This window comes from Diabrotica virgifera, chromosome 1 (genome assembly GCF_917563875.1).
Source record: "Diabrotica virgifera virgifera chromosome 1, PGI_DIABVI_V3a".
Lineage (NCBI taxonomy): Eukaryota > Metazoa > Arthropoda > Insecta > Coleoptera > Chrysomelidae > Diabrotica > Diabrotica virgifera.
The window spans coordinates 29,481,502-29,553,590 of record NC_065443.1 but is presented as its reverse complement, the minus strand read 5'-3'; the positions used below and the strand labels follow the sequence as shown (position 1 = coordinate 29,553,590).

At 33.0% G+C, this 72,089-nt stretch overlaps 1 protein-coding gene across 3 annotated transcripts; it reads right to left on the bottom strand.

Moving 5' to 3' along the window:
* Positions 1 to 20,546: 20,546 nt before the first annotated feature.
* LOC114335146 (juvenile hormone acid O-methyltransferase-like) lies at positions 20,547 to 71,704 on the bottom strand. Of its 3 annotated transcripts, XM_028285321.2 has the most exons (5): positions 71,543 to 71,599; positions 35,822 to 35,894; positions 34,041 to 34,466; positions 28,580 to 28,854; positions 20,547 to 20,797 (listed from the first exon to the last, which is right to left on the bottom strand). In XM_028285321.2, exons 3-5 carry the CDS (start codon positions 34,400 to 34,402, stop codon positions 20,610 to 20,612), a joined length of 825 nt encoding a protein of 274 aa, XP_028141122.2. In that variant the 5' UTR covers positions 34,403 to 34,466; positions 35,822 to 35,894; positions 71,543 to 71,599; the 3' UTR covers positions 20,547 to 20,609. The 3 variants fall into 3 exon arrangements, with proteins under 3 accessions (XP_028141122.2, XP_028141119.2, XP_028141121.2); XM_028285318.2 differs by lacking the exon at positions 35,822 to 35,894 and having other exon boundaries at positions 71,543 to 71,704; XM_028285320.2 differs by lacking the exons at positions 35,822 to 35,894; positions 71,543 to 71,599 and adding an exon at positions 43,752 to 43,845.
* Between the last annotated feature and the right edge of the window lie 385 nt (positions 71,705 to 72,089).

The window sequence follows — 72,089 nt, the reverse complement described above, 5'->3', positions numbered from 1 at the left end:
CAACACAGCAGGATCACCCCAGCTGGAAGAAGAACTCATAGAACTGACAACGAACGAGGAAATAAAAATAAAATTCAAAAATGGATACCAAGAATTTTGGCTACAAAGGCTAATCCCGCAATTGTACCCTGGATTGTGGTCCATCGTTCAACTATTTTTGATAGCATTCCCATCGTCGTATTTGTGTGAACGTGGATTTAGTGCTGTGACAACGTTGCTAACTAAAAAGAGAAATCGGTTGCAGATTACCAAACGCGGTGACTTACGGCTGTTTTTGAGTAAATTCGAGCCTGATATTAACAAACTTGTTAAAAATCATCAGATTCATCCTTCACATTAGATTAGTTTTAAAATTCAAATTGAAATGTTTGTTTTAATAACATGAATAAAAGTTTTTCTAAAATTACAAAATGGTGTTTTAAATTACTCTCATCAGAAAGTCTTATTTTCACATGACACGCATAATTTAATTATTAAAATAATGACTGCGATTGTGATTCTTAAGAGGTAGTAGAGTAAAAAAAAATGAGGGGCGCTAGAAAATAATTAATTTTCGATGTGGGCGGCAGACAAAATAAGTTTGAGAACCTATGCTCTATAGTTTGAGCATTCTTTACTATCTCCTTCTTTATACCATGGTGTTATAGTGCCTATCTGCCAGTCTAGTGGTACTTTCTTTTCTTTCTTAGCTTGGTTCATGATGTTTAGTAGTTCTTGTTGTCTTTCTTCATTCATGTATTTGACCATTTCTGCAGTTATATCGTCATGTCCTGGTGCTTTGCCCATCTTGATTTTGTTGATTGCATTTGTTAATTTTATTTGTGTTATATTTCCTATCTGTTTCTGTTGCTCTTGTGGGGTGTGTTGATTTTTGTTTTGTTCTATCTTATTTCCTTTTACTTGTTCCACTTCCAAGAGTTCTTCAAAATGTTCTCTCCACCTCTCCATAATCTCATTCTCTTCTGTAAGTATGGTTCCATTCTTATCCTTCACGTTTTTCAATGTATTTGGTTTTGGTTTTCTCATGCTCTTAAGTGTGTTATACAGGGTGATTGATTACTGCGAGGAAGCTCAGTAGATCTGTTATAGTAAAAATTACAAAAAAAAGTTATTAACAAAAATTGCAGGCAGCTTTAAGCTCCACATTTTAAAATTAGTTACAATCTTACAGGGTGTTCCATAAGATGGTGGCAGACCAAACTTATGTTTTTTTAAATGGAACACCCTGTATTTTATTTTAAATTTGAAATCTTCTTCACTTCCACATCACAAAAATGTAAAGTTTTATTATGTTATACTGGGTATTTAAAAAGTTATAACCAATATTACCTGAAAATCGTATCAAGTTTAACTCCATGTATAATTAAAAAGGAGTATAGGAACATTGATCTATTGCAACCATAGTTTTTTAATAATTGTTAAAAATTATAAAACATATTCGTTTTCATAATATTCGTTAAATCAAATACAGGGTAAGTCAAAATGCAAGTACATTATTTTCTTGGTAATTTTAAATAGAACACCCTGTATTTTATATTCCTATCGAAAAGTACTACTATCGAACTTCAAATTTTATGAAGTACTCCCTATACCTAAAGTTATCAGTTTTCTAGATATTTTTATTTTTCCATCAAAGTATTAATTTGGTAGATATTTTAATGTTTACCAATAATTATTGTGAGTTGGCCATTATTGATTTGTCAGAAACTGACAGTTTGACATTATTATTTATTAATTCAGGAACGAAATAACGACACAGAAAAGAAAACAATTTATTTCAAATAAAATTTATAAAAAATAACCGACGGAAAAAAAATAACACATAGAAAAATAAAAAACAACAGTAATTTTAACTTATCTTACTTAAGTCAGGTGTTCAAAATGACCTCCCAAAACATCTATGCATACTTAAAAGCGGTCATTGAAAGAGTTGCTTACATTATTAAGCATTTGTAAAGAAATATTTTGAAAGGCAATTCGGATTCTATTTTTCATATCATCCCTTGTTGTTGGAGGTATTTTGTATACTTCGTTCTTAACGTAAACCCAAAAAAATGACTCCATTTTATTGAAATCCGGTGACAATGGAGGCCACCTTACCGGTCCATCCCTTCCGATCCACCTTTCACCAAACTGATCATTAAGTTCACCACGTACTAATTCATTGTGGTGCGCAGGAGCACCGTCATGTGGAAACCACATTTGTTCACGTATATTAAGTGGAACCTCTTCTAGTAATATCGGTAACTGATTTACGATAAAATCTAAGTAAATCTCACCATTTAAGTTATCTTCAAAAAAAATATGGTCCTACTACATGGTTACCGACAATACCTCCCCGCACATTTAGAGACCATCTTGTTTGACTATGTGTTACTATGTGGTATGGATTACTTGTTGAATCTTAGTGAAAGTTATGTCTATTAACAGAACCGTTTCGATGGAATGTAGCTTCATCACCAAATAGGACATAATCAAAAAAATCTCTGCTCATTAATTTTTTCTAAGTCCCATTCACAAAATACTATTCATTTGTGCTATTCTTGGTGCTTTTGAATATGATAAGGGTGCATCTTGTTTTTAGATAGAACGTTTTGAACAGAGTAGTAACTAAGTTCTTGTTCATTGGAAATACTCCTTATACTTGTGTGTGGGTTTTCTGTATCTGCCATCAACACACTCATTTCGTTTTCCTCTGTCACACTAGTTTTTGTTCGTTCATGTTTTTCATAATTCACTGAACCAATGCGGTTAAATCGATCTTTCAATTTTTCAAATGTATCTTGTCTAAGTTGTCGCCTATCTGGAAACCGTTCTTGATCAATTCTAGCTGATAGTAATGAATTTTTATTGCATTCCCCCAAAATCCAGATCATATCTACCATTTTTTCATCAGTAGTAAAATTCATTATTGCTAATTTAAATTAAATTAATTACTGAACTACTAAATAATAATTCTTGCTAATTTACGGTGTACCCCAATACTGAATTAATAAACAATAATGTCAAACTGTCAGTTTCTGACATCAATCATGGCCAACTCACAATAATTATTGGTAAACGTTAAAATATCTACCAAATTAATACTTTGATGGAAAAATAAAAATATTTAGAAAACTGATAACTTTAGGTATAGGGAATACTTCATAAAATTTGAAGTATGATAGTAGTACTTTTCGATAGAGATATAAAATACAGGGTGTTCTATTTAAAATTACCAAGAAAATAATGTACTTGCATTTTGACTTACCCTGTATTTGATTTAACGAATATTATGAAAACGAATATGATTTATAATTTTTAACAATTACTAAAAAAACTATGGTTGCAATAGATCAATGTTTCTATACTTCTTTTTAATTATACAGGGAGTTAAACTTGATACGATTTTCAGGTACTATTGGTTATAACTTTTTAAACACCCGGTATAACATAATAAAACTTTACATTGTTGTGATGTGGAAGTAAATCAGATTTCAAATTTAAAATAAAATACAGGGTGTTCCATTTAAAAAAACATAAGTTTGGTCTGCCACCATCTTATGGAACACCCTGTAAGATTGTAACTAATTTTAAAATGTGGAGTTTAAAGCTGCCTAAAATTTTTGTCAATAACTTTTTTTTGTAATTTTTACTATAACAGATCTACTGAGCTTCCTCACACTAATCAATCACCCTGTAGAACAATTTCTGGTTTTCACCGAATGCTTCTGTTAATGTATTTCCAAATTCTACTCAGGTTTTGTCTTTGTTATTTTTAACCATCTGTTTAACTTCTGTTTTTTTCTCTTTGTACTTATTGTAGCTTTCTTGCTTTCTGTTTGTTAGGTATTTTCTCCACAGTTGTTTCTTTTCTTGTACTATTTTTTTTAAGTCTTTTGTCCACCATGCCGTCTATCATGCCGTTCTACATCACTTACTACCTATATATTTATTTTCATTTTTATAACATTTATTCTATAAAATGGTAAAAGATAATTGGAAAATTCTGAAGCGTTGGCCTAAATACGCAACTTTTATATTTTTTATGATCTCCCGTAAGCCACGGTGGTTGTGGAAAGTTGAATGGAATTTAAAAAGTTATAAAAAGAACCGAAAGGAATGTTAAGCGCTCTGTGCCATGCGAGACAATATTTTCAAAAATTTGAGCTATATTAAATCGCGGAAAACCAAGATGAAAAACCAGCAAAAATTGTATTCTTATATTAAAAGTATGTTTGTATTATGAAATTTTATCTTTAGTTCAGAGAAATAATTTTATGGTTTAACATTTTTAGATATGTACTGTAGGTATTTTTGATTTGAGATATTTCGTTAAATTGAGGATTGAGTTAAATTGGCGAACCAGTTATTATTATGCATATACAATTAAGATTTATTAAAATAGATTTCATTCATTAAAATAGATAAATAATTATAGTCTGGGCAGGTTATCGGAGAATAGGCCATTTTTGGGAAAAGTTATTTACCAGCAATTTTATTGCTGGAATTGAATCTTATGATTGTATATATTAATAATATAGGTATGCAAAGTCCGCAGAGAGTGTGCAACTTTTTTTATAAACAAAATGGCGCTAGAAAATCGTGTTTTTTTCAATTTTTGCTCTATAACTTCAAAGATTTAAATTTTACACCAAAAACACTCAAATAAAAATTACCCGTAATTAAATTTTGCATAGAGACGTGTTTTCCCGATTTACTTCGACGAAAATTTTTCCCGGAAAATGCGGATTTTTCCAACAAAATCGTTAATTTTCAACTAAAATTTTAGATCAGTAGTTGTTTATCAATAATTAAATAACTTGGTAATATAAAAGCTCTGTTCGTATAGAGTATAGATTAAAATTCCAGAAGTCGATGGTAATTGAATGAACAGTTTAGCAACAATTGAATTGTTAATTAAAAATTTACGGTCACTATAATAACCACAATAATTATGATACATAAGAATAACTATGATTTTTGTATAAAAAGACACTGTACCTATCTAATGTAATTTGCAGAATTAAAACTGGACTATTTAAACGGACACAGGAATATTTTAAAAGTATAAACAATTTTTTGGCTTATAATCAAATAGGATATCTAGTAGGTCTGGATCCCGCGTATGAAAAAAAAGTTGATTAATAGCAAGCTGAAAATTTGTTAATAGCTTAAGGGTGTCTAGTCGGATAAACTTTGATATATGGGAACACATTGTGGAACAGGTTAAAAATTTAGAACGGTCAGACCACGAAAACGGCACATTTATTTTGTCCGACAGAACAGACTTAAACTCTCCGAACAGAAATTGCACTCTCATGCAAAAATCAGACTGCTATTTATCACCTGTCATAATTTCTGTCATTTGACATATTCTACATGTTCCACTCATTAAAACGCCCATTTGGTGATAAATAGCAGTCTGATTTTTGCATGAGAGTTTAATCTCTGTTCGGAGAGTTTAAGTCTGTTCTGTCGGACAAAATACATGTGCCGTTTTCGTGGTCTGACCGTTCCAAATTTTTAACCTGTTCCACAATTAAAACTGCCCCTGTTCCAGTGTTCCCATATATCAAAGCTTGTCCGACTAGATACCCTTAAGCTACTAACAAATTTTCAGCTTGCTATTAATCAACTTTTTTTTCATACGCGGGATCCAGACCTATAGGGAAAATATTAAATTAAATTAAATCATGAAAACGGTATTGAAAAAAAGCGGCAAGACGCTTCTTCCGGTCAAATTGACCGGCATTTACGGCAAAGATATAAACAATACGATCATAATTTTCAAACTATCACCTTTCCATTTCGGTCCATTTTCTCCACACCAATTTTCATATCTTTAGAATACTCATAACATATATTATTATAATAAAAACTATCGATATTACGAGTGAAAATTGCCAAAAATAGCAAAATTCCAATAAAAAATTATGTTGGAGAAAATGTAATATCAAAGTTCAAAATAGGTATACGTTAAAAAAATGCATTTTATCGGCTTCCCATGGAGCAATTTTCTTCATTCTTTTTTTGTTCCCAAGTAACTCGATTAGAACCATCTAACTAATTCATTATTAAATGTCAAAGTTGCTTTTGTTTTGTTATAATAAATTAATTTAATAGCTTTCAAATGAGATTATTTGTGTTTTTAAAGTTAAAAGGTACACTTGTAGTAAGTTTATCTAAAAAAGTCTACAACTGGAAAAAATATGTAGGTTTCTTTCCTTATAAATAAATAAATCTATTATAACAAAACCAAAGCAAGTTTGACATTTAATAATATACCTTTTACCAGGACCAAAATTTTTTATTAAATTTTACATTTAATAATGCGTTAGTTAGATGGCCCTTTTCGAGTTACTTGGGAACAAAAAAAGAATGAAGAAAGTTGCTCCATGGGAAGCCGAGAAAATGCATTTTTTTAACGTATCCCGATTTTGAACTTTGAGATTACATTTTCTCCAACCTAATTTTGGATTGGAATTTTGCAATTTTTGGCAATTTTCACTCGTAACGTCGATAGTTTTTATTTTAATAATATATTTTATGAGTATTTTAAAGATATGAACATGCGTGTGGAGAAAGTAGACAAGGCGGAAACGGCGGGTTCGTTGGGAAAAATATTCCCATGAGATATTTTTACATAATCACATTCGTGAAACATCCCAGAATAAGGTTCAAGAAGTCGCCCACGTGAAAAGTGGGCCAATTTTTTTTAACAATTTTTTTTTAATCAAATTGTAAAAATCAATATTTTTTGCCCAGACTAATTTTTTTTAGGTTTTTTGGACCATTCTAGACAAAAAAGGTCTGTTATAATTTTTCTCTAAAGTTGATCTTTTTCGAGTTATAAGCAAGTTAAAATTTGAAAAACGCGAAAATGGCCATTTTTAAGACTTAATAACTCGGTCAAAAATGATTATTTTGAAAGTCAGAAAGTGACTAAATCAAAGTTTAAAGTCTCCGTTACATGATCCTGAAGAAATCAGTGTCATTAATTTACTACTAAGCTGTTATTTTTAATTAATAACAATGAGTGGTTACATCGTATTGACGCTGCTGTAAATGTGAGTGCGAGTAAGATGCACAATTGGACTGCTGGAATGGCTTCTCTCTCGCACTCAGCATTTACAGCCCCGCACACGTGCATGGTGCTTATTATTGTTACTTAAAAATAACAGCTTAGTAATAAAATAACGATAAAAATTTCTTCAGGATCTTGTAGGGGGGGCTTTAAACTTTAATTTAGTCATATATGGACTTTCATAATAATAAATTTTAACGGAGTTATTAAGCCTTGAAAATCGCCATTTTTCGTTTTTTTTCAATTTAATAATCCTGTATCAAAAATGTTTAAAAGTTGAAGAGAAAAAAGTCATGCGATAAAATAATCGGTGCCCTACCCAAAACGGACGCCTATGACCGGTACTAGAAATTATCAATGGATGGAAATAATTAATTTCTGGAAAGTAAATATGTATACAAATTTTCGTTTTTCTAAATAGAAGCTTTCTGGTGGTATTTAAGAAAAACTAATTACATGGCGCCATCTTCAAAGAGCTCTAGCTCCCTTAAGAAGCAATTTCGGACTAGGTGAATTGGGTTAAATTGTCTTAAAATTATCTGAGGAATCTTCTGTCTTTGTTTGTCGGTAGAGTTTCTGGACACCCTGTATATATATCGTCCGGGATCCGGGACCTCTTGATCTCCGGTCACACGCTCTACCACTGAGCTATATCCCTTTTGCTTTGACAGGTTACAAGATTTCTTATACACACTGACAAATTTAATACAAAAATACTTTAAATATACTTACTATTATTAATAAAATATCTTGTTCCCCAGGAAGACAAATCCAAAGACACAAAAATTATAATAAATAATACATTTACTAAAAATACTAATATATTCTTTTCACACCATTTCTTGCACTGATATATTTATACATAATAGTATAGTATAGTTGATCCAAAAGATGGCATAACCCAGACATTCAAAGTGAAAGTTATCCTTCAACACCAAATTGTTCTATATGGTCCACACAATGTCCAGAAAAAAGTCACACCATTTTGAGCGTTGGGTTTGGGGGGAGAGGGGGGAGAAATCGGTAAATTCGTAGTTTTTTAAGTTTCTCGCCAATATTTCTAAAACTATGCGGTTTAGCATGAACAACCCTCTATACAAAATTGTTCTACATTAAATTTGAAATAAAAAAGGTCCGATGCATAATCTTTCTAAAATGAATGGTTCCAAAGTTACGGAGGTAGTATAGTATAACTGGTCCAAAAAAAGGCCTAACCAAAACATCCAAAGTAAAAGTTTTCCTCCAACACCAAAATGTTCTATATTGTCTACATATTGTGCAGTAAAAAGTTACACCATTTTGAGCGTCCGGTTTGGGAGGGAGATGGGAGAGAAGCCGGTAAATTAGTAGTTTTTTTTAAGTTTTTCGTCAATATTTCTCAAACTGTGCTTTATCGTAAACAATGTTATATACAAAAATGTTCTACATGAAATTTAAAACAAAATATGTTCTATCCATAATTGTTATAAAATCAACGGTTCCAGAGTTACAGAGGGTGAAACGTCGAAGTTTTCGATACTTTTTATATTTTTTGGGCAATATTTATGATATAACTATACCAAAAACCCAGACATCCAAAGTGAAAGTTATCCTCCAACACCAAATTGTTCTATATGGTCGACATAATGTTCAGAAAAAAGTCACACCATTTTGAGAGTCGGGTTTGGGGGGGAGAGGGGAGAGAAATCGGTAAATATAAAAAGTATCGAAAACCTCCATGTTTCACCCTCCGTAACTCTGAAACCGTTAATTTTATAACAATTATGTATACAACCTTTTTTGTTTTAAATTTTATGTAGAATATTTTTCTATAGAACAAACCTTACACTAAAGCATAGTTTTTGAAATATTGACGAACAACTTAAAAAAACTACTAATTTACCGACTTCTCCCCCATCTCCCCCCCAAACCGGACGCTCAAAATGGTGTAACTTTTTACTGAACAATATCTGCACCATATAGAACAATTTGGTGTTGAAGGAAAACTTTTATTTTGGATGTCTGGGTTAGGCCTTTTTTTTGGACCAATTATATTATACTACCTCCGTAACTTTGGAACCGTTCATTTTAGAAGGGTTATGCATAGGGCCTTTTTTTATTTCAAATTGAATGTAGAATATTTTTGTATAGAAGGTTGTTCATGCTAAACCGATTAGTTTTAGAAATATTGACGAAAAACATAAAAAACTACGAATTTGCAAATTCCTCCCCCCTCTCCTCCCCCCAAACCCGACGCTCAAAATGGTGTGACTTTTTTCTGTACATTATGTGGACCATACAGAACAATTTGGTGTTGGAGGATAACTTTCACTTTGGATGTCTGGGTTTGGGTCTAACTATACCATACTATAACTTGAAAGATTCAACAACTAAACGGCATACTGTCTGTGTGCGCATGCGCGCAGTATTACGAAATTTTACTCTTAATCGCGCCTAAAGCAGTATAACTTCAAAAAAAATTACAAATTACGATTGGATAACATAATATAACCGTAGAAAGGTAGAGAAATAAAGAAAAGATCATACCCAATAAGCAAATCAGAAACTATAGTGATCATTGCATACAAAAATATATAATATAAAATCAGGTATAAATTTGTAAGACTTATAAATTCGACAAAATAATGTGTGTAGGAATAAGTATGTAAGACATAATCAACCATAGAAATCTGTTGGACGAAGAAGAAAATCTCTGATGAGATCCAATGAATTTTAGATATATTATGAATAATGAAGTTTGAATAAAGCATATAACATCACTGGATAGAGATCTCCAGAGTAAAAAACAATGTGTCTAAAGTATGGGTATAGCAGAGCGCAATGGAACTATGTAGTTGTTGAAATTAGCTTCTTAGATTCGGACTACCTGCGGTATCATTCCTAATAGAGTAATTCTTCTGGAACCAACTCACCTCTATTTTTATATAAAATTTCACAAAAAACATCGAAATTGTAAATCAATATGTTCCTTTTGTGCCATTCTGGGTCCTCTACGTCACGCGACCTATAAAGTGGTTAAAAAAGTTTTTGTTTTTACCATTTTGTTTATTGCAGGACAGAAAAGTTAGGTACCTATAATCTGATTATTGAACTTTGAAACTGAGATGAAGTTTGTTATTCGTATTGGCTCGAAAATAAACTCAGAGAAAGTAAAGTGTGGAATAAATGATTTACAAAATTGTTAAATACAAGGCTTGTTCAACCTATCTTTGGCACAGAAAAAAAGTATTGGCAAATATATCTAAAAATAATTAAAACTACAATTACGGTAGGTACATATCCCATTGTTTCACGAACCGAGTTATATCCTGCTTAAAGGATTCTTGTGGCTGTTGCTCAAAAAATTCTGTTGCGGCATTCTGTACTGTGAAAATTGCAAGGAGATAAATCAGGACTATGGGGTGGATGCTCTAATATACCCTATATCTTTCATTGTGCATTTTCTCTGACTACGTGGCCAATCTGAGGCAGACCATTATCGTGCACAAGAATGACACTACCTATGAGCGTCCTTGGAGGTTTTCATCTTATTGTATGATGAAGCTTTTTTAAAGTTTTATTATACAGGTTTGCTTTGATATCCTTTCTAGGTTATGTAAACTCTATGAGAAATTATCCTTTATGGTTGAAAAAAAAATACTCCACGAAATATTTTAAAATACACCTATTCTGCGGTCCGCAGTCACTTTGCAGTGTGGGTAGCATATCTCAATATAAAACTTATGGAACCTTGCAGCTCAGTGTTGCCGGTTTTAAACAGAAGAACTTAAAGTCTGTCTAAATAGAATATTCCAGAAGTCCAAAACATCTTGATTTGAAAATCTGTGGGTTTTATTATTTTTAGATAATTCATAGATAGGTACTATGAAAGATATTTATACGATATTAAAGATATATCATTTGAATATTAATTATAATTAGCCTGTGATTAATATTATATTTAATAGTTATTTATGAATAATAATAATAATAATAATAATATAACTGATAGAACAGAACTGCGCATAAACCACCTTACTAAGGACGAAAAAGTGCGCGCCTGGATGGGTAAACCTCTGCACGGGCGACATCCCAATGAGGTCAGCCAAGATTATGTCGACAATATAGCGTCGAACTACTGGTTGACATCAGGAAAGATGTTTCCTGAAACGGAGGGTTCATTACTGGCCATTCAGGATCAGGTTATACCAACCAGAAATTACCTGAAATATATCATCAAAGACCCTCATGTTCAAAACGACAAATGCCGATATGGATGTCAAGCCCAAGAAACCATCCAACATCTTACAGGTGGCTGCCAGGCATTTGCTGTAACTGAGTACAAGGAACGGCATGACGCAGTGGAAAAAATCATTCATCAGGAGATAGCTATCAAGTTTCGACTTCTCCAAAACGACCATCTCCCATATTATCAATACGTCCCTGAGAGTATGCTTGAGGATGGCAACTACAAGCTATACTGGGACCGCACTGTGCTCACAGACCAAACAGTGGTGCATAATAGACCAGATCTCGTATTAGTCAATAAATTAACGAGACAAACAACCCTCATTGATGTGGCGATTCCTAACAACAATAATCTACGTACTAAATTTACTGAAAAGATCGCCAAGTACAGAGATCTGGAAATTCAAATACGGAGACAATGGAGAATGCAAAATACCCAGACGATACCGATTATTATGTCTACTACTGGAGTCATTCCGAAGACCCTCCTCGAAAGCATAAAAAAGCTGGGTCTTAATGAACATCTTTATAAGTCCATGCAGAAAGCAGTACTACTCGCAACGGCCAGATGTGTACGAAAATTTTTGGGAGATACACCTGCATACCAAGTCACCTAGAGCTCGATAACACGGAAGGAGTCCCACCAGAGCTTAATCCTTTTGATACCGTAGGTATCTGGGATGAGTCAATTTTCCCCTTAGAGGGAGTGTGAGCCATATGACTAAATCTGGATAATAATATAAGTGTTAAAAGAATTTTAAGGCACGCATATGAAAGTTTTCAGAATGAGCGAAGCGAATTGTGCAATTCACATGAGTGCCTTAAAAATGTACTTTTTAATACGTGTACTTTGTACGCACGTAAGAAGTTATACTTCTATTATATGATTTCAACGAAATAAATATACTTTCAACAGCTTATTTGTATTTAAAGATTAAACGAATTTTTACTTACTACTTTCCAAAAATTTTTATTAAAACAATACTAAAAATAAAAAAAAGTTAGAGTAACACACGGATTAGAACCGGCGACCTCTCGATCTCCGGTCGAACGCGCTACCACCGAGCTAAACTCCCTTTACTTTGACAGCTTACAAGATTTCTCATACAAACTGACAAATTTAATAGACCAAGTGAGGTATAAAAATACTTTAAAATTTATTTAATATAAATATTAATATCTCTTGGCAATACTGTTCTTCATAAGAGTCTGTACTGAAAGGTGACCGTGGAACGCAGTATAGGTACTAGCAAGAAAATGGCAAAAAATCAAAGACGCCTGATACAGGAAAGATATTTTACTAAACAAAATGTTTAAACTGAGTAACAGTACTCATCTAATAGTGGCTAAATCCAAATGATAAGGCCTCCCCATGAATTCCCCATTCTTCTCTGTTTTGTACTATTTGGTGTAAGTTTCTCCCCATTTTTGCTTTGATGTCGTCTAGCCATAGATTTTGTGGTCTTTCTCTACAAAGACTGGGCTCGCGTGGTCTCCAATGTATAATGTTTCTCGTCTACCTTTCGGTACTTTGCCGTGCCATGTGTCCTAGCCAGTTCCATTTCATTTGCGCAATTCTTCCAATTACATCTTTCAGCTTCGTCCTGCTTCACCCGTCCTTATTTTGTATATTACATATATTCCCTCAGAGATACTCCTAACATTGCTAGTTTGATCGCCTTTTGTCGTTCTCAACCTATTGGCTGATAGCTCTGTAAGAGTCATGGTCTCCATTGCATAGGTCATAACTGGTAGAATACAACTTTTGAATACAACCGTTGCACAAAACTGTTGAATGGGTATTCAACAACAAGTACGCGGTAAATAACCGATAACGATAAAAACTGATATGATACGTAGATCAATCAAGTGAGTAAAGACGGGTTTGACAGCTAAAATCTGTAGTATGAGATATTACAAAAAGACAACCGTCTAGTAGTCCAGGGCGCATCTGTTTTGAGATAGACGTTGAGCGGTGACTCAAATTTTTTTTGCAGAAAATGCTTAAAAATAATTTAAATAATAATATTTGAATTATCCTCCTGCTCAAAATGGTCCGGAACATTGTTTAAATAACAAATTGTCAAAATATGAAGGAAACATTCGATTTTTTTATTGGTTTTTTGATTATGACTTTAAAACTATTCATTTCTGAGAAAAGTTATACTGACATAAAAGTTGCGTAATTAAATTTCCTATAATATAGAATTGGTTAAAAATTTAAAAAATAGTCACCCTTGTTGCTAAATAGCAATAATTGCGAAAAAGAAAACATACAAAAACAAGTATTCACATTTTACGTTTTTCAACCATTTACGCTACACTTAGGACCTTCATATTTTACCCAGAAAAACTTATGATATAGTAAAAGAACACTGTAAATTTCATTTAAGTCGTTTTAAAAGATTTTGCAAAATAAATTTTGCAATCTAGCTTTCGCAACAAAAATTAATTTTTTTAAAATGTTGCAGGACTGAAAATAAAGCAGATAGTAAGTTTAATTTTTTTTCCACCTACCTCTACCGAAAGTATACCTTTCCGGACCTGATTGTTGGGAGCAAAGTTGTACTTTTCCTCCCTAGGGAGGCAAATATTTTTCCTCCCTAGGGAGGAAAAGTAAAAGTGACGTCATGGTATTTCATTCATGAAATATAACTTATTGACGCCCTGTACAATATCTATTTTCTATTACGTAAGTATCTATACATTTTAACGTTTATTTAAAAACACTCTCTATTTTGCAGAATGGTAAAAAACAGTAAATTATTATTCTGATTTACCAATGTTTACATTAATAATTTGACTTATATTTGACAGTTGACAGTTATATTGTACCTACTTGTTAGTTTTAGTTCTAATAATTTTGTTGGTTAGTTACATAAATAAATTAAGTAAAAATGAAAAAATGACTTGATATTTGAGGAAGGTGGAAAAACCATATGTATAACATGGGAGTAAAGTGCCTTTTCCTCCCTTGAATGATTACTGCCCTCCGCTACGCTTCGGGCAGTAAACTTCATTCTCGGGAGGAAAATTAGCACTTTCCTCCCTTGTTATACAAATAGCTATTTCCTCACAGAAGTGTACTGTACCTTTCATTTGTAATTTGCAAAATTAAAATCGATTAATTACTACGGCGTCAGGAAATTTTTTAAATAAACATTAATTTTTGGTACTACGCGCAGTACAGCGGTGTTCGATTCACACAAGTTAATTTCCACCAAAATTTCGTCCAATCTTTATCTAATATATTATTTTCTTACTCTATATTTTGTTGTATTTTAATATTTTAATTCCACAAAAGTCAAACTAATTTTATTATTGTTTGTGAAATATTGTTTAAGCAATTGCATATGTTAAAAATAATAAACTTTTATTCTCTAAGTTAAAATATTGAACAAAGAAAGTTTTTGCTAAAAAAAGTGTTATTTCAAATGATAGAGTATGTGTTTTTATTGTGCAATCAACAAATTTATTTATTTATATCGAAATGTAATAAAAATTAAAATGTATCAATCATTATTAAAGGTCATTGGAATGCCCAATCAGAGCAAACTATCCGCTGTCCTGCGCGTAGCACCAATAATTAATGTATATTTAAAAATATTTTAAATAATACGTCTTAATAGATCTTAATGAAATTTACAGTATTGTTTTACTGTATCATAAAGTTTTTCTGGGTCAAATATGAAGGTCCTAAGTGTAGCATAAATGGTTGAAAAACGTAAAATGCGAACACTTGTTTTTGTATAGTTTTTTCGCAATTATTGCTATTTTGCAACAAGGGTGATTATTTTTTAAATTTTTAGCCAATTCTATATTGTAGTAAATTTAATTATGCAACTTTTATGTCAGTACAACTTTTCTCGGAAATAAATAATATTAAAGTTATAATCAAAAAACGAAGAAAAAAATCGAATTTTTCCTTCATTTTTTGACATTTTGATTAGGTATTTAAACAATGTTCCGGAGCTTTTTGAGAGGGAGGATAACTCAAATATTATTCAAAAATGAATAGCCATTTTCAATTTCAAGTTCAATTTCAAAACTTAGTTTTTTTTCAAATATTATTATTTGAGTTATTTTCAAGCAATTTCTGCAAAAAAATTTGAGTCACCTCTCTACGTCCAAATGTACTAATATTTTTACAGATTCGCCCTGGTCTATACGGATTCATCAATTTTTGAGCGGAACAATTGTTAAATAAACAATCGCAATGTCTGGAAAATTCGGTGTAAATAACAGGATCGAATTTTTTTCTAATGCACTTTTGTCCGATTCTTGTTGAGCGACAAATGGTTGAAGTGCGGAGTAAAAATATCGTTTTATTAACAGCTACTGATAATTACACTATAGTTGTTGGTCAGGTAACTTTCTATAACAGACTGCGGCTCAAAATAGTCCCTTTGGCTAATTTATAATCTCATCAAAATATGAAAATCATCAATAACTTGCATGGTAACAAGGAACTATGAACTTGCGATCTACAGTTTAATAGAGAAAGCTATTGCAAAACTTAGGAAGTTTAAATAGAAACACCACGATTTGGCAATTTATTTAGGTTGCAGAAAATTCACTGGGCTCTAATAATTAAAATATTACTCGATATGTTTCTCAAGGTTTCAATTATACACAGTGACACTATAAAAGTTTAGGAAGTTAAGAATAATGCGAGATTACAAATTAAGGGATTAATTTGAGATTGAACATGTCAAACCAAGTTTCCGACATAACTTAATAACTTCTTTATTTAGAGATTTAACGTCAAGCCACAACTTTTTCAGAAAAAGAAAAAACACAATATTAGATAAGCCAAATTAAAATCGGTTAATAAACAAAAAGTTATTGCAAAACTAACGACCAAATCGCTGTTTTTGCATATTGTTAATAACTACGTCCGGTTGACTCTTCTCTATGCAGTTGAGGCATGGACCCTTAAAACATCAACCGTAAATAAATTGGAGGCCTTTGAAATGTGGATCTAGATGTGAAAGTTAGAAAAACGTCATACCTAGGTCACATACTGAGAAATAATAAGTACCAGTATGCTCAACTTATAGTGAAAGGAAAGATCGAGGATCGAGAGCAAGAGAGGACTAGGAAGGAAAAAACGAAGAAGATTTTGAGTAGCTAATAAGAACAGCTGAAGACAGAGAAGAGTTTGTAATTGTAGTAGCCAACCTCCATTGAGGAGAGGGCACTTTAAGAAGAAGAATAACTTTTTCATTGTTTATTAAAATTTGTATAAATATACCTGGAGGGTATACAAATATGTTAGTTTAATTTGTTCCAATTTCTAAGGCTGGTCCAGATAATTTGACCGAATGAATCTCAGTAGTCCGGGGCCTATTTCCTTCGTTAGTTTAGATGTATAAATACCAATAACCTATGGAAAAAAAAATAAAAGGAATTGTGTACTTTGTACGCACGTAAGAAGTTATACTTCTATTATTATGATTTAAACTAAATTAATATATTTTAAACAGTTTAATTGTATTTTTATCTAAATATTAAACTAATTTGAATACTTAACATAAAACAAAAAATTAAAAATAACGTTAATATGTCATTTTTTATGAACCGTAGCGTTACCAAAATTACTTGTACCTTGATGAATCGTAAAAAATCTAAAAAACGTCTGATTTTCTACACAAATTTTAAATTGTCTTTTCATCATATTTTAATACTAATTATATTCCCAACGAAGTCAAATCCAAAGACACATAAGGTAAATAAATATATCTACTAAAAAACCAATATATTTTTTTCACACTTTATTTGCATCGATACATACGTAACTTGAAAGATTTAGCAACGAACTTCATACGGTCTGTGTGCGCGTCGGTTTTCACTCTCAACATTTTCTTTACTCTCTTTACATTTATGTACACAAAATTATTTGTTAATAAATAGCCCTTTTTAAACTTATAAAACAATTACAATAACTCCGTAGAGATGAGCTGTTCAAATTAAATAGCTATAAAACATTCGGAAAGCTGGTTAAAACACAACTTAAAAAAAATAATGATAGGGCCAAGATAGCCCTTTTATTTTAAATCACTGTTACGTTAATTAACTACACTAAGGGCTGAAATTAACCAATCTTTTATAAGAAAAGTCAATGTTTTTAAGAAAACTTTTAGCAAAAAATATTGAAAATTACAGGTGCTGTAAACAAAGAGTATTTGGCGTTTCGACTAGAGTAAAAAGAGTAAGGTAGAAAGGTAAAAAGAATGAAAGCTCGCTGACACCTGTTAGACCGTTAAAACCAGTTACAACTCATTTGACATTGACATCATCATCATCGTCATCATCATCAATCTCTTTGCCTTATCCCTATGCGGGGTCGGCTTCCCTAATTGCATTTCTCCACACAATTCTATCTTGGGTCATATCAATGTCAATCCCCTTTACCAACATGTCCTGCCTTATCGTCTCCCCCCAGGTCTTCTTTGGTCTTCCTCTCCTACTCCTTCCAGGAATCTGCACTTTAGCTATTCTTCGTATTGGGTGATTAACGTCTCGACGTTGAACATAACCAAACCATCTTAACCTATGCTCTCTCCTTTTGGCATCAATTGGTGCCACACCTAGACTTCCCCTAATATACTCATTCCTAATTTTATCCTTCTTTGTCACTCCACTCATCCATCTAAGCATTCTCATTTCCGCCACATGCATTCGTTGTTCCTCTTTCTTCTTCACTGCCCAACATTAAGTTCCGTACATCATAGCCGGTCTTATGGCTGTTTTATAGAATTTTCCCTTCAGCTTCATTGAAAATTTTCTGTCAGACAACACACCAATCGCTTCTTTCCACTTTATCCATTCAGCCCTAATTCTACTGCATGCATCTCCACCTATTTCTCCATTACTCTGTAATGCGGATCCCAGTTCTTAAAACTATTGCCTTTTACAATCAGTTCACCATCCAAAGATACCATTTTATTTGTAGTAACTCCATCTTTAAATGAACATTCCAAATACTCTGTCTTTGTCCTACTAAGTTTTAAACCTTTTTCCTCCAGAGCTTGCCTCCACTGTTCCAGTTTTTGTTCTAAGTCATTTTCACTATTTCCTACTAACACGACATCATCAGCATACATTAACCACCATGAAATGTTACCCTGTAATTTCGCTGTTATCTGGTCCAAAACTAATAAGAATAAATACGGACTAAGCACAGAGCATTGTGCAATTCTACTTTCACATGAAATTTATCAGTCTCTCTCACACCTGTCCTAACACGAGTCCCTCATACATATCGCTCACAATCTTTACATATTCACCAGGGATTCCTTTCTTATTTATTGCCCACCACAGAATCTCTCGAGGAACTCTATCATATGCTTTCTCAAGATCAATGGATACCATATGAGCGTTTGTTTCTTTACTCCTGTATTTTTTCATCAACTTCCTTATAATGAAAATTGCCTCTGTTGTTGATCTGCCCTGCATAAAGCCAAATTGATTCTCGGATATTTCGGTCTCTTCACGTATCCATCTATCAATTATTACTCTTTCCCATATTTTCATGGTGTGGCTAAGCAGTTTTATAGTCCTGTAGTTTGTATATTGTTGTATATCTCCCTTGTTTTTGTAAACAGGTACCAGTATACTGCTTCTCCATTCGTCTGGCATTTGTTCAACTTCCATAATTCTATTAAATATACCTGATAGCCACCTTGTTCCTGTCTCTCCAAATGCTCTCCATACTTCCCCAGGAATATCATCTGGTCCTACCGCTTTTCATTTCTTTATTTTTTGAAGCGCTTGAGCCACTTCCTCGTTTGAAATTTTGGTGGCCATTGCTGCTACTGTCTCCGTTGACTCCACAGGCTGTCTGTTAAATTCTTCATTTAATAAGCTGTCAAAGTACTTTCTCTATCTATTTTTGACATCCTTTTCGTGAACTAGTATTTTATTATTTTCATCTCGGATACATATTATATGATAGTGGGAGCATATTATAATATGACACGGGGAAAACCTGTAATTTATGAAAATTCTTCTTGAACTGTATTGAACTATTATGTCCAGTTGTACCAACAAATAAACGATTGATTTGAATTGCTCGTTTATTTTAAAATATCATTTTCCAAAAACTGTCATTTTTAAAAAATGCCCAAATTCTGTCAATTAAAAACAGAAATTTTAACGATTCTCCCAAAAATATCAAATTTTAACCTTTTTCGAAAGAAAAGAAAAGTGTTCTGTTGTTATATTTATTTGATGGTAAAAACTTTAATATTTTCTGGAGAAGATCCTTAAAGTTTCTATTTTTAATTGACAGTTTTTTAACAATTATTATATTTTTAAATAAACGGGCATTCCAAATTAAAAAAATAAACCGTTAGTTGTTGGTGCAACTGGACATTAGTTTTTTTATTTAATAATTCTTACAAATAACTAATTGAAAATTAATAATATTAAAACAAATAATGAAAACTCAAAAATCATTGTTTTATTTAAATTTTATTAAGATAGATTTTATAGGGTCCCAAAATAGTTTTTTTGCCATCGATGGTGATGACACCATTCTTCAATTATTCCTTTTTCAAATTAAATTTTGCAATAACTATTTAAGAGATCTGGCTCAGTTTGTGCACACAATTCAAACACGGTAATGCCCTCTAGTTCATGTACATTTAAACAAATTTTAATAAATAATGAAATGGTTATTAACCATATTCAAAAACAGCGATGTTGTCATTCGTTTTGCAATAACTTTTTTTTTAATAAAAAAAAACTTTTTTGTTTATTAACCGATTTTAATTTAGCGCATCTCACTTTGTGTATCTTTTTTTCTGAAAAAGTTGTCTGTTGACATCAAATATCTAAATAAACACGTTATGTGTACAAAATTAAGTTTAACGTTATGACTCTTTGTTTAACATTTGTTCCATTAAAAAATCGATGAATTCCTAGATGGTAGTCTCTTTGTAATATGGCATAGTACACATTTTAACTGTTAAATCCGTCTTTACATTTATGTCGAGTAAAAATTTAACTTGATTGGCCTAAAGTGGCAAAAATTTGAATTGATTGAACAGCCATTTTTACATATTTCCTAGAATATTTCATAGAGTAATTATAGTGAGATATCTTAAATCTACATACGTAGAATTGTTTTCTCTCTAGAAGAACTCATCATTTATTTCTTTTTAAACATAGGCTGTCCTATTAAAAAAAGAGTAGATGGCGTTATAATTTTAAATAAATTTTAAAATAATTTTAAAATAAAACAGATAAATTTCTGTCAAATCAGATTCGTTTATTTTCTAGTAAAATATTCTACAACTTTCAATTCTATTTTTTATAACTTTTCCAGTAGAACGCTAGTAATAACTGCACTAGTGTAACAAGAAATTTCTCCGGTCTTCGGACACTTCATAGTTTTGTTTAGTTTGTTATTTTTCATTCGGTAAATATATTCATCTTTATATTCTTCATATTCTTCGTTGGAAACCATACTTAGAATGGGATTTATACTAATACAAAAATCTACAAAAAAGATATATAAACAAAAAAAACAATTAGGTTAATGTTTAATATAAAAATTCAACGTAAAACAATGGTCTCAAGCCATTTCAGAGCAGATGGAGCCCTATGTAGCTAGCCACACAGGGACCCCCTATCAAAGTTTGTCGCGGGGCCCTTTTCCACGACTGATATACGCTTGTATAGATTAGAAGAGAAATATACTTTATTATCACTGAAAGTTTTACAATTTTATGGACAAATATTACAAAGCGAAGGAAAAAACAACAAATACAGTTTACTGAAATTACCTAAAACGTCAATATTACAAAATAAAAGATAATAAACTAAAACAAAGACAATCTATTGCAAAATTTAAATAAATTGCAAATTGCATAATACAACCTTAGGTACTAAGAAGTTCTCCGTATCACATCCAAATATAGATAAAAATACTTTAGTTACTTGTACATACGGGTAAAAAATGTACTTTCTTAGTTATTAGAAACTCTTCTCCCGAATACTATGGTCTTTCAGATCGATAGGCTTTTGTCATGTTACTGAACTTGGGGAAAGATGTTACAGTATAACTCAGTGGACGGGATCGGTAAATAGACATCAAGAGTTGAATTTCTGGTGGAGTAGTCATTGTTAGATCTTACTAGAAAGAGATGTATTTAGGTGTTTGCAAATTAAGCAAACAAACAAATAGCTTCTGCAATGTGTTGTTGTATTGAGCTGCACTAAGGTTTCCAAACAGATACCTCATTGCCCTTTTTTGTAATTTAAATATAATATCTGACTCGGTAGCTGTACTAGAACCCCAAAAAGGAAGACCATATCGAAGATAAGACTCGAACAAAAAAAAAATATGTTATTTTCGAAGATGCTAAATTGATTTCCTTCGAAGCAGATCTTATTACATAGAAAGCTGAGGGGTATTTCTTACTTAACAGACCGATAAGAAGGGAGACCCTTTAACTTTGCTGTCTAAAAAAATACCAAGTAATTTTACTGAATCAACGGTACTAATCTATCTGTCATTAAGAAGCAATGGCTGAATAATTCTACTGTCTTATTCACCTTAAAAAAGAGTTAATTAGGGTCGAACTAGGTTTTTATTGTAAGTAGATCAGAAACTATAGTTGCATGAAGAGTTGCAATACAGTCGGAAAAATGAAAGAATACCCATGAACGAACATATAAAACACGCTGTATTTTCCTGTCACCGTGTCACAAAGAAAATTGTCCAGTGCAAGTACATGTAACAATAATTATTACATGTACTTGCGCTGGCCATTTTTTTGTGTGACACGGTGACAGGAAAATACAGCGTGTTTTATATGTTCGTTCATGGGTACTATTTCATTTCTCCGACTGTATTTGAGTTGCTCCAAGTTATACTCGTATCATCCGCAAAAAGAAAAATGTTTCCATCGATTTTTAAATTAGTGAGGTCATTTATAAAGACAAGAAAAATTAGAGGACCCAATACTGACCCCTGTGGTACCTCACATACATTGTATATGAGACTAAAGTCAGTATTATTTGCTCTAACCAGTTGTTACCTCAAATCCCGTAGAAATGTATATAATACAATATATAGATAAAGAATAGATTACAGCAGAATATACCCAACAATACGCACTGTTTCAAAAATATTCAAAGGTATAGCGATTAAAAAAATTGCAATCTGGCATTATACATTATACAGTGTCTCACACTCAGCCAACTGTAAATTGACAATGAGAAGTAGCTTGAAAACAAAAAAAGCTCTGTTATTTTGGAATAACCGCGACCGGCGGCAAATAGATATACAGAGGTATATACAATTTATAATAAGATAGATAAAGAATCCATTACACGAAAAGGTCGATATCCCAACAATACCCACTGTTTTAAAGCGTTTTAAGAGTGAAATTGTAGAATATTTTGTTCCAATTTTTTAAATGGAACTTTTGTTTCGACATGACGCGCCGGGGCCCATGAATGTCGGGGGCCCCGTATAATTGATACGGATGATACGGCGGTAGCTACGCCTCTGAGATTCAGCTTAGTAACCAATTGCACTAATACCGGATAGTAGACAGTTTCAACTATCTCGGATCTATTAGGTTTGTTCGTAGAACGATCAGCAACCGTTGCCAACCATCAGACGCATGCGCGTTCGTAGTCTACGAACGCTAACTGTTAACTGCGCAACGCTAACTGTTCACTGCGCATGCGTCTGATGGTTGGCAACGGTTGCTGATCGATTGGATCGTACTACGAACAAACCTAATATAACAAACGATGGCAACTGCGTAGCAGAAGTTTGGAGACGTGTTAGTATGGGAAAAATATGATAAATCGCCTAATAGTATGGTATAACTAGACCCAAACCCATACATCCAAAGTGAAAGTTATCCTTTAACACCAAATTGTTCTATATGGGTCAACATAATGTTCAGAAAAAAGTCACACCATTTTGAGCGTCGGGTTTGGGGGGGGGGGGAAGCGGGGAAAAATCGGTAAATTCGTAGTTTTTACGTTTTTCGCCATTATTTCTAAAACTATGTGGTTTAGCATGAACAACCTTCTATACAAAAATGTTCTACATTAAATTTGAAATAAAAACGCTGGACGGAAGGGCCACCCGAGAACTTTATCGTACCGATCTATTATCGTTATGGTACTAGATACTGGAATTCTATAAAAATAACAAAGTTACTCGTTATTTTGATATTTTAGAAACACCTACTGTACTTAAAAGTATTTTATGGTTCTACGCATCATTAATTCCTGCATTTGAGAAAATGTTCGATGCCATATTTCGGGGACACGCTATAAATGTGTAGGTTATTGCATAAATCAATAGAATATTATAGTCATACTTTCATTTCAAATTAGTTCATTTTTCTGAGAAATTATTAGTTTACAATATTTGCATTTCATTCTATTTCGATTACGCCAGTCAGTGTGCGAGATTAAGAACAAGATATTATCTCCAAATTTTATCCTACTGCATGGATTTTAATGAAATTTTGGGAGTAGCCCAATCTCCTAATTCAAAGTCTATCCTATATACTATGGCGCTTTTATCATGGAGGAAGTTCCCACTACTTCTCAGGGGTGAAATATTTTTATTTTCGAATTACATGGAGAAAAAGGAAGATTTTTAAAAAAATTTAAAAATTCATTCTATAATTTGATCACATTTTTTACAAAAACCATTCATTTTAAACCCGTTCAACTTTTTGAAAGTAGAAATAACACTATATATATTAAAAGGTATTGTAGAAGGAAAACAATGCATTTAAATTAAGGTGGATGGGGAGTTAAATGTATATACTTTTCATTTTTCCTTAAAGTACATTAGTCATATATTTTTTTGCACCATATCTCGCTTAGTGTGTAAGTAACCGACATTTAACGGTGCTCGTTTTAAAGGCCTTTTCAAACACTACAAAAGGTGTTGGTAGCATTATACATCTAAGGTATTCACAAAAAATCCGTCCGAAGAGGTGTCATTTTTCAATGAAAATGGCCAATTTTCAACTACGCATAACTCAAAAAGTATTGAGTTCTCAAAAAAAAGTATAGACCAGTTTTTGCTTAGAAATAGGTTCTTTAGCCACTTCCGTGCTTATTTTGACCAACAAATTTTCCACCCCCTTGAAGAAGTGGGAACCGCCCCAAGATAAAAGCGCCATAGTATATAGGGTAGATTTTGTTTCTTGAGCTATTCCCTACTTACTGTGAAAATATCAAGTACATCAATGTAGTAGGATGGAATTCGGAGCCAAATACCCTCATTGACTGCCCTAAAATAATGCTCTGCTATGAACGCGTGAGAGAGGACACACATAAGATTATAGCAAAGTTTCTATTTACCGTAACTTTTCGACTTTTTGAGCTACAGCAATGAATTTTATGTCATTGGAAAGGTAATTTTACATTCTTTCAAAATATGTTAAAATATACAAGGCGTATCTAAAAAATTAAGATTTTTTATTAATTTCCGGTTCAATCGGAAGCCATATTTTTGGTAAAATTTATTGTAATAATAGATAATAAGGTACCATATATGTTTTCAAAATTTCAAATTTTAGCTTCTATTAAGAAGGAAGTTACGGGTACTCGAATATTTTTCAATAAAAAATTCATAACTCCCCTCCTATGGGGAGTTAGGATATATGACTAATGTCATTCAATTTACTGATAGGATACCAAAAATATATCAAAAAATAAAACAATTCCTTGTAGCCATTTTTGACAAAATCTTGTTCAAATTTATGTCAAAATTTGACCCCTTAAATATAGGCAACCCGTAACTTTTTCTGAAAAACGATAACATCCTTCTTATAGCCCTATTTTTAGGCTATATAACGACTTTTTCAAATTAAACTTATCTTAAACAAGTTTCTAGATAGATAGGGAAATGTGTCGGGTGGGCGGTCGGCCATGTTGGTCGCCATTTTGAATTTGGAAATGTCAAATTCCGTATTTTTATTTACCTATCGATGAGCTTACTTTGAGTTGAATTTCATTCATTTCGGTCAAAATTTGCAAAAATGGGCCCTAAATAACCCCCCTATTTCAGCCCCCCTTTGAGAGGTTTTTTTTTAAAAGCTTAGTTTCTCGACAAAATTCTCTTAAACGTACTCATACCGAATTTCATCAAATTCGGTCCAGTAGTTTTTGCTGGGCGGTGGCGACATACGTACGTACGACATGTTTTTCCGACATGTTTTGTTTTTATTTGCTTTTTAGACTCAGGGGGACTCAAAACGTCAAAAAAAAGTGAAATCTGAAAATTTTTTTTTGCACGATCCTATAACTTTATCTATTATTATACTCATACTACGTATGTAGTACGATAAAGTAAAAAATCTCTATACATAATCCTCCTAAAATGAACGGTTCCAAAGTTACGGAGGTATTATAGTATAATTGGTCCAAAAAGAGGCCTAACCCAAACAGCCAAAATAAAAGTTTTCCATCAACACCAAATTGTTCTATATGGTCCACTCCTTTAAAAAGTTACACAATTTTGAGCGTCCGGTTTGGGGGGTGGGGGGATGGGTGAAAAATCGGCAAATTAGTAGTTTTTTTTTCGTTTTTCGTCAATATTTCTAAAAAACTATACGTTAGCGTAAACAATGTTCTATACAAAAATGTTCTACATAAAATTTAAAACAAAAAAGGTCCACACATAATTGTTATAAAATCAACGGTTCCAGAGTTACGGAGGGTGAAAAGTGGAGGTTTTCGATACTTTTTTTATTTTTGGGCTTGGAATAAGACGTGAGATATTTCCTCACTAATGAATCATCATCAACGGTATGGAATTCGACATAGTCAAATTCGTAATATGAAGTATAGTGATGAAATAGAAGACGATATATGCAGTAAACTACAAAAATAAGGAGTGTGCTATATTAGTAACAAAATTCTAATGAAATTTTAATGCCAGTACTCTAAAACTAACAATAATGTACTACTCTAGATTGTGTATCGGTTTTAAGGATAACAGGACACTTCAAGAAAAGTTCAGATGGCGTTCTCACTTGTAATATGCTATCCGCAGTAAAGTATGAAAAAAATTACAATAAATAGTCAAAAAATGGATAGTCAAAAAATTACAATATAATTTAAAATGACAATTTTTTAAAAGTGCATATTTCAGAAAGAGTAAGGTCAATAAATATATTAATAAAAAAAACTATAATATAAATTTGGTTTTAGAACTGAGCGGAATTAAGAGAAATTAAGTGGCTGTAGTAGCGATCAACAGGTAGCAACAAACGCGTTCCAAGATTGCGGCTCTAATTTTGAATATTTTGTCGAGAAATTTGGCACACATATTCGTAATATACTAAAGAATGGCGGTACAGAGCCTAATTTCAGAAATATGTTAGTACGTGGAAATTACTCTATAATTAAATAAAATATTGAGAAAAGGAGCCTGTACCGCCATTAATAAGAAAAAAAAACTTTCTTCAAATAAACTTTTTTATCCCATGCCTAGATTTTGTGTAATCTTGGAACTACTAAAATTTTTTATTTCTAACAAGAAATCGAACATATTATAACTAAATAACTAATCAGGCAACATAGAGAAATGATCACTGTCATTTTGACAAACCTGCGTCAGATTTTCTCTAATCCGTTCTGTCATGTTTATCGATATCTGTTCAGTGCAGTAGTGTTTTAATTTAAGAATTCCTTTTTGTTGTTTCATAGGAAAGTAGTGTTTATTGATAGTTAATTTATTATATATTTGTTGTTGTTGTATAAGTTGTTGGCGTCTTTGAAAGAATAGATTGTTGTTAATTGTGAGTTTTAGTTATATGTAGGTAGATAAGTATATTTTACGTAAAAATAGTTCGAATTGTAATGCAAGTATATAAAGTTTTAGGAGGATTTTTTATTCTAAAAATATTATCAATAGTTTAACAAAATGGAAAAAGTAAATCAAACGAAAAATAAAGTGAAACCTTCCAAGAAAAAGTCCATTAAAATCCGTGCCAAAATTATGCGAAAATCGAAATTTGTTTCGCTTCACAACAAAAAATGATTATTTATTATTGTTTTATTATTAGATATTTCAAGCAAATACCTTTCTAAATACCTATCTTAACATAAAATGTTCACCCATTTTGGTTTATAATTATAAATATCTATTTAATATTAATTTAGCGCGACTATGATATTGTCAAAATATTAATCATAGATAATGTCAAAGATTACCACTGTTGCCAAAGTTTATGATACTATCTCCCGAAGTTATATTTTGTTGCTACCTCTTGATCGCTACTGTTTACTCTTAAGCTGGTATGTTGTCTCACGCATACAGGTACTCATGCAAAGATTAGAGTTAACTATGGTATGTATGCATGTATCGACTCCTGCATAGAATAACGTTGTAACTAACATTCTTGGAGATTTTGAGTTACAGTGTTCTTCTTATACATCTTCTTATGCTCAATCTGCCAATATGATCAGTGTGGCTGTAACTGCAGTTATAAGAAATATTCAGAATGAAATAATACCGTAAGTATAAAAAATATTTGAATTATTTGAAGATCACCAGAGTAATTACAGCTGTTACAATTTTATTCGCCGCGTAACGTTGTTACAATTTTATTCGCCGTACTGGCTGCTAAGTTCCGATAATCTTTCGCAGGTAGGTACCACACGTGTGTCAGATAAGAACATCGTAAGTGCAGTTACAATATTATCCGATGAACTTTATATTTATATCAAAAACTGTAACTGCAACAGTTCAAAAACCTATCCTCTAATAAAAAAGTAGACCTTTTTCTAAAAGAGGAGTTCAACATTTATATAATTACTTACTCCTTACACTGTCACAAATGTCACATGCATATAAAAAGAGAAATCAAAGAAATTTGTATCTTTTTTATCATTTCTAAAGAGTATAATAAATGCTGGTTACAACGTTATTCTTTGCAGGGGTCGATATAATTATTTTTATATTAGAGTACTTATAGGAAAATGTACTTGTTATTAAAAAGAATCCGGAATATTTCTATCTGTCTTTGTCATTGGTATAGCTAAATACACTAAAAATACAAAACTATCATTTTATGCCGATTACATAAGACAATATCAAAAGAAATAACTTAGAAGGTATGATAAATAAGAAATTATATCCGGCAGGATCGTTGTGACTTACTGGCGGATATTGGCTACGTGAACCATATTCACACATACAGAAAAGAATTTAGACATATGAGGAAAGAATAATATAACCTATAGAAAAACGTGTCTTTATGCACGTACAAAAATAAGTTTTTTTACCATAAAACATATTTTCATCCGTCAACTTTGAAGCCAGTTGTTCAACTGTACTGCTAATTTCTTTGAATCCAGCTTCTTCAAATAGCTTGTTGTACTCCTCCATTACATTTTTTCTTCTAAAGAAAGGTGAAATTAATTTCGTATGATCATATTTTTTCCATTTTGGATGTAAAGAAAACTCGTAATATACTTCGTCTGCGGATGTTTCATCTGCGTAGGTTAGAAGCATTTGTCCTTCAGGTTTCAGCATTTTGTACATATTTTTCAAAGCTTTTCTAAAACAAAATAAAAAATAAGCGATGATTTAGTATTTTAAATTAAAAACAAATGGATCTAGGACTCAGGTTGGCAGTTCTTCACCCTGAATTACCTATCACACCCAGTTTAGTTTTCTTAATGGCTTCGGAACAGTTGAAGCTCTGTATAGTTTCACAAATCTTGCCCAAAAATATTGTGATCAACAAAAAGATCTTTTCGTTGTATTTATAGTCTATGACACAGCTTGCGATAAAGTTAAACATATCATTCTCATGGAATGTCTAATAGACAAGGCGAAAACGGCGGGTTCGTTGGAAAAAATATTCCCATGGGATTTTTTTGCATAATCATATTCGTGAGACATCCCAGAATAAGGTTCAAGAAGTCGCCCACGTAAAAAGTGGTCCAATGTTTTTTTTCAATTTTTTTTATTCAAATTGTAAAAATCAATATTTTCGGCCCGGACATATTTTTTTAGGTTTTTTGGACCATTCTGGACAAAAAATGTCACTTATAATTTTTCTCTCAAGTTGCTCGTTATCGAGTTATAAGCAATTTAAAATTGAAAAAAACGAAAAATTGCGATTTTTAAGGCTTAATAACTCGGTTAAAAGGAGTACGGTCCTGACAGTAATAATATACATCACGTTGTAAACCGCTGCGAAATTTATCAGTTTTTAAATGATAAAAACAAAATTTAAAATTATTTTGTTAGTTCCTCCACATTGTTATAGTGGAAACACCATGTAAACCTCACAAACCTGACGTGAGTACCAAAAACCACATCATATATTTATATTAATAATAATATAACCTATAAAATATCCAAGAAATATAAATAGGACCAGTTTTGGGCCAAGATCCATACCGGATTTTGAACCGGCGACAGGGCCGGCCTTGCAACGTCTCCAAAATTAATCAAACATGACTTCGAATAACACCATGAACACTACCCAAACTTCATCTCACATCTCATATTCCAGTATTGTTAACACGTTTAAACAACCAACAAAAGACGAAGCCATAGTTCTTTCTAGTATTGAAGGAACGAAAGTTCAAGAGTACATCATAGCCGTCGGTTCAATAGTTGGTCCACGTAACGTATTTTTCGCTTCCAGAATAGCCAACAATAGAATATGTATATATCATTCCTCTAAAAATATATTTGATTCATTGCTGCATTCCCACAAATACGTCAATATAAAAGAAACTCAAGTAGAAATAAGAAGACTTATCACTCCAGCTCAAAGACTGATAATATCAAACGCTGGTCCTTCTGTTCCAACCACATTAATTGAACAAGAACTACGTAAAATGGGTATAAACACCGTCTCTAAAATGACTTTTCTTAGGGTAGGAATGCCTGAAAGCGAATATAGCTATATCTTGAGTTTTAGAAGGCAAACATTTATCACACCTTTAGAAAATATGTCAATTCCCGACTCTTTCATGATCTCTCATGATAATACCACTTACAGATTATACCTTTCTATAGAAGGCTTCAACTGTTCAAATTGCAAGACTATTGGTCACCAGGAAAGAGAATGTCCTGACAACGCTAATACAATCACTTCTAATGCTACCACTTCTAATACAACCAATCTTGACTCAACCAATTCTAACCCACCCACTTCTAATACAACAAATCCTGACCCAACCAATTCTAATCCAACCTCTTCTAAAGCTCTTCCAGAAACCTCCCAAAATACACAATATATAACAAATCTACCTTATAACCAAACAGAACAAAAACTTTCTGACAAAGCCTTAATATCCACCTCTAACGATCACCCAGCATCTTCCCAAAACATATTAGTTCAGATCCCAGACGCACAGGTCTCTAATAACCAATTAGAATCTACCATAGAAACCGACGACATGTCAAGACCTACAAATAATACAAATGAAACAAACACTTTAAAAATACCAACACCATCAACTTCCAACAAGATCAGCAATCTTACTCCATTAGAAATAACACAACCTAAAATTATTCCAAACGTCACAAAACATCTAAAAAGGCTCATCTCATCGTCTCCAGAAATCAACGAAAATACCACACAGACCGATTCTCATATCTTCTCTTCTCCAGTAACAAGGAAATCAAAGAAAAAAACAAAAACGTCTAAAAGAAATTCTCGAGATGAACTTTTACTTTCCCTAGAGACAATTAAAGACAAAATCGCAAACAGATCACCACCATTTGTCCTTAACTTCGACGAAATATGTGACTTTCTCGAAAACACATTAAACGCAAAACATCCCGAAATAACCTCAAAAAACTATTCGAACGAAACAGCCGAATTAATTCAGATCCTTAATTTTGTTCACGCCTATACCCACAATTCAAAATTAAAAAATAATATAACTCGATTAAGAAAGAAACTAAGCCCCAATAATTTCTCTTCCACAGAAGAGACCGATGAAACACACTCTCAATCAGAACTCGAAAATGTCTAACCCCTATATATTACAGTGGAATATCAATGGGTTCTATACCCATTTAGAACAATTAAAACTTCTAATAAATGAAACATGCCCTAAGATCTTATGTCTTCAAGAAACTCATTTTAAGCAATCCAATATTAATCTTCAAAACTACCAATGTTTTCCAAAAAACAGAATAGCACAACAGGCAAGTGACGGAGTAGCCATCTTTGTAAGAACAGACCTAGAAGCTAAGCCAAAGAAGATCCCATAGAATCACAGACGATGACCTCAAGACAATCCTCACCAAAAAAGTTTCATCAGTGTTAACATATTTAAAAGACATCAAATTGTATAACTCTATTTAATGTAATACTTTGTATTGTTATATCCACTAATAACCCTGCGCGGTTGATGTGGTTTTGTGTTTAAATAAAAAAAACTCGGTTAAAAATTATGATTATGAAATTCAGAAAGTGACCAAATTAAAGATTATAGCCTCCACTACATGATCCTGAATAAATTTGTGTCATTAATTTATTACTGAGCTGTTATTTTTAATTATTCATGTAGTGACTGCGAGTAAGATGCACCATTGACTGCCGGAATGGCATCTCTCTCGCACTCATCATTGCCGGCCGCCTAATACGTGCATGGCGCTTATTATTTTAACTTAAAAATAACAGCTTAGTGATAAAATATTGACAAAAATTTCTTCAGGATCTTGTAGGGTGGGCTTTAAACTTTTATAATTTGATCACTTTCTGACTTTCACAATAATAACTTTTAACCCAGTTATTAACCCTTAAAAATAGCCATTTTTCGTTTTTTTTTTTTCAAATATTAAATTGCTTATAACTCGAAAACGAGCAATTTTAGAGAAAAATTATAAGAGACCTTTTTTGTCCAGAATGGTCCAAAAAACCTAAAAAATGTATCGGGGCTAAAATTACTAATTTTTGCAATTTGATTAAAAAACAATTAAAAAAAAAACTTTGGACCACTTTTCACGTGGGCGACTTCTTGAACCTTATTCTGGGATGTTTCACGAATATGATTATGCAAAAAAATCTCATGGGAATATTTTCTCCAACGAACCCGGCGGTTTCGCCTTGTCTATAAAGCAAAAGGACTCGACAAAAATAATATTAACATGATGAGAAATCTCTACTGATACTAACAGGCTGTTCTGATAAAAGTCAGAAAGACCTGCACACACCACTAAACACAAAATGTGACACTGGGGAACAATTTGATTTAGAAATAAACATAAAAAAAAAACAAAACTTTGGTTAGTTATCAGTAAGAGCGGTGCAGTCATAACAAGGATCCAGATAAATAATGAAGATGATGAACAAGACGACAAAATGAAATACTTAGGGGTCCGGATTACTGAAAATCTAAATGGGAAATCAGAAATTTAATGAAGGATAGAGCAATCAAAACAGCGTTTGTGAAGAAGAGGAATTTTCTGAGTAGCCAAAAAATCAATCTGCAGATCCAATATCGGGTGGTAAAATGTTATTATATCCACACTATTCTTCTTTATGGAGCCGAAGCTTGGATTGTTAATATTGAATTACTGAGAAAGCTGGAAGTGGCCTTTTAGGAGAATATTGAAAATACCACGGATCGATCATATTACGAACGATATGGTGTTACATATAGTGGGAAGAGACAGAGAACTTTTGACCACCATTAAATGGAAACAACAGCAGCATGTTTGGGACACATACTTAGAAATGGTAAGAACGAGTTGTTGCAACTGATTATGAAGGGTCAAATAAAAGGAAAAAGGTCCCTCCTGATAGATGATAAATATCCTGACTGAAAAACATTCGCGACTGGACAAAAATGCAGTGTTCACCCTTAAAACGTATTTTCATTTTTGTCGATAGGACACTCTGGTCAAGATAGGTCGAATTTTTACCGTCGCGGTCGAGTTGACACAAATTTTATTTAAATAGCTGATATCGCTGGCGTAACTGACATTCAAAATCGCCGGTCGATTCAAGCGTTATTTCTGAGTGAACAGTTCTTTCGACACCAAATATAATTATTTATTAATGAACATGGCGTTCCATTTAAAATAAGAATCATATGACACATTAAATAATTCAATAATGAAACTGTAAATTTTGAACACCCTGTAAATAAATGTGTAATAATTAATCATGAAATACATTCAACCAATATCCAAATATTTAAATGTAAAAGTAATTTTTTTATAATTTCTTAAATAACTTGAGAATAAGCCTTCTCTTAAAACTTTACATTTTAAGAAAAGACAACATAACTCAGAACACTCTGTACATAGGTATAGGAAAGCCTTATGAAACTAGACCTTATTTTTTGCGGACAATTAAAAATGCAATAAAATATAGGGTGTTTCATAAGAAAAAATATAACTTTGATACACCGCTATTTATTGGGACACCCTGTATATTTCAAAATAATTTTAAAATGTAGATTTTATCAACTTACAAACTATTAATTTAAATTTTTTTTCAAATCTGTTACCATTTCGCTGTAATCTTCCGTCCCGTTAGTGGTGACTCACCCTGTATAGTGAAAATAAATTAGGGGAAGTCAGTAAAAATTAGATGCTGTCAGAAAAAAATTGAGGGTGTCTGAAAAAATTTGAATCAGTCAGAAAAAATTGGAGGGAGATAGTATAAAATAGGAGGAAGTAAAAAAATTTAGTGCAGTGACTGTAGCGGGCAATTGATTTTTATTGGCAAATAAAATTTAAGAAAACAAAAGTTATATATCTTACCGCGTATCTTTCACCCAGTGCATGACAGCAAATCCAAAAATATGATCAAACCGATTAACAAATTCTTTAGGGATGGAATCGGCTGAAATATCTAAGAGAACAAATCTTGCTCTCGGATCAGTACTATTTCGCCTCAGATACTCAACCATTCGACGGCTAACATCTGAACCAATAAACTCCTTGTAATTATCAGGTAGTATGGGAAACAGTACACTTTTTGAGTTACTGCCATCGCCCATTCCAAATTCAAAGATGGATTCATTATTTTTCCATTTAAGGGAGTTTTTTATTTCAGTCAAGCTCTTTAGATGAACTGAAGATAGAAAAGTTGAAGATTTTCCCCATAGTTCTGGTTCAATCATATTTATTGTTTCTCCAAGGAATTTGTATAAAAAACGAGGAACGTAGTATTTTAATGGTCAAAACCTAAAAGAAAAAATTTAAGGTTAATTTAATTTAATTTAATACCTATATTATATTTTTTGGTAATCATTGTGGTATATATTATGTATAATATACAGAGTGGGCCAAAGAAAAGAGTCCACCTTGATATTTGGCAGTATTTATTAGATTTGAACGAAATGAGGAAACAAGTCGATACTTGATCTAAGGGAAACACATTTTTACGATACATACATCTGTCATTTGTCAACTCCCTCCCTTTCATTCCGACTACACCTATTTTTAAATAGGGAATAGGGGTCTTGTGCTAGCTCATTTGAAAGGTTATTCAATTCTCTGTTCAGTAATATAAACATTAACATAATTATTTATACAGGGTGTCCGATAAGAAAATATTTCAATTAAATTAATTGACACAAAAAGAAGACTGTATGTCATCTATTTAATTCAAAATATATTCTACTGCTGTCATAAAACAGAAAAAAATGTTTTTTGATAAATAAACATTGTTTTTCGCTTAAGTACAATGTTCAAGCTGCCACCCATCTGCCTCTTGGTATGTTGAATATCGAATTTAAGCTACAAACAATGTTTATTTATGAAATAAACATTTTCTTCTGTTTTCTGTCAGCAGTAGAATGTATTTTGAGTTTAATAAATTACATACATTCATCTTTTTGTGTGAATTAATTTAATTTAAAATATTTTTCTTGGACATATAATACATAGTAGTATAAATAATTATGTCAATGTTAATACTACTGAATAAAGAATTGAATAACCTTTCAAATGAGCTAACACACGACCCCTATTCCCTATTTAAAAATAAGGGGCGGTGGAAGTAGAAGGGAGGGGATTGGCAAATGACAGATGTATGTACCGTAAAAATGTGTCCCCCTTAGATCAAAAATCGACCTCTTTCGTCATTTCCGTAGAAATCTAATAAATACTGCCAAATATCGAGGTGGACTCTTTTATTTGGCCCAATCTGTATACAAAGCCGGCGATAACGGACCTGCAAGGGATGCACTGCAGGCGGGCGCCACTGTTTGGGGGCGCCAAAATGAGCTTTTTTTCTGCTGGTATCATATAATATACAGTAGACTCGCGATTATCCGAGGTAACTGGGACCGTGACTACCTCGGATACGGAAAAGCTCGGTTAACACTGAGATTGGTTATATTGATAGAAGAACACGTAAATAATCATAACTGTGGATATTATAATGACAAAATTAATACAGTACTGTCTATAAAAGATAAAAACATTTACCTTATCAATATTACTGTTTAAAAAAGTCTTTGATTTTGCATAAGCTTTATTCCTCTTTTTGATTTTGAATCGGCGATGTTGCGTCAAGGTTGAAAATTGTAACTCACCTGTTATTACTTTTGCCTCTGTTAACCGAGGGGTTCGGATGACCGAGACTCTGATAATCGCGAGTCTACTGCACTAAAATAGAAAAATTAATTTTTTAAATATGGTTTAAGTTCCAGATATCGCTAACCTGTGTTTGTTATTTTTGCACCTCACACACGTAAATATAATATAAAGGTATACAACGCATAGAATTGTATTCCTAGGGTGTCGTAATATTTATTGGTCAAGATATTATGTTTCTAAAAACCAAACATCTTTGCGCTTAGGTATTGGGAATGTTTTGTTTATTTTCTTTAAATTTCTTTCAAGTTGTTTATAATCTTTGTGTCAGCAGTTATAGGAGAGTACATGATTTGTGGTAAAATAAACATGGTTCTGAATTTCTGAAGCTGTTTCTGTCCCCTGTTACTTTTCGCTAACTTTGCCCGTAACTTTGCCCTAAGACTTTTCGTTAATAAACTGCTTTCTGGCTGCATCCCATATCTCCGGATTTTACAATATATAATCACGTAGAGACGACGAAAATAGGAGAAAGCAAATAGAGGACACTTAGGCCACGCATTTACCTTCTCTTCGTCTAGGAAAAGGACCGAAAGACAGTTTCTAAATACTCACAAATTGAGTAAAAATGAAAAAGATAAAAAAGGGTTCAAGGCAGGTTTTTTTTATATTCGATTCAGAGTTGGCCTACCATCTCCATATAGTAAATATTTCAGCATCCTTATGCATCATCAGTGAAGATTATGCAGTCACAACTCTGAAGGGAATACAAACATTCTGCCTCTTTTAAAGCAAACCATCGCGATGCGATGAACCCGCCTTTTGAGACGCAATACAGCGACATCTCTCGTATTACGAGGAAAACGAAAAGCCCTAGATACAAAGTTTACTACTTTTTAAACAATTAGAATAATTGAAATAAAAATATAATAAACAATATTTTAAATCCAAGACTTTTCGTTAATAAACTGCTTTCTGGCTGCATCCCATATCTCCGGATTTTACAATATATAATCACATAGAGACGACGAAATAGGAGAAAGCAAATAGAGGACACTTAGGCCACGCATTTACCTTCTCTTCGTCTAGGAAAAGGACCGAAAGACAGTTTCTAAATACTCACAAATTGAGTAAAAATGAAAAAGATAAAAAAGGGTTCAAGGCAGGTTTTGTTTATATTCGATTCAGAGTTGGACTACCATCTCCATATCGTAACTATTTCAGCATCCTTATGCATCATCAGTGAAGATTATGCAGTCACAACTCTGAAGGGAATACAAACATTCTGCCTCTTTTAAAGCAAACCATCGCGATGCGATGAACCCGCCTTTTGAGACGCAATACAGCGACATCTCTCGTATTACGAGGAAAACGAAAAGCCCTAGATACAAAGTTTACTACTTTTTAAACAATTAGAATAATTGAAATAAAAATATAATAAACAATATTTTAAATCTAAGACTTTTCGTTAATAAACTGCTTTCTGGCTGCATCCCATATCTCCGGATTTTACAATATATAATCACGTAGAGACGACGAAAATAGGAGAAAGTAAATAGAGGACACTTAGGCCACGCATTTACCTTCTCTTCGTCTAGGAAAAGGACCGAAAGACAGTTTCTAAATACTCAAAAACTGAGTAAAATGAAAAAGATAAAAAAGGGTTCAAGGCAGGTTTTGTTTATATTCGATTCAGAGTTGGACTACCATCTCCATATAGCAACTATTTCAGCATCCTTATGCATCATTAGTGAAGTTTATGCAGTCACAACTCTGAAGGGAATATAAACATTCTGCCTCTTTTAAGGCAAACCATCGCGATGCAATGAACCCATCTTTTGAGACGCAATCTAGCGACATCTCTCGTATTACGAGGAAAACAACGAAAAGCCCCAGATACAAAGTTTACTACTTTTTAAACAATTAGAATAATTGAAATAAAAATATAATAAACAATATTTTAAATCTAAGACTTTTCGTTAATAAACTGCTTTCTGGCTGCGTCCCATATCTCCGGATTTTTTAATATATAATCACGTAGAGACGACGAAAATAAGAGAAAGCAAATAGAGGACACTTAGGCCACGCACTTAGGCTTAATAATTATTATCCCAGATTTAGCCATACGGCTCACACTCCCTGTAAGGGGAAAATTGACTCATCCCAGATACCTACGGTATCAAAAGGATTGAGCTTTGGTGGGACTCTTTCCGTGTTATCGAGCCCTAGGTGACTTGGTATGCTGGAGTATCTCCCAGAAATTTTCGTACACATCTGGCCGTCGCGAGTAGTACAGCTTTCTGCATGGTCTTATAAAGGTGTTCATTTAGACCCAGCTTTTTTATGTTTTCGAGGAGGTTCTTCGGAATGACTCCAGTAGTAGACATAATAATAGGTATCGTCTGGGTACTTTGCATTCTCCATTGTCTTCGTATTTGAATTTCCAGATCTCTGTACTTGGCGATCTTTTCAGTAAATTTACTACGTAGATTATTATTGTTAGGTATCGCCACATCAATCAATGTTGTTTGCCTTGTTAATTTATTAACTAGTACGAGATCTGGTCTATTATGTGCCACTGTTTGGTCTGTGAGCACAGTACGGTCCCAGTATAGCTTGTAGTTGCCATCCTCAAGCATACTCTCAGGGACGTATTGATAATATGGGACATGGTCCGTTTGGAGAAGTCCCAGCTTGATAGCTATCTCTTGATGAAGGATTTTTCCCACTGCGTCATGCCGTTCCTTGTATTCAGTTGCAGCAAATGCCTGGCAGCCCCCTGTAAGATGTTGGATGGTTTCTTGGGTTCGGCATCCATATCGGCATTTGTCGTTCTGGATCTGAGGGTCTTTGACGATGTGTTTCAGGTAATTTTTAGTTGGTATAACCTGATCCTGAATGGCTAGTATTGAACCTTCTGTTTCAGGGAACATCTTACCCGATGTCAACCAATAGTTCGACGCTGTATTGTCGACATAGTCTTGGCTGACCTCATTGGGATGTCGCCCGTGCAGAGGTTTGCCCATCCAGGTGCGCAGTTTTTCGTCCTTAGTAAGGTGGTTTATGCGCATTTCTGGTTCCCTCAGCTTGACCGGTGTTGTGTCATCTACTGCGCAAATGGCGCGGTGTAGATTAGATGTCTCAGCCTGCATCTGAAAATAAGTTCTTAAATTAGCAATCTGTTTATCTAATTGCTCACCTATATCCATAAGTCCTCTTCCTCCTAAATACCGGGGTAATGTCGTTCGTTCTACTGCACTTTTAGGGTGGTGTTTTTGTGCCTTTGTGAGGTGTGTTCGTACTTTTCGCTGAAGATGTTCAATATCCGTTTTTGTCCACTTAACAATACCAAATGAATAGCTAAGCGCGGAACAAGCGTAGGTGTTTAGTGCCTTAAACAAATTTTTACTGTTAAGCTGTGAACGAAGCAGCTGTTTTACCCTTCGTATAAACTCAGTAGTTATCTCAGTTTTCATTTGCTTATGGTCAATTTTCCGCGCCTGCTTTACACCAAGATATTTGTACATATCGTTTTCGCCCATGGCCTCGATGTTCTGGCCATTTTGCATGTCGAATCCACCGGGCTGTACCTTTCCTCTGACTATATTCAAAACACGGCACTTGTCTAGTCCGAAGTGCATGCTAATATCATTAGAGAATGTTTCTACAGTTTTTAGCATCTGTTCTAGGTGTTCTCGAGTGGAAGCCATTAATTTCAAATCATCCATATACAACAGATGATTGAGCTTCGCTACCACAGTATTATTGTTTCTAATGCTAAAACCTGAGTCAGTGGAGTTTAATAGCTGGGAAAGGGGGTTCAAAGCTAAGCAGAACCACAATGGACTCAACGAGTCTCCTTGAAACAGGCCCCGTTTGATTGCGATATTTTCGGTTTCGATATTGTTTTCACCGGGTATTTGGAGGTGAATTTTAGTCTTCCAATCTCTCATTATATGCCTTAAAAAGGTCACTATGTTATCATCGACTTTGTATATTCTTAATATATCTATAAGCCATCCATGCGGTACTGAATCAAAGGCCTTCTTATAGTCAATAAAAGCAGTAAAAAGGTTCCTTTTTTTTGTGAATGCCTGGTTCGAAATGACTGAGTCGATGATAAGTTGTTCTTTGCAACCCATGGAACCCTTAGCGCATCCTTTCTGTTGAGGCTCTATGATATTGTTTAGAGCACAGTGTTGGTAGATACGCCGGGTTACACAGGATGTGACCAATTTATACAAAGTTGGAAGACAAGTAATTGGGCGGTACTTGGATGGATCTTGGGTGCTATTTTGATCCTTTGGTATTAAATAAGTAGTTCCCTGAGTTAGAAATGATGGTATTTCCTGCGGATTAGAGATAACATGATTAATTAATGTTGATAAAGAATCATGAATACACCAAAACTTTTTAAGCCAGAAGTTCTGAACTCCGTCTGGTCCAGGGGATTTCCAGTTATGAAGCTCTTTGATGACATTTGAGACCTCTTCAGTCGTGAATGGTTCATAGTTAGCAGTAACGTAGTGGTGACAGTTGTGCGTCGTATCTTCTATCCATCTAGCATTGTTGTTAAAAGCAGCTGGTGTGGAAAGTTGATTTCCCCAAAACTCATGAATTTCTTCTTGGCTTGGGTAAGACTTGTCGGCACTTTCTACGGTGGAATTGAGTTTTCGGTAGAACGCCTTCTCGGAATTTTCAAAAAGTGCATTGTCGCTTTTTCGGTTGTTACTAAGTTTGTACCTCCTTAGTCGCCCTGAATAGACGGAGAGTTTTTGTTTTAATGTATCCAGACACTGTTGAGCTGTGTTATTGTCTGGATCGTATCTCGAGTGTCTTGCAGTGTTCCGCATTATTTCTTCAGCTCTCCTAATGAGTTTTCTCCTTGGTACTCCTCGTAAATATTCTGTGACTTGGCCAATATCCCTACGCAGTAATTCAATCTTCCCTTGCAGTCTTTTTTCCCAGGGTGCAATTCTGTTACCTGTTCTTCCGTTATTAGTACCCCGTCGTGTTCTGATCTTAATGCCCATTACATTAGCAATTGCTGTTGCTGCACAGTAGATGAGCATATGCAAATATTCTAATGTGTGAGCTTCTACGACGTAATTGGGTAGGACTTCAGTGTTCACAATTTGTAACAGCGCACCCAGTTTCTTACAAGAGTTAATTCTTGGTAGCGGTGGTCTGCTAAGTGGGTTTGTTCCATTAAACTCTTGTACGGCGCGAGCCATTTCGTTTACTAGGCTATCACGTAACTCGTTGTTTTCCTGCGGTGTATTATCAGGTTGAGTTACTGGTATGGGAAGCTCAGGAATCTGCTGATCAGGGATTTCATTAGGGACTTGATCTAAAATTAGCCCTTGATTGTTAATCTCCCGTTCGACTTCGCTTTTGATGGTATCGCGTCTAGCCTCTGGGATAAGATTATTTCTGATGATTACCCGGTATTGATCTGATACTCTTTGCTCCGATACTTGAATATCTGGGTACTCTCTGCAAAATTCGGCATACAGCTGTTGTCGGTAGCCGATCGTTTCTTGACCGAGGTTTGTCACCTTGTAGTAGAAGCGCAAAATGTTTTCATTAATGGACGCAGTCCATTTCATGCGCTGCCTCGGTCGTCCCGCTTGAGTGAGCGCCGGCTGAGGTTCCAGCGCAGCACCTTCGGCGGGTGGAGCTCTTGCTGTTGTTTGGCTCACTTGTGGCTGTTGTTGTTGGGCTGTAGCTGATTGTATGACAGGGGCCCGCCTCCTCAACACCCTGCCACCGACGTCCCGCATGCTGTCACGTCCAGCGCCGGCTCCAGACGTGCCCTGGCGATCCCCAGGCAGCGATCCTAAACATAAATCATAATTCTCCATATTAATGGGTTTGCATTTTATACCTACTGCCAGGTGTCAGTTTTTGTTCCACGGCAAGTATCCCTGCTACTCTCTGGGTACTGGCGCTACAAATACCCAGAAAGCATCCCCCATTCGCAGGGGGCCGCGCCTGATAGAAGAACTGACAAAAAACTCCCACAGGAGTTATTATTATTATTATTATTATTTAGCTTAAGGGGATAGGTACACATTTTCGGCTCCAATGCTATTTAAATGGGATACATATTTTTCGAATCCTGGGAAAACTAATAAGAATTTTTGAAAAATGTAAACGCAGAATGAAAGATTACGTTATTACCGAGGGCCGTAAGTCCCTGAAAACTTCTATAATGTCTCTTTTAATAAGTTACAGAGGTGAAAAGCCAAGAGAAAATTAAGTCTGATTTTTAATTTCAAATATCTCATTCAAAAGAAACTTTTTATTTATTCTAAGGGACTTTCGGCCTTCGGTAATAATTTAGTCTTTAATTCTGCGTTTAAATTTTTCAAAAATATTTTTATTAGATTTTTTCAGGATTCGAAAAAAATGAACACCATGTCCGTGGTAATATTTTCCAAATCAAACATTCGCTATCTTTGTCCTACAACGCACTCAGTCGAACAGAATGTTCTGACAAGACAGTGACAATTTTAGAGATATTTGACACGGCTTCAGAAATATTTTGAGTTGTTTAATAAATAATATTGATAGTGTATCTGACTAATAATTGATTTAAGACGTGAAAATAATAAAAAGTTATTTATTGTTTATTAATTACGAAAGATCCCAAGAAGACAATACACCAGGATAAAATATATTCTGCGATCCAAGTATTTTGTTGTTAAATATGTTCAATATTTAATCTAAGCGTTCCATAGTAACAATATATTATTAAAAAAATCACTTCATCACTATTCCTCTTTTCTCGATTAAGTAGTAGTTTTGATTGCATAGTATATAAATGAATATAATCATTGAATACATAGTTAGTGAAAAATATATCATATTTATTAATTAACTGAATTAATAATTTAGCGATTATACAAGTAACAGTTATCCAAGAACATTCAAAAGTCATCTCTAACTTAATTTTTGACAATGTCATTGTCAAGCAATGTTTATATACACTGATGAGTACCCTAAAAACCGGCAAAATAGCGGAAAAGATGGAAAACATAATACATTGCGAAACAAAAAGAGATGCAACTAGTGGAGGTGGAAATGATCGTTATAAACGTATAAATTAACATTACATTACATAGTTTCCCTCCTTTATACCTCTGTGACAGGAGTATTTTATAAAATTCTACTGTCACAGTGACAGTTGTCTGATACGTCTAAAGGTGGGAAACTATGTAATGAAATGTTAATTTATACGTTTATAATGATCATTTCCATTTCCAAGAGCTTCGTCTCTTTTTGTTTCGCAATGTATTATGTTTTCCATCTTTTGCGCTATTTTGCCGGTTATTAGCATGCTCACCACTGTATAATATATCCATACCACTGAGAATTTTACTATAAGTAACTTGCCGTGTAAAGAAAGAAAAAGTAGGGATAGACGTAAAATATTTGCGCCTGTGCTCTTAATGCCTCGACAACTAATCGTAATTGGCATGGTATAGTTGATTTCGCAATCTGATAGTGTAATGTGTAGTGTGTGTATGTTGAATAAATGTCTTGTTACTTAGTAAAGTCGACTTCATTGTCTTTACAAAGAGACGCTAATTTTATCCGAATATTTGCGGTAGCTCAGTTGAATACCGATACTACAAGCTTAGAAACTATTTTAGAATTAATTAGTAATTATTCAAAGTGCAAACAACGCAAAAAGAGCAGATAAAGCTGCAAAAAAGAAGTGAAAAAATACAGATATCGACGTAACAGCTGAGAGATTTGCATAGTAAGAAATAAATATGTCTATTATTGGTACCTAAAGTCAGTTTATAATATACATACATAGCTACAGATAATAGACAAATATCAGTTAAAATTCCACTGACTTAGCACCCTAGTTTGAAACAAAGAAAAATGTTGGTATTTTAATTTAAAATATGAACTGACCAAATAATTCACTGAACTGAGAAACACTAAAGATACCTCCTCTTTACTGATTCTTCCCCTACAACGTGTTCTTTAGACGTTGGTCACTAAACAACTCTTAAAACATAATTATTCTACCGTATTCTAGAATGAAATATTTATACCCAAACATATTGCACGTTTTTTATTTAATTGATACCAATCTGTGATAAACTAGATTGTCATTAGTGTCGATGTTATTAAACTAATTATTAAACTAATTATAAAAAAATTATGGCAAAGTTTAAATAAGATGATAGTTTACGCCAATCAAACATAAAGTTAGTTCAGATCAGAGTTTGGAGTTTAGTCCATTCTTTCACGGTTTTTGCTCTAAATTTTAAAGAACCGCTTGGATTGACATGAAATTTGGCATACCTATAGCTTACATGTCAAAGAAAAAAAGTGATATTGTGCCGATGTATGCTTTTGCCCTGGGGGTGACTTTCACCCCCTCTTGGGGGTAAAAAAATATATGTCCACAATAAGTCCGGAAATGGGTAAACTGACTAATTTTAAGTAACTTTTGTTCTATAGAGCTTTTTCGCCAAGTCAACACTTTTCGAGTTATTTGCAAGTGAATATGTTCATTTTTCAACAAAATAACCACATTTTTAGACGGTTTTTCGCAAATAACTCAAAACGTAAGTATTTTGTCGAAAAAAACGTTCTTAGCAAAAATATAGCCTAAAAAAAAAAGAAAAAAAAATGGTGTACGCGTTAGGTCTCTGGATCTTGTAGAACCAGAGTTATAGTCAATGAAAAATATATTCATATTCACCAAATTTCAAAAAGAATATTTCGACGTAAAATATCCAAAAAATTAAGCACTTTTTGGGGAAAACCTATTTTAACTTTTTTAAACTGTTTAAAAAAAGGTTTATTTTTGTTTTTACAAAAAGTTTCTAGCATTAAATTTAAGCAAGTTACGCTCAAAATAAAGCTGGTCCCTTTTGTTTTTGCAAAAAAAAAAATCGGAAAGACCACCCCCTAATTAGCAACTTAAATTAAATTAATCGTTGCCGCTCCACAAATTATTTTACTTATGTTGTGTTTATATGATCTGTAAGTTTCATCGATTCAAAGTGCTTATTTTTGAAAAAATTTGGTTTCAAAGTAAAATTTTTAAAAATTAAAATTTTGAAAAATATGCTTTTTTTTTTCAAAATAACTTAAAAATTGTTAGAGATACCAAAAATCTTGAAAAACAAAAAAAGTCAGACTTGCTTTTCTGAATGTCATGTATTTTTTTGTTTTTCTGTTAGACAAAAATTGATTAAGATTTGGTGTTTCTAAATTTGCATACATTCGTGATCAGTGACTCGTTCAACCCCTTTTAACTACAGCCCTTTCAATAATAAGGACTTTGAACCGATGAAACTTACAGATCATATAAACAATATATACACGAGTCAAGAAACTTGTGAAGTCGTAACGATTAAGTTCATTTAAGATACTAATTAGGGGGTGATTTTCTCGATTTTTTTACCAAAACCAAAAGGGACTAACTTTATTTTGAGCGTAACTTGTTTAATTTTGATGCTAGAAATTTTTTTTTTATAAAACAAAAATGAAGCTTTTTTTAAACATTTTAAATAAGTTGTAATGAGTTTTCCCCGAAATGTGCTCCATTTTTGGTTATTTCACCTTAAAATATTCCATTTGGAATTTGAGAATATGAACCTATTTTTCATTAGCTATAACTCTGCTTCTACTAGGTGTAGAGACGTGATATATACACCATTTTTTTAAATCTTTTACAGGCTTTATTTTTACTCTGAATGTTTTTTCGACAAAATACTTACTATTTGAGTTATTTGCGAGAAACTGTCTAAAAGCGTGGTTATTTTGTTGAAAAAATGAACATATTCACTGCCAAATAACTCGAAAAGTATTGACTTAGTGAAGAAACTCTATAGAACAAAAGTTACTTATAATTAGCCAGTTTATCCATTTCCTGACTTTCTTAGGACGAATATTTTTTCACCCCCAAGTGGGGGTGAAAACCACCCCCAGGGCAAAAGCACATATCGGCACAGTATCACTTTTTTTCTTTGACTTGTTAGCTATGTGTATGCCAAATTTCATGTCAATCGAAGCGGTTCTTTAAAATTTAGAGGTTTTGCAATATTTTACCGTTAAAGCACGGACTAGTTCCTTTTTCTCAAGAATGTTGAACATAGTTAGTGATTCTAATTATTAGAAGATTAGTTTAGATATTCTGTATGACTTTTACAGTTTATTGTAGTTTAGTCAGAGCCGTAACTACCATTGGGCCGGGGGGCCCCGGCCAAAGTGGGCCCCGCTGGGGCCCTCCTTTGGTTGGCCGTGCATAGATTTTAATGAGGAAAATTAAAAAAAAAAAAATTAAAAGCCAATTCCAACGAAATATTTTCAAATGACACAATTTTAAAAAGACCTTACAGTGGCACCCTAGACCTCAGCATACAGTTGAGGGGGATAAGCAGGGGCTTCCGAGACCTTAACATACAAAATTATTACTTAGAAAATTAGTTATTTCGGCGTAATAAAATCTAAAATGTCATTGGAAGAGGAGGCCAGTGCTAAGCTGGAGCCCCCGAGACTTGTAAAGATATAAATCGTTACTGAGGAAATTAGTCATTTTGACGAAATAAAAACTAAAATGCAACCGGAATAGGGGTCCCCGGTCCTAGCTACTTTGTCTTAACCAATTGACACTCAACGAAAAAGGTACGTAATATTAATAAAAATGTTAATTCAGACAACAAAAGCAATACTTAAAATTTGTCCAATTCTTGGTTTTATTGAAAAAACAAAGCGATGTTCATCAATTCATTATGTTCGTTAGTTGATCCAATCTATTACCTTTATTGAATAGATGCAGATCCATTTATTAATATTACGAACACTGTTCACTGAGCCAACGAACACTATTCATTGAAACAACAACGTCGTTAATTGACCGACGAAGACTATTCGTTGTGTCAATAACAGTGGTATTTCTCCTAACGTATTTCGTTTATTTCTACAATTATTTTCGTTTATTCTTGCAATTAATTCCGTTCATTCCCACAATAAATGCGGTTATTCTTACAAGCAGTTCTATTCATCCCAACAGTAAGTTTCGTTTATTCCTACTATGAACGTATTTTATATTGATAATTACTGAATGCATTAGCTCAATGTATGATATTAATTGATTAATAATAATTTTGCAAATCCCCCTTTTTTGTCTTAAACCTAATGGACTTTACACTGTGTGATTTCTCATATGATTTCACTTATACAGTGCGCTGGAAAAAGTGTGGCCCCCTTATTAACTTATTTATTTTTAGCACATAAGCAAAACGCTCGAACAGGTCGATTTTTAAAATAATCGAAGTGTATTATAACATCAATGTTTCGAACTTTACGCGATCCCTCTTCAGGTGACAGCCACAACTTTGGTTTTTTAAATGGGAAAGTGCATCATGTGACAACTCATTTAAAAGCGTTTGAAATAGTGATTCCCAAAATGTATAACACTTAATCCTTTTAGAGAGCGCAGGTGCAAAATTTCGATCGAATTCTTTTTAAACGCATTAATTTTTTTTTGAATCCTGCGAAAACTAATAAGTATTTTTGAAAAATTTAAACGCAGAATAAAACATTACATTATTACCGAGGGCTGAAAGTGTCTTAGAATAAACAAAAAATTTCTTTTAAATGTGATATTTGAAATTAAAAATCATACTAAATTTTCCCTTTTTCGCCCCTGTGACTCATTAAAATAATCATTATAGAAGTTCTCAGGGACTTCAGACCCTCGATAATACTGTAATATTTTATTCTGCGTTTAAATTTTTCAAAAATACTAATTAGTTTTCTCAGGATTCGAAAAAAATGAATAGGATAATGGACACACGAAAACTTTCTTCCAGTACGGACTACACTTGGAAACGAAATGAAATTATTCGGCACTTCGGCAGAGGTAACAGCATTGTTTAACAAAGAACGATCAGGAAAAGCCATTACATTTGATATAGTCAAGCAAAATATTAATTGTTTCAACAACTTCGTTTATTGTTACCATGAACGCATTTATTGTGGTTACTAAACGCAGTAGTAGATTGATTAATGCATTCGTTGTCACAACAATCACTTTATATCCATGGAATAATTAAATATTACTCTACATTAACAACATTTGTACATTGTTTTAATGTCATCTGTACGTTGTCACGATAAACCAAGGTAATTACTTATCATCTACGAAATCAAGAAAGTGATTGATTAATGTACTCTAGTTATTTTCACAATTATTATTCAATCATTGTGACAATAACCAATAACTAAATACATTGATCAATGTCTAAAAGTTCGTTGAAACAAAAAATTAAATCTAACAATAAAACACGAAAACGTTTGTTTTCTATACTTCCACAAAATTTATTATATCTAAGTGACTACAGCTGTTTCGGCGGAGTGCCTTTCTCAAGTAATATAGTTTACAATGTGTTTGCCTTTTTAATCTTCAACTGAAGAGGTTGAGGAGTGGGGAGCTGTTTGTCTCGAGTTGGTCATTCAGAATTATATCTGTATTTTTCAGTTTATTAATTTCCATAGATTCTAAAAAAGATAGCTTAAGGCCTTTATTTTGAATATGTAGAATTTGAAACTCTTCATTGAAAGAATGATTATGATCTAGAAGGTGAAGTGCGTATGTAGAAGTGTCTGTTTTTCTATTGTTGAATGCCCTTTTGTGTTCTGCTATCCGTTTGTCAAAAGTTCTGCCAGTTTGACCGATGTACGTTTTCGGACAGTCACCACAAGTTAGTTTGTACACACCACTCTGTAGTTGCTTTCTCTTTCGGCTTTTATTGTTCTTAATATATTTGCTTAAGTTGTTGTTAGTTCTGAAAGCTGGTGTTATTCCTTTCTTTTTTATGTATCTGGCTATTGTTGTTGTTATCTTGCCAGTATATGTGAGAGAGCAGAAGGTACTGGGTTCTTTCTGTGGTGGTGGATACACTAATTTCAGGGCTTTCTTATGGAGTTTTTGGTTTAAAATTTTGTTAACTGTTTGTTCGTTATAGCCGTTGTTTACTGCTATTTGTTTAATGATGTTTAGTTCTATTTCGAAGTTATTTTTTGTCATGGGAATTTCTGTCAGTCTATGTATCATGCTATGGTAGGCTGCTAATTTGTGTTGTGTAGGATGGGATGATGAATTGTGTATAGTTGTGTCAGTATGGGTAGGTTTATGATATATGGAGAACTCATGTTTGTTGTGTAGTCTGGAAATCGTTACATCTAGAAAATTTATAGAGTTATTCTGTTCTGTTTCTACTGTAAACTCAATATTATTATGAAGTGAATTAATATATGATAGAAATTGGTCAAGTTGTCTGTTAGTTCCTGTAAAGCATACTAGTATATCATCCACGTATCTCCACCAATATAAGAACTGTTTAAATACGGGATGTTTAGAAATTGTTGTTTCAAGTTGGTTCATAAATATATCTGATAGCAATGGGCTTAGAGGATTACCCATAATAAGTCCTGCACTGTTGTTTGTGTATATTTGATTATTGAATTCAAAATAGTCTTGATTTATGCAAATTTCAAGAAGGTGTAAAATTTCAGATGCAATGATCGGATTTGTACTATTATGGTCTAAAAGATTCTTAACTAAAACAAAAGTTTCTGTAGGAGGAACACTAGGAAACTTTCCTCTAAGCCCATTGCTATCAGATATATTTATGAACCAACTTGAAAAAACAATTTCTAAACATCCCGTATTTAAACAGTTCTTATATTGGTGGAGATACGTGGATGATATACTAGTATGCTTTACAGGAACTAACAGACAACTTGACCAATTTCTATCATATATTAATTCACTTCATAATAATATTGAGTTTACAGTAGAAACAGAACAGAATAACTCTATAAACTTTCTAGATGTAACGATTTCCAGACTACACAACAAACATGAGTTCTCCATATATCACAAACCTACCCATACTGACACAACTATACACAATTCATCATCCCATCCTACACAACACAAATTAGCAGCCTACCATAGCATGATACATAGACTGACAGAAATTCCCATGACAAAAAATAACTTCGAAATAGAACTAAACATCATTAAACAAATAGCAGTAAACAACGGCTATAACGAACAAACAGTTAACAAAATTTTAAACCAAAAACTCTATAAGAAAGCCCTGAAATTAGTGTATCCACCACCACAGAAAGAACCCAGTACCTTCTGCTCTCTCACATATACTGGCAAGATAACAACAACAATAGCCAGATACATAAAAAAGAAAGGAATAACACCAGCTTTCAGAACTAACAACAACTTAAGCAAATATATTAAGAACAATAAAAGCCGAAAGAGAAAGCAACTACAGAGTGGTGTGTACAAACTAACTTGTGGTGACTGTCCGAAAACGTACATCGGTCAAACTGGCAGAACTTTTGACAAACGGATAGCAGAACACAAAAGGGCATTCAACAATAGAAAAACAGACACTTCTACATACGCACTTCACCTTCTAGATCATAATCATTCTTCCAATGAAGAGTTTCAAATTCTACATATTCAAAATAAAGGCCTTAAGCTATCGTTTTTAGAATCTATGGAAATTAATAAACTGAAAAATACAGATATAATTCTGAATGACCAACTCGAGACAAACAGCTCCCCACTCCTCAACCTCTTCAGTTGAAGATTAAAAAGGCAAACACATTGTAAACTATATTACTTGAGAAAGGCACTCCGCCGAAACAGCTGTAGTCACTTAGATATAATAAATTTTGTGGAAGTATAGAAAACAAACGTTTTCGTGTTTTATTGTTAGATAAAATGAACTTCCATCAAGTAACGGTCGAATCAATCAAAAAATTAAATTGTTGTTACAACGAAATATTATTCAATATTCACTGTAAATCAATATTACGAACTAAATTTTTTTGAGTGTACCCCAGACTACATCTTGGTATGTGAAAGGAACCACATTGTAGTCGAACAATGTAACTAAAATTATAGTATATTTTTATGAAAACAGAAAAGATGTTATACAGGGTGTTTCATTAATAATTGTCCATATAGTAACTGGAGAAACCTTAGCACAAAATACGAAGATTTAACCTAAAACACTTATATAAAAAGTGGTTCCTTACTGAGTTACAGGGTGTTTTATCTAAAAATTTAAAAACTATTTTTGCTCAGCATTTTAAAACTGTTCGACGTATCCTTTTCATACTTGGCATGAAGTATAGGTACTGTACAAACTACTAAATTATGTTAAACAGACGTTTCTGGTTATTACCAGAGGCGTACGACGGGGGAAAGTAAATGGTTGACCCTTTCCAAATTCTACGCCACTGGAGAAATTGCTATTTCAGTTCAATTTTTGGATTCTCCAATGCTTTCTATGAAGATAATATACTCTTCATTCGTAACGATAAAGTCATTAGTTTTCGAGATCTTTGAAGTTAAAAATGAAACGACACGGTTATTTTGATTAATGTTTTGTGTCCCTTCATTTTTAATTTCAAATATCTCGAAAACTAATCATTTTATCGTTACGAATGAAGAGTATGTTATTTGCATAAAAAGTATTGTAAAATCAAAAAATTACACTAACATAGCAATTTCGTCAGTGGCGTAGAATTTGGGAAGGTTCAACCAGCCACTATCCCCTGTCGTACGCCTCTGGTAGTAGCTAGAAACCTTTATTTATCTTAATTTAGTAGGGTGTACAGTACCTACACTTTCTGCCAAGTATGATAACGATACGCCAAATAGTTTTAAAGTAATGGGTACAAATAATTTTTAAATTTTAATCATATGAATCGTATCATAAATTAATCAAAATAACTGTGCCGTTTCATATTTAATTTCAAATATCTCGAAAACTTATGACTTTATCGCTATCAATGAAGAGTATATTATTTACGTGGAAAGTATTGGAGAATCTAAAAATGGTACTAAAATAGTTATTCCTCCAGTGGCGTAGAATTTGAGAAGGGCCAACCATTCACCATCCCCTGTCGTACGACTCTGGTAGTAGCTAGAAACGTTTGTTTATCATTATTTAGTGGGGTGTCTAGCAGTCGCACTTTCTGCCAAGTATGAAAAGGATACGTTGAACAGTTTTAAAATGCTGAGCAAAAATAGTTTTTAAATTTTTAGATAAAACAACCTGTAACTCAGTAAGGAACCACATTTTATTTAAGTGTTTTAGGTTAAATCTTCGTATTTTGTGCTAAGGTTTCTTCAGTTACTATATGGACAATTATTAATGAAACACCCTGTATTGATGGTACTTGCAAAGTTATTTAGCTTAAAATAAGGTGTTTCCAAAATTTTTTGTGTAGGTCAACTAAAATAGCAATATGTAGGTACAAGAAACTTCAGTCATGGAATGCATTAAAATGAGTTTTCAAGGGGTTAAATATCAAACATTTTTCTGGATCCCTCATTCCGTTGGGGGGTAAACTCAAAACTCCCCGGTAGGGCCCCTGGTAGATCACGTTTCCCCGGGCCCCAACATCGTAGTTACGGCCCTGAGTTTAGTATTACGTTTATATGGGATTGAGCCATAATTCTTGGTGTAATGAAAATTTCATAATTAACTTCTGGACGTTTCGACTTCCACTCCGAAAATCATTCTCAACATTAAAAGAAACTATATTTTTGTATTCTGGGAAAAGTTGGGAAAATGGGACAAGGAGCACAAAGTGCAATAGAAAGATACATCAATAATCATGAAAGTAACAGACATGAAAAAGAGAAAAGTCAAATAATTAGCCCTGATCCTACTAACGAAGAAAAATTTGTAGCAAACCCATCAGCAGAATGCTGCAGACTTTGGTTGTCAATTCTATAAGGAAAAGTCAAAAACAAGAAAATACCAACAAAAGCTGAATGAAGAACGGACCATCGAAAATCTCGTGCCCCATACATATGCAACACACAACACAACTCTGAAGTTGTGTTGTGCCGGAGCAGCTGTTGCCCAGTGTCACTGTTAAGGCACGCGACCTTCTGGAATTTCAAGAGTTTTCGGAATTAAATTGATGCAAATAGATTACTCGAGAGGTTTTTGTGTTTGCTGAAAACGAATACACCATCAGAACCGACACTCGGAGCACCTGGTATCTAGGGTAACGTCATCTTCTGGAGTTTTGAGAGATTTCGGCACTAAATTGATGCAAACAAATTACACGAGGATTTTTGGGGTTACTGAATACGAATACACTATCAGAACTGGACCACGGATCACTTGGTGCCCACCGTCATTGTTAACGCACGTCATCTTCTGGAGTTTCGAAGGTTTTTGGTACTGAAAGCATGCAAATAGATAACTAGGTGGTTTTAGGGTCACTGAATACGAATGCGTCTTCAGGACCAATCCCCGTACCACCTGGTGTAAAGGTCAATGCTAAGATATGAAATCTGCTTGAGATTGGAGGGTTTTTGGGGCACCAGGTGCACCGGGGGTCGGTTCGGATAGCGTATTCCTATTTAGCGACCCCAAAACTCGGAGTAATCTGTTTGAATCAATTTAGTGGCGAAAACCCTCGAAACTCCAGACGACGTGCCTTAGAAGTAATCCTAGGCACCAGGTGCTCCGGTGGTCGGTCCTGATGGTTTATTCATCTTCATCGACCCCAAACACACCCCAGTGACAAAATCCGGCCCTAAATACACTTATTCTGACATGTTTATGCACTTTTGGTACATTTTAAAATGCAAGTATGCATTTACACCCATTTTTTTAATGTAGACTTTTTCCTGACATCATCCTGATCACAATGCAAAAAGTTGCAAAAAGTCTCTAGGTGCGGTATTTAAAAACCGATTTATTTTGTGCTAAATGCCCTTGTCTATAAAAGCAGGAATACCAAAAAGAATATACCAACATAAGCCGAATGAAGACCACCAAAAATCTTTATATAACACATAAACACATATATGATGCAACACACAACACAACCAAGAATGAAAAATTAGGTTTTTAAATTTGAAGACTATTCTTACATTTAAATTTGATAATGAAATTTAATTTTTTTTATTTCAATTTTAAATTTACTTTTTTCAGTAATCATATACAGTGATGAGCGTGCTGATAACCGGCAAAATAGCGTAAAAGATGGAAAACGTATTAAGTTGTGAGATAAAAAGAAATGAAACTAGTCGAGCTGGGAGATTTAGCGATATTAACATATAAATTAACATTATATTTATTGTTTCCCACCTTTACACATAGTCCAAGTAATGAAGCTTAAAATAGGACAAAACCTCGCAATTTTTACAGAATGGATCGATTTGCTTGAAAATTTGAGAATAAGTAGTGGATAGTCCAAGGATCAAAATCTATATGAGGCCGAAAGGCGCTTTTACCATGGGGGTGGTTGCCACCCCATCTCGGGGGGTGGAAATTTTTTATTTTATTTTGACAGCAAAAGTTGGTAAACACATCCAATCTAAGCAAAAAACGTTCTATACATTTTTTTGATAAAAGTAATAGTTTTCGATTTATTCGCTATGGAAAGTGTTGGTTTAAATCGAAAAAATCATTGTTTTTAATCAGTTTTCTGCTAATAACTCAAAAAGTTTTTGTTCCAACAAAACAAGATTGCTTAACAAAAATGTACCTTTTGAAATAATAAACAAAACCGTTTTTTATAATTTGCTTTAAGACCAATAGTAATCGAGCTATACTTTATTATATGTTAGCTCTTCTTCGTAAAATGCTAAATATTGTAGTTTCAAAGTCAAAAGACGGGAAAACTATGCATTTTTCGAGGATAACTTGTTAAAACTAATTTAAAGTATTTAAAAATATCTATCTCCAGAAATGAAAAAAATAGTCTCTAGCTCAAAAATTAAGTGACTTATAGTAAAAAGAATGTCAGTCCCTATTTTTTTCAGCGTAAAAGTGATCGTAAACTTCCCCCTACTCTCCACCCTAATTAGAACTGGTCATTAATCTTATTTGGCCTTCTTAATTTATGTATTGTTAATAGGTTCTAGATGTTTGATCGGCTTAGAATGATCAGTTTAAAAAAAAAATGAGTTTGCAAAAATTTTTTCTACGGCAAAAATTGAGTGAGCTATTGGAAATTAAAACTTGTAATAACATGCAAAAACCACCTTTACCAACCCTTTCAAAGTCACCTCTTTTTGCGAATGAGGATTTTAAAATGATATAATATTAATAGTCTTGGAGGTCCTGTAAAAACCTACAAAATTCTTTTTTAACAAACTTTTTAGAATAAAAAATAAAAAAGTTACGGTTAAAAAATCAATATATTTTTTTGAAAAAAAAAGGAGATATCCAATTGGAAGCATAATAATGTAAGTTAGCGGTGTTCTTAGTCATCGGCCTTATTCATTCCACTTTATTTATGTATTGTTAATAGATTACAAAAGTTTGACTGGCTTAGAATGATTAGTTTTAAAAAAAAATGTAGTTAAAGCGAATAACGAATTTTTGTAGTTTGGTAAAAAATGCCGTTTGCTTCAGAATAGAAAGAGTAGCATCAGAGATACGAAAAAATATTTAAATATAAAATTGTAGCTTATTAAATTCCCAAGAAATTGGATTGCAAACCTTTTTTCTACGGCAAAAATTGAGTGAATAGTAAATGAGTATAATACCGAAAAACATTGATTTTTTCGATATAAAACTAACACTTTCGATAGCGAATAATTCGAACACTATTAATTTTATCAAAAAATGTATATATCATTTTTTGCTTAAAATGAATGTTTTTATCAACTTTTGCAGTCAAAATTATAATAAAAAATTTCCACCTCCGAGATGGGGTGGCAACCACCCCCATGGTAAAAGCGCCTTTCGGCATTATATAGATTTTGATCCTTGGACTATCCGCTACTTATTCTCAAATTTTCAAGCAAATCGATCCATTCTGTAAAAATTGCGAGGTGAAAAGCTCCGGTTCCTGGACTAACATATCAGAGGAGTATGTCAACTCAAAATGTCACTGTGACAGTGGCAGTTGCCAAACTCGTCCGATACATCTAAAGGTGGAAAACAATCAATATAATGTAAATTTTTAGGTTAATATCGATAAATTTCCCAGCTCGACTAGTTACATTTCTTTTTATCTCACAACTTAATACGTTTTTCATCTTTTGTGCTATTTTGCCGGTTACTAGCGCGCTCATCACTGACAATGACGTCGACTTTGCAAAGTAACAAGACGCTTACTCAACACACACTACACATGACACTAGGTACCTAACTGCAAAAATTCACCGTACCTACCATGCCAATGGCCATTGGTTGTCGAGGCATTAGCTAAATAAAAAAAAAAACAAAATAACACAAAAAACAGTCAGAGTTTGATATCTTTAGGACAATAACACCTTTTCAGACAATGTTTTTCAACTGCAGATTGTCAGAGTACATAAGATCGAGACCATAATTTAATTTGTTTGAAAGGTACAAGTACGCATAACGTAAAACAATTCACATTCCAAAAAAGATTTAAATACTTAATAGTCAAACGCTATGTTTTTTGTCCTTTCGTAAAACTATAACACAAAACTCACCAATAATTTTCATTTCATTTAATCAAGTCACTATCCCGGTTACAGTTTGTTATATACAAGTTGCATAATGTTTACTACAAATCCTTTTTTTTTAGTTTCACGTCAAAAATTGTTTAATATAAGCACTATATATATATATATATATATATATATATATATATATATATATATATCGGTTTTAAAACGTTCTCCTACGTCTTCCGATGCCTAGTCGCCATTCACTTCGGTCCATCCAAAGGTCTTCATCCAATTCTCTTTCTCTCATTTCTCGATTTATGCCTTCTCTCCAACTAAGGCGGGGTCTTCCTCTTTTTCGTCTACCATGAGGGGTCCACGTTAGGATTTGTTTCGGGAGTCGTTCTTCGGACATTCTTTGTACGTGTCCATACCATCTAAGCTGTTTGGTACTAATGTCATCTACTATTGTGTGTTTCACATTCATTATTTCCCTAATTCTGTTGTTGGTTACCCTTTCTAATCTTGATTTTCCTGCTGAGCGCCTCCAGAAATCCATTTCTGTTGCTTCAAGTTTTCTCTTGTATCTTTCTTTTATTTGCCATACTTCACTGCTGTAAGTGATTATACTCTTAACAATTGTATTGTATATTCTATGTTTGTTGTTGTTTGATATTGACTGGTCCCACAGGATGCTATTGAGAAGGGTAATTGCTTTTCTTCCCTGGTTGTTTCTTTCTTCTATCGTCCGGTCTACGCTTCCTTCTTGGGTGATGGTCATACCCAGGTATTTATATGCGTCGCAATGTTTAATAATTTCGCCATTCCCCAGTGTAAGGTCCTGCTGTGTCCCACCGATACACATATATTCGGTCTTCTTTATGTTTATTTCCAAACCACCTTTTTTGTACTCCTCTATTAATTTCCTTGTCATATATTCTATATCATCGTAGTCTTGCGCTAGTACAAGTTGGTCGTCTGCAAATGACAAAGTGTATATTGTATTGTTGCTGATCGGTAATCCCATGTTTTTGCATTTGCGTTTCCAAAGTTTTAGAGTTTGTTCGAGGTAGATCTTAAATAATGTCGGTGAAAGGCAGCACCCTTGTTTTAGGCCTTTGCTAATTTGGAATCCTCTCGATAGCCTGCTTCCAACTTTCACCCTTGATGCAGTTTTGGTATACAATTGTTTCGTCGCTGTTATTAAATTTGCGCTTATATTGGTTTTCTCTAATGCTTCCCATAGTTTGTTTTGTGGGATGCTATCATACGCTTTTCTTAAGTCCACATATAACAGATGCACCTCCTGGTTGACGGCCAGTTTCTTCTCAATAATCTAAGCACTAATATAAGCACTATCAACTATTAAACGCAACAGATGTAAAGAGCAGTTGATATTTTTTTGTTTCTTTGATAGATAATTTTTGTAAAAGCTGAGATATCTACTAGTCAGAGCTTCTACGAATAATGTTCGTCAAAGTTTAATAATTCTTCTCAAAGAACAGTCATACCTGAGTTGGAATTCTGCGCATTAGCGTGTATAATCATAAAAGTCTTTCAGGTCATAATTTGGATAATGGTCTAAAATCTCGTGATTTAAATGAATAGGTCTGGATCCCACGTACCAAAAAAAAGTTTATTAATAGCAAGCTGAAAATTTGTTAATAGTTTAACGGTGTCTATTAGTCGGATAAACTTCGATGTACGGGAACATTGGAACAGGGGAAGTTTTAATTGTGGAACAGGTTACAGGTTTCGAACGTCAGACTACGAAAACGTCCCATGTATTTTGTCGGACGGAACTGCCAATTGATTTGTTATCCTTTTAATTATGACAGGGGAGCAAAGTATGCTAAATGTGCAGTTAAAGCTCGGATTTATAGGCAACAAAAATTGAAGAAAAAGGCGCCTATAAAGGCAAAGATTTATATTAAAAAAGGCAGGAATATTAACATTTAGGCAAAATATAGGCAATAAAGGAATATAACTTATTATTTATTGTACAAAGTGAATTAACGTAATATTAACTTAAGGCAGGTATATTTACACATAATCATAACATTAGTATAAATAAACTAGTAATTAAATAACTGTTAATTAGTAATTAAACATTGTAACCACTTAAAATTTTATCATTAATAGAAACAACTAAATGTTTTTCAATATTTTCGGTCTTAAAACTATGTCTTCGATCACTTAAAATTAATTTGTACATTGAAAACGAACGTTCGTCATCGATAGATGTAATTGGAGCATATTTCAGAGCGGATAATAAATCTGGCATAATTTGTAATTCCTCGGAAAATGTCCCATTCAAAACTTCAACATTAGATAAAAACGAAAAACCTTCATTCTTGTCGAAAACATATTTCATTTTTTTAAAAATTAATTGACCGTTACTTCCAGGTGCCGATTTAATTTTCGTCTTTAAATTATCTATTAATTTTACTGACTCACATAAATTTATCTCTTGTTTTTCTAATAAGGTAATTGTGGTAACTATTAATTTATAATTGTCATTGATATAAGCGAGTTCCTGTTTCAATTTGGGATTTTTTAATATTTTTTTTTGCTTCTCGAATGGCTTCGGAAATATCATCATCAAATTCTGACATAACTAATTTTATTTCATTGCAGTGTTCAAAATAAAAAAAAACTGCCTCGAGGCAGGTTCCCCACCTTGTAATTACTGGTTTAGGTGGCAAAGGGACACCGGTAAGTCTTTCTTTATATATTTGCACCCTCAACGGAGCCTTTACAAAAACTTTTTTCATAAAATTTATAAAATTATTTACCAACGGAAACAGATTTCTTATTTCTTCAGCAATTCTATTTACCCCGTGGGCTACACAAGTGCAATGAATTAAATTAGGATAAAAAATCTTTAAATTAACAGCAGCTTTTAACATATATGCCGCAGCATCTGAAAGCATTAAAACTATTTTATTCACTGGTATAGGGTTGGGTAAAAAGAGCTTTGTTAAACTATCTTGTATAAATCGAATTATTGTTAAATTGTTTGTTTTTTCCAATTCTTTAACGGCAACTAAATAAGGTTTTCTCGCAAAGTTTTCGTTCAAAATTCCAATCATTAAATTAACTATATACCTGCCGCATACATCTGTCGTTTCATCCACGATAATATACAAAAAATTGCCCTCTAACTCCCGCTTAATTTTTGAAATACATTCCACATAACATTTTCCACAGTATGTTTTCTCAATGTACTCTCGTCCGGTAAGGATTTATTAAGACATTTTTCGAAAAAGCATTTGAAACTAAGGTTATTAACTTTGTATAGAGGAAGGTTGGATGCAATCATCATCTGGCATAAATCAAATTTAAATGCGTCTTCCTCCTTTTTTTTGAACTGCTTAAACTATCCCGCAGAAATATTTGGGCTAACTTAGAGGAATTTAAGTTTTCCAAATTACGTTTATGAAGTGGGGTTCTACAATGCTGGTCAATAAAGTACTTTTTTCTACTTGAAATCGAAGAATTTAAAAAAAATAATTAGAATTCTAAAACCGCTTTAGAATTTAGTTATGTTGTGGACGAGAAAAAAAGAGAAAAAATAAAACTTACCGATTTGCCGCATGGCTTACAAAATGCTCCATCTCCTTCTAGAGAAAGTTCCGAATAAGGTGCGATCCATAGCCTTAATTTAGATGTCATCCTTTAACACAAATGTCTAAAACGTTTTAAAACGTGTTCTTTGCTTTTCGGTATACGCAACAAAACTAAACTAGGATATAGCAATTTGTGACTAAACTCTGATACAGTAACCGACTGTACAACTGATAATAAACTAATAAAGCTTAGGGATTTCCAAATAGTTAACCCTCAAGTCTCGATCAGGTACATTTTCCTAGAAATCTGTTATATAAACAAACCATTGATATTTTATTATTGACCCAAAATTTTATTATAGAATGGTTTAGTAATAGAATAATATCATGGGTAGTACCATGAAATTTTAAAAAAGGCACAAATAGGCGGAATTTACGAAAAAAGGAAAAAATTTAAAAAAACAATTATAATAGGCAAAATAGGCAAAAAAAGGCATTTTGCCTAAAATCCGAGCTTTATGTGCAGTCACTCAAGCTTTATGGGGACCTATTGGGTTGTGAAAAGTAGGTCCTAAAACCAAAAAAGTTAAGTAAAGTTTTCTCTTTTAGAGGGAACTTTCCATTTTTATTTTAATTTTCCATTTCCAACAAGCGTTTTTTTAGATTATAGCGCAATCTATCCATAATTCGGAAAAATGTCTCGAATAAAAGTTACTTATTTTTACGTAAGGAATCCAAATCTGCAATAAAATATGGGGGCTCCCATTTAAGATTTTAAAGCAACCCCCACCCCACCCCCGTGGGGGGTCGTGTTTGGTGGCATTCGATCGATTTTTCAAAAATATTGAATAAGTGTACTTTTCAGTTTTTCGATATGATGTTCATTTCGGGAAATATCGCGGGACTCGTATTTAAAATTTTAAATTTACCCCCCTCACCCCTCTCCGTGGGGGGTCGTGTTTGATATCATTCGATAGATTTTTGAAAAATATTGAGGACGTATTTTTTAGTTTTTCGATCTATCATTCATTTCGCGAAATACTCGCTCTTTTCTTGTGAAACTTTGGGACTCACTTATCTCCCTACGTTCCGCTCAAATCGTCAGATTTTTGAAACATACACTGTTTTGCATGTACTTAACTTACCTTATCTTAATCCGACGATTTCGAGTTTTTCTAAAGGATAGATTTTTTTCGACCCCTCCTTAACGAACTCCCCTAATTAGGAGCCAATATATGGCAGAGGTACATTTTCAGGGCACAAGGTTTCTCCCTATGTAATAATCTGACGTGCTCGAGTAACTGCAAAAATCCCCACTTGGGCTCCCCTACCATTAAACTCTCATGCAAAAATCAGACTGCTCAGACTGCTATTTACCACCAACATTATTCGTATTATTTGACATGTCCTACCTGTCGAACTTATTAAATTGTCCAACATATCTGTGGGACAAACATTTTTTTCATATAATATAATATAAAGTTTGCTATTGAATAAACTTAAAAACAACCTGTCAGTTTTCACAGTCATAAACTTGTCAGGGTGACACGTTCCACAATTAAAATTAAGTTCCACAATTAAAACTTCCCCGTTCTAGTGTTCCCATACATCAACGTTTGTCCGACTAGACACCGTTAAGCTATTAACAAATTTTCAGCTTGCTATTAATAAACTTTTTTTTTGGTACGCGGGATCCAGGCCTAGAAGCACGATCTTACATATCGATTGTATTCTCTTTTACGAGAAAGGAGAAATACTATACTATTATTCACACTTTTCTGTCTACCTTCTAATATAATACCGACTAGGGTGGGCCGAAAAAATATTTTTTTATCCGATCGAAACGGGGTAGATTTTAAAAGTTGCATTTGGGGTCCTAAAAGAAAACTGCAAAATATTTTTGCTGAAAAAAAATATCTTCAGTCTGCGCATTTGACTTAAAATTTCAGTTTTTTTGGTAAAAAGTAACTTTTTGGAAATAATTTTGTACACATTAAGAAATGAGATAGAATGACCGGGTAGCGTTCTATATGTTTGTTAACACTAATAGAATAACCCCAAACAGTTTCATTTGTCTTATGCAACATCTTCAGTGTGCGCAAGAACCACCAATTTACGTGATTTTAAGGTTAAATACAATATTTTTATACCACTTACCTTTTCTAATATTTGAAGTCTAGTTGTTTGGAAAAGTCTACAGTCAGCTTTTTTCTGTACATTTATCGAGGAAAATATATCATCATTTATGCAACTCTTCGCTAGTTCATAATGAACTACCCAGGACTCACCACGAGGAGGTGGTTGCATGTCGAGTCCCACCCGTGCCCTCCCTTCCACCCAACCATGAGAGCACGTTGTTCTTTTTGCTTAGGCTTTGAACTCTTTCTTAGAGTCAAAATTCATTGAAACTAGTGAAGACGGGAAAAAACATCGTCGTGTCCATAAAGAAGATCATTTATCTATTATTCAAGAAACAGGATCAAAATATGTAGGGCACGTCAAACCATTATCAGGTAAAGCTGTGGACATAGCTAATTCAATCATGCAGTTTATGTCAGATAAACAAATTAGTTTGTCGGAACTGGTTTGTGTTGGATGTGATGGATGTCCAACTAACACAGGCAAAAGTAATGGTGTTATAAGAATACTGGAAACTAAACTAGACAAACCTTTACAATGGGTGGTGTGTTAGTTACACACCAATGAACTTCCACTGAGACATCTTTTTGAATTTTTAGATGGTCAAACATCTGGCCCTCATGGCTTTAGCGGTTCAATTGGCAAAGCATTAGCTGACTGCCACAAACAAACTCCAACTAAGTTTGAACCGATAATGAGCCCAGTTGAAGTGCTGTTTCCAGATTTAAACAAAGTATATTTGAGTATGGATCAGAAATATTTATACGACATATGCAAAATAGTTACTAAAGGAGAATCCCCACCAGGATTTGGGGATAGAAGTCCTGGAAAGTTGAATCATGCACGGTGGGTGACAACTGCCAATCGTGCACTCCGATTGTACATTGCATCTAGTTCACCATCAGATCAGTTGAAAGATTTAGCCAAATATGTTGCCTTAGTTTATGCTCCAAGCTGGTTCACTATCAAATGCAATCACAAACTGAAGGATGGTTCAAGCAGGACTTTTCATCATATATGTCACACGAACAAATGAAAATGATTCATAAGTGCATTCAAAATAATGCATACTTCGCACATCCTGAAAATATGCTTGTGACAATGCTCTCCGATGACAGGGAACACATTCGTCAGCTTGCGATCAGACGAATACTAAAAGCCAGAAGAAAAAACGACAGAGAAAGAGTTCGACTTTTTGAAATTCCTAAAATAATTTTTTCTGCCAAAGAATACGTAGATTTAATTTAATTCAGGCAGTTTATGGATGTAACTGAGCCCCGTGTTACCATGCATCTATCAGAAGAGGACCTCAACAGAATATTGGTTGACGCCGTGTCAGATATTCTTGCAGAAGGTGTGCTGGGAAAATTACCGACACATACTCAAGCTGTCGAAAGAGCAGTAAAAGAAGTCACACGATCAGCACTACAAGTGTGCGGTGAAAAGGAAAGGGATGAAATAATCAGAACTAGACTATTTGACAGAGCAATACGGCCTAAGTTTGACTCTAAGAAAGAGTTCAAAGCCTAAGCAAAAAGAACAAAGTGCTCTCATGGTTTGGTGAAAGGGAGGGCGCGGGTGGGACTCGACATGCAACCACCTCCTCGTGGTGAGTCCTGGGTAGTTCATTATGAACTAGCGAAGAGTTGCATAAATGATGATATATTATCCTCGATAAATGTACAGAAAAAAGCTGACTGTATACTTTTCAAAACAACTAGACTTCAAATATTAGAAAAGGTAAGTGGTATAAAAATATTGTATTTAACCTTAAAATCACGTAAATTGGTGGTTCTTGCGCATACTGAAGATGTTGCATAAGACAAATGAAACTGTTTGGGGTTATTCTATTAGTGTTAACAAACATATATAACGCTACCCGGTCATTCTATCTCATTTCTTAATGTGTACAAAATTATTTCCAAAAAGTTACTTTTTACCAAAAAAACTGAAATTTTAAGTCAAATGCGCAGACTGAAGATATTTTTTTTCAGCAAAAATATTTTGCAATTTTCTTTTAGGACCCCAAATGCAACTTTTAAAACCTACCCCATTTCGATCGGATAAAAAAATATTTTTTCGGCCCACCCTAATACCGACCCTGTTTTTGCCTATCAATTCACAAATTTACTTTAAATGTGTGGAATACTTTAATAATTAATTTTGTATACAAACGATATTAATATTAGGAAATAATTGTTAAGTAATATTAGTTATTAACTTAATTACTTGTTAATTTGTAGTTCTCACGTAAATAATATTTTATATCATATAGTTTAATTACTTAATCAAGCAAGAAGCGTAAGTTTAAAATTTGTATATTCATAACATAAATACAGAGAGGGGCAAAATTATGGAATAAATTATTTTTTACGAAAACGGGATATTTTCTAGATAAATCCCGAAAGAGGTCGATTTTTATTTTTAAATTATGATTTTTTGGCATATCCATGATATGAAGGTTATTCAATTCACTGTTTGGTAATACATAATTATTTATAAGCATTAATATAATTATTTATAAACATTAACATAATTATTTATACAGGGTGTTAAAATTTTTTTTAAATTAAATTAATTGACACAAAAAGAAGGATGAATGTAATTTATTTAATTTAAAATATATTTTACTGCTGTCAGAAAATGGAACAAAATGGTTGTTTGACAAATAAACATTGCGTTTCGCTTAAATTAAATGTTCAAACTGCCACCCACATGCCTCTTGGCAGTTTGAACGTTTAATTTAAGCGAAAATCAATGTTTATTTGTAACATAAATATTTTTTTCTGTTTTCAGGCAACAGTAGAATGTATTTTGAATTAAATAAATTACATAGTATGTAATTACATAGAATGTATTACATTCTTCTTTTTGTGTGAATTAATTTAATTCAAAAATTATTTTTTTGGCCACCCTGTAAAACCAATTATTGGTAATATTTATACTACTGAAAATAGAATTAAATAGCCTTTCAAATTAACTAACCTATCCCTATATCACGACTCCTATTCCCATTTAAATAAATCACCGATGACATCATAACGCCCAGGTGGATGACGTCACTAGCATAATATATTATGTTTCGGGATTTCGCTTCAAAATCTCATGTTCTCTAAAAAATGAATTTATTCCATAATTTTGCCCCTCACTATATTTTATTTACACAGTTTTTGCTCTGGATTTTAAAGAACCGTTTGGATTAATATGAAATTTGGTATCCACATTGCTAACTTTTCAAAAAAAAAGTGATATTGTGCCGATGTGTGCTTTTACCTTGGGGGTGAATTTCACCCCTTCTCGGGGTAAAACAATATACCTTTAAAATAAGTCCGGAAGTGGATGAACTGATTAATTCTAAGTAACTTTTGTTCAATAGAATTTGTTCACTAAGTCAATACTTTTCGAGTTATTTGCGAGTGGGTATTTTTATTTTTCAACAAAATAACCACCTGTTCAGGCTGTTTGTCGCAAATAAACCAAAAAGTAAGTATTTTATCGAAAAAATATTCTAAGCAAAAATAAAGCTTATTAAAAAGTGAAAAACATTATTTCTGTATTAAGTCTATGTACCCAGGGCTAGGAATGGCGGTTTTTGTCAAAACACCGGTTTTCGGTTATACCGGTTTTTTTACTTACGGTTTAACCTGGCGGTTATAACCAGTCAAAAAAACCGGTTATTCCAAAAACCGGTTTTCGGTTTTTTGAATCAATATTCAATCCCCAATAGGTTAAAACGTTAAATTTGTATTGCACTTTAGTTTGTGATACTCCACATGCCCATTTTTAATACAAAATCCCTAACAGTTTTCGATATATGTATTTCTAAGGGCAGCAAATTTTTTTATGTGCACTTTTGTACCAAGGTAAGTTAGGTTCAATCGATCTATTTTTGGTCCCAGAATATGAGATTTAATTTCTTACCTATCTTTTTGTTACACCCTTTATAATAGACTAACGCAATGAAAATTTCGGCTCCAAATAATATCAAATACAGTAGAACCCCGCAAATCCGAACTAATTGGGGGACAGCCTGTTCGGATTCCGAAAAGTTCGGATTATCCGAAAGTTAGCCTAAGAAGCTAACGAAGATGATTTTTAAAAGATTTGGACTGCCACCGATCCCTTTATGAAACGTTATCCGCACGTTTATGCCTCCAATATTCTAAAGCTGAAAAATATTTAGATTACTGAAATATTAAATCGCTAACGCCAGTAGTTTTGTTTCGTCACGGGACATGAGAATTCGGTCATGTAAATGATTCATTTAATTTGTAGTCTGGATATTGATTACACTATGTTCCTCATGTTTCTTATCTTTTTCAATGTTTTCGTTCATAGTATACCATGGGAAATGTGTATTATGCACATTCCTTTATTGATTGTGTTTAGTCTTCGACGCTTTTATTCACCCATTAGTGTTGCAGTGTTTAATACTGTAGCTAGCATCTTACGTAATTATTTTCTCACATAATAAACATGTTTCTAAATTTTTATTTTGAATTTAAAATTTTTTTTTTCACTTTCCGTTGGTTCGGATTTGCCGAAAGTTCGGATTTGCGGGGTTCGGATTTGCGGGGTTCTACTGTAATTGCAAAATACAAATGGTGGTGAAATTAGGTATAAGACTATAAACGTAATAAATTATGAAGCAAATTATACTATAACGTGTAGAGGTATATACATATGAATTATAAAACAAAAATGTAACATCAAAAATGGTAAAACTTATAAAATTCATCTTAAAATTCTGAACTGGACGTATTATTGTCTTCAATTTGTATGTGTATTTTATTTCCGAAAAAAAAATCCTTTTTGCACAACATTCACAAAACAATATTATTAATTTCATTTTTTTTAATGATTTCAGAGGAATGGTTTTTTTCTCCTGGATTTATAAATACAAGTTTATTCTCGTTTATGTAGGTATACAAGCAAGACATGCTTATTCTAAAATTCATCAAAACAGCTAATTCAGCTTATCACATTTCTTAAACATATTTCAATGACTGCGAGAGTCACGAATATGTATAAACATTAAACAAATCAAGAATTATTGATGAATTTAAACAAACAATATTTTTTCTTCGAATTCCTTATATTTTTCAGAAGTAACTTATCCGATTTTTCACCGGTTATTACTGTAAAAAGAAAAAACCGGTTATAAAAGGGAGAAAAAACTACCGCTAAAACCGGTTATTGCGAATTAAAAAACCGGTTTTAGTTTATAACCGGTAGGTTTTCCCATCCCTAGTAGAAAGCTTAAAATGCATAAATGATGAAACCTTAGTCATTATAATAGACTTATTTAACATAATGTACGAAACCGGACACATACCGAAACAATGGTTGCTCTCCATATTTTGTGCTATCCCTAAAAATACAAACGCGAAACATTGTAGTGAATACAGAATGAAAATAATAATGAATATCATTAATATGTAACTCTTGCTCTGGAATTATTCTTGAAAATAATACATTGTTGTATGAATAAAAAACTAGAAGAACGAACAGATGATAGTCAGTTTGGGTTCAGAAATGGACTGGGAACCAGAGAAGCGTTATTAGTCCAAGTAATGAAGCTTAAAATAAGACAAAACCTTGCAATTTTTACAGAATGGATCGATTTGCTTGAAAATTTGAGAATAAGTAGTAGATAGTCCAAGGCTCAAAATCTATATGATGCCAAAAGGCGCTTTTACCATGGGGGTGGTTGCCACCCCATCTCGGGGGGTGGAAATTTTTTTATTAAATTTTAATCGCAAAAGTTGGTAAAAACGTTCATTCTAAGCAAAAAACTTTCTATGTATTTTTTTGATAAAATTGATAGTTTTCGATTTATTCGCTATCGAAAAAGTTAGTTTTATATCAAAAAAATCAATGTTTTGATAAGTTTTCTGCTAATAACTTCAAAAGTTGTCGGTTTATCAAAACATCTTTACTTAACAAAAATATACCCTTTGAAAAAATAAACAAAAACTTTTTTTAAATTTTCTTTAAAACCAATAGTAATCGAGCTATACTTAATTATATGTTTGCTCTTCTTCGTCAAATGCTAAATATTGTAGTTTCAAAGTCAAAAGACGGGAAAACTATGCATTTTTCGAGGAGAACTTGTTGAAACTAATTTAAAGTATTTAAAAATATCTATCTTCACAAATAAATTAAAAGTCTCTAGCTCGAAAATTAAGGGACTTAAAATGAAAAGAAGGTCAGTCCCTATTTTTTTCAGCGAAAAAGTGATCGAAGGCAACCCCCTAATTACCACCCTAATTAAAATTAGTCATTGACATTATTTGGTGTTTTTTATTTATATATTATTAATAGGTTCTAGAAGTTTGACCGGCTTAGAATGATTAGTTTTTAAAAAATGGAGTTAAAAGCAAATAACGAATTTTTGTAGTTTGGAAAAAAATGGCTTTTTCTTCAGAATAGCAAGATTAGCATCAGAGATATGAAAAAATGTTTAAATATCAAATTGTAGCTTATTTAATTCACAAGGACTTGGTTTTCAAATATTTTTTCTACGTCAAAAATTGAGTAAGCTATTGACAATTAAAACTTGTAATAACATGTAAAAACCACCTTTACCAACCCTTTCAAAGTCACCTCTTTTTGCGATTGAGGATTTTAAAAAGATTTAATATTAATAGGCTTATGGATCGTGTAAAAACCTAGAAAATTATTTTTTACCAAACTTTATAAGATAGAAAATAAAAAAGTGACGGTTAAAAAAATCAATAAATTTAAAAAACAAAAAAGGAGAAATCCAATTGGAAGTATAATAATTTAAATTAGCGATATTTTTAGTGATTTGCCTTATGTATTCTTATTTATTTATGTATTGTTAATAGATTCTAGAAGTTTGACTGGCTTAGAGTGATCAGTTTAAAAAAAAACTGGAGTTAAAAGCGAATAACGAATTTTTGTAGTTTGGTAAAAAATGCCATTTTCTTCACAATAGAAATATTAGCATCAGAGATACGAAAAAATGTTTCAAAACATTTTTTGTAGGTATTTTTTTTTAATTTTAGGTTATTTAATTCCCAAGAACCTGGTTTAAGAAAAAAAAATTTCTACGGCAAAAATAAAAATTGAGTGAATCGTAAATGAGTATATCGAAAAAAATTGATTTTTTCTATACAAAACTAACACTTTCGATAGTGAATACAGTAGACTCCCGTAAGTTCGGCCTCGGTTAGTTCGGTCTCCGCTTAATCCGGCCGGCTCTCTGAGCATTAGTCACATACTTTGCACATCAAAAATCATTAGAAAAGAAAATTCAGAAAAAAATTACTGACTTTTTTAAGTGTTTAAGAAGCCAAACCACCAATATGCAATATTATTTTTAAATTTCATTAGGCCTAGAGTTCTGTAAGTATTGTTTTATAGTATTTTTGTAACGGTCTATCTTTTCATATATGTTAAATATATGTCAGAGTATTCCTCTGTATTGTCTTCTACTTAATGTACAAGTGTTTTGTTTTTGCTAGATCCATACAAACAATAAATGGGCATTTTTTAGATAACCATCGGCTAGGTCGGCCACTTTTAAGTTCGGTCTAGGGTCCGGTCCCGAGGTGGCCGAACTTACGGGAGTCTACTGTAAATCGAAAACTGTTAATTTGATCAAAAAAATGCATAGAACATTTTTTGCTTAGAATGAATGTTTTTATTAATTTTTGCGGTCAAAATATAATAAAACATTTCCACCCCATCACCCCCATGGCAAAAGCGCCTTTCGGCCTCATATAGATTTTGATCCTTGGACTATCCACTACTTATTCTCAAATTTTCAAGCAAATCGATCCATTCTGTAAAAATTGCGAGGTGAAAAGCTTCGGTTCCTGGCCTATATTTGCTTTTAATGTGATAGCCAAAGATGCATGGATATTAATGTAGATGTGCATGTTTGTTACGTTGATTTTGAGAAAACATTCGACAAAGTAAGACATGAAAAATTAGTCCAAATTCTAAAGACAAAACAAATACACAAAAGAAACTAATATTAATAATTAACCTTTACTAAAATAAATAGCACAAATTGTACTAGATAACAAACCCAGTCCAGAAATTAAAATCAGGATAGGTATCAGGCAGGGATGTATTATGTCTCCATTACTATTTATTGTACATAGGTATATAGTGAAGCCATTTTTGAGGAAGCATTACTACCTCAAAGTCAAGGAATGAAGTTAACGGAAGATTTATTAATAACGTAAGATTTGCAGACGACACCGTGATAATGGCAGGCTCTGATGAACAACTCCAATTACTGCTAAACAAAATAAACAGTTTCTGTGGAAAATATGGACTAAACATGAACATAAAAAAGACCAAATAAATGATAATAACTAAGAAAAAGAATATACAAACAAACATACATTTGGGAAATGTACCGATAGAAATAGAAAGGGTTGATACATTTAAATACCTAGGAACCTGGAGTTCAGATAAAAATTATCAAACAAAAGAAATAAGAGCTAGGATAGAAATAGCAAGAAATGCGTTTGTAAAAATAAAAACAATTATCTGCAACAAAGACCTTAGATTAGAAATGACAGTAAGAGATTTGAGATGCTGCGTGTTTTCGATTCTGTAATATGGACTTAAAAGTTGCACGTGGATATCGGCAAAGAATACGAAATAATAAACACACCAAAAATAAAAAAGTTACAATATCTGGACTAGGTAATGAGGGGAGAGCGATATGAAATGCTAAGACTGATAATGCAGGGAAAAATAAGAGGCGCAAGGAGTATAGGAAGAAGGAGAGTGCCATGGTTGAAGAATTTAAGGAACTGGTTTAAATGTAGTTCTACAAAAATTTTCAGAGCAGCGTTAGATAGAGTAAATACAGTGATGATGATATCGAACCTCCAATTGCACTGACCAGCTACTAACAACAATCAGTAACGTTTTTAAACTATTCGCGTTTCCTAATTTTTTCTTTGTATTATTTCATTATGCAAAATATTTAATATTTAGAAATGATAAGTACTATACTAAATTTACAATCAAGATGCAGTAGAAATAAACAAACCAAGAGACGTTAAATGCTACTAGGAGCCCTCCCGAATCATAATTTACAATGTATAAATTTTGAAATCATGATTTGGGATTTACAATGTATAAACATTGTAAATTATGATTCGGGAGTGCTCCTAGTAGTATTTAACGTGTCTTGGTTTGTTTATTTCTACTGTATCTTGATTGTAAATTTAGTATAGTACTAGTTACAGCGGATTATGAAGTGTAAAGTCGAAGGAAAAAAGGTGTCCTGGTAGACGAAAAATTAATATCCTGGCTGAAAAACATTTGTGATTGGACCGGCTTAAACACACATACGCTTTTCAGAAAAGCAGAAGGTAGAGACGAATTTGCAATGATTATAGTCAACCTTGATTAGTGGAGTCGGTACTAGAAGAAGAGGAAACACTTATCATCTTTATATTTATAAATTATAAAAACTAACCTTGCCTAAAGGCTATACTTAAGCTACACTAAAAATTAAAAGATAATAGAGTAAAATTAGGTTAGAGTCTTACCTCGTGAAAACTTCTATATAAACTTAAACCAGATAAATGCTAACGATATGTTAAATGACAAACATTTATATATAGAATATAATATGACAAAATGTATAAAAAATTTACAATTGTTTACGGATGATAAAAATAATACGATAATGCAGAATAAGTTGTTTTTTCAGAATTATGACCCACACGCACTTTATTTATATTATACATTAAAAAGCATTTAAATTTTTAATGAAAGGTAATTATCGCCTCATTATAGTGATTTCAAAATTACGCGTACATCCGTTAAATTAAGATTGACATGAGGATAACCTAAGATTAACCAGAATGTACTAGAATATAATTGACACTAGAACTTATGTCTCTTAATTGGATCATAGTACTAATATTATTTTGTGTGGAAATGTTCTTTTACCCCGTAAATATACTAATCACAAAAAGTATCACACAATTTTTAAAACAGAAAAAAAGTTTAATAGTAGTTTTTAATTTTTAGCCGTAATTTACATTATTTACATAAAGTTAGCGGATCACTTCTCGCAAATATAATGGCAAG

What these genes read in the sequence shown, in the direction of transcription:
- LOC114335146 (XM_028285318.2), bottom strand. Translation starts at nt 34,402, where the DNA reads ATGATTGAACCAGAACTATGGGGAAAATCTTCAACTTTTCTATCTTCA. An exon ending in CACTGGGTGAAAGATACGCG is followed by an intron (nt 28,855 to 34,040) that starts GTAAGATATATA and finishes ATTTTGTTTTAG; the next exon opens with AAAAGCTTTGAAAAATATGT. An exon ending in GGATGAAAATATGTTTTATG is followed by an intron (nt 20,798 to 28,579) that starts GTAAAAAAACTT and finishes TCTTTTTTGTAG; the next exon opens with ATTTTTGTATTAGTATAAAT.